Source organism: Schistocerca americana, chromosome 3, assembly GCF_021461395.2.
Source record: "Schistocerca americana isolate TAMUIC-IGC-003095 chromosome 3, iqSchAmer2.1, whole genome shotgun sequence".
NCBI classification, from domain to species: domain Eukaryota; kingdom Metazoa; phylum Arthropoda; class Insecta; order Orthoptera; family Acrididae; genus Schistocerca; species Schistocerca americana.
In genome coordinates, this window is record NC_060121.1 from 43,564,785 (window position 1) to 43,636,873 (window position 72,089).

The following is a 72,089-nucleotide window of genomic DNA, read 5'->3' on the forward strand; positions in this document are numbered from 1 at the left end:
ATAAAACTCCGTCCCGCGTCGGTCGGCCGGCGCCTTTGGAATTCAGATGCGGCGCCGGTGGTTTTTAACGATACCGTCGCCGTGATTTATCCTGCGCCGAGCCAGCGAAGCCACGAAACGACCCCCAATGAATAAGAATCGAGTTAGTTGTCTGTTCACCACACTGCTGCGATGTTAAGCGGCGGCACGGAGCGCTGGAAGCTGCAGAGGAGGGTGCACGCGGGTCTCCGAACTCCGCGGGGAGTTTGCTGACAAGGGAACCTCTCCATCGCACCCCTCTAAGATCTAGTTATAAGTTGGCACACTGGATAGGCCTTCAAAAATTGAACACAGATCAATCGAGAAAACAGGAAGAAGTTGTGTGGCACTATGGAAAAAATAAGCAAAATGTACAAACTGAGTAGTCCATGCCCAAGATAGGCAACATCAAGGATAGTGTGAGCTCAGGAGCGCAGTGGTACCGTGGTTAGCGTGAGCAGCTGCGGAACGAGAGGTCGTTGGGTCAAGTCTTCCCTCGAGTGAAAAGTACAATTTTTTTTTTATTTTCAGACGCTTATCAAAGTACAGGCACTCACAGATAATCAACTTTGCTCTCCAAAATTCGAGGACATGTTCAGATTTGCTAGGACGTATGCAGGATTTGACGGTCTACACACGGAAAAATTTGAAAACGTTAAAAACATATGTTTTGACAGAGCACAGGGAAAACTGGGCGACTGTGAAACTGTTGCATTCATTTGTTACAGTTTATGTGACAAACTCTTTTGTTTTCATCACTTTTTGGGAGTCATTATCACATCCACAAGAAAACCTAAATCGGGCAAGGTAGAAGAATCTTTTTACCCATTCGCCAAGTGTACAAGTTAGGTGGGTCGACAATATATTCCTGTCATGTGACGCACATGCTGTCACCAGTGTCGTATAGAAAATATCAGACGTGCTTTCCTGTGGAGGAATCGGTTGACCTTACGATCAAATGTTTTCGGTTCCCATTGGAGAGGCGCGTCCTTTCGTCTACTAATCGCACGGTTTTGCGGTGCGGTCGCAAAACACAGACACTAAACTTATTACAGTGAACAGAGACGTCAATGAAGGAACGGACAGATCATAACTTTGCGAAAATCAAGAAAGTAAACTTTTCACTCGAGGGAAGACTTGAACAAAGGACCTCTCGTTCCGCAGCTGCTCACGCTAACCACGGTACCACGGCGCTCCTGAGCTCGCACTATCCTTGATGTTGCCTATCTTGCGCATGGACCTCTCAGTTTGCACATTTTGCTTATTTTTTTCGTAGTTCCACACAACTTATTCCTGTTTTCTCGATTGATCTGTGTTCAGTTTTTCAAGGCCTATCCACTGTGCCAACTTATAACTAAATCTGAGGGGGTGCGATGGGGAGGTTCCCTTGTGAGCAGAGTAACATTACCGAGCGAGGTGGCGCAGTGGTTAGCACACTGGACTCGCATTCGGGAGGCCGACGGTTCAATTCCGTCTCCGGCGATCATGAATTAGGTTTTCCATTATTTCCCTAAATCGTTTCAGGCAAATCCCTGGTTGGTTCCTTTGAAAGGGCACAGCCGATTTCCTCCCCAATCCTTACCTAATCCGAGCTTTTCCTCCGTTCCTAATGACCTCGTTGTCGACGGGACGTTAAACACTAATCTCCTCCTCCAGCGGACCTCAGGATAAGAGGGCTCGGCTGTCATCGCACGACACTACTGGCGATTCACCATCTCTCCCTCCCTCCCTCCCTCTCTCTCTCTCTCTCTCTCTCTCTCTCTCTCTCTCTCTATATATATATATATATATATATATATATATATATATATATATATATATATATATATATCTTTCTTTCTTTCTCAATCACACAAACACACACATACACACACATGTTGACACATACACAAGATCCAAAAGGTAAAAGTCGCAGCGTCCAGAACAAGTAAGCGTACAGAGATCGACATCTTTGACCATGTATTACCTCTCACCCTTGCCCATCTCTGCCTGACCCAACATCAAAAGTGACGCACGGAGTGAGCCGAGCTTTTGGTAACATCGGGGAAGGCACGCATTAGGGAGTCACTGTGTGAGGTCGGCTCAAGGAGTAAGTAACTCTGGAGTAGAAGTGCGGTCCCGTTAGCGGTTAAGGCGATTTAAGGGAATGTTAAATGGCAATGGCACACGCCAGTGAAAACGTGAAACGAGTGGAATTACTGGAGAATCCCGTCTGTGGTTGCCTGGCCACCTAGTGTCAGTTTTTTTTTTTTTTTTTATTTGACAGAACCTCGGCGACTTGCGCGTCGATGAATATGAGATGAAATTATGAGAACAACGCAAACACCCAGTTCCCGATGCAAGAAAATCTCCGACTCGGCCGGGAATCGAACCAAGGATCATGTGATCCAGAGACAGCAAAGCTAATCACTAGACCACTCCGAAAATGTAAATTGTGCGAAGTTGAGGCAGGAACTACCTTCCACAATATGTTGCTGTGCTGTGAAGTTTTTCCGCAGGAAACGGCAATAAATATCAATTGTTCCTTACACAAACAGCTCAGACTTCTCTACCTACTTGCAGAAGTTTTCGTGTCCCGTTTACTGGACAATGGGGCATTTTCTGTGTATCTTAACTTGAATGGGATAGGTTATCTCCTTCCTGCTGCAGTTAGTCAATACAATTGAAAACCTTATTCATTAGCAACAGCAAATACTTGCGGCGTTCAAAAACTACTGCCACTACAGTCTTTTGTTTTCACAGGAACTACTTAGTAAAAAATGAATGCAGACTATATTACAGGTATTTCCCTCCAATGTCTATGCACTTTTGACACCGTCTGGCATCTTCCATATCTGCGTAATAAACCAGTGTGTGGAGGTATCCTGGCGCAACAATTGCATGTAGTTCGTCGCTGGTAGTGAATTTCTTACCCATCATGACCTGTTTCATTGCGTCGAGTAAGGCACAGTCATTAGGACCGAGATCGGGGAATATGGAAGATGTGGCAGCCCAGTGAATCCTAGTTCGCCCACGGTTACAATGGTGTTGCGACTGGCATGTGGCCGCACATTGTCGTGTTGGAGCAGAACGCGACCGCATCATTTTCCATGGCTGCATTGTTGACTGCGTCGCTGGAGTTGATGCAGTGAACTGCAGAACCGATCACTGTTGTGGGTTGTGTTGGGAGGGATCAAGTCCATCAGCGGTATGTCTTTCTAATCCCAGAAGACAGCCGCCACTTTTTTCTGCACGAACAGGCCCGGCCGTCACTTCTTGGGACGAGGGCTCCCAGTATGTTCCACTCCATACACTGGAGTCTCGCGGAAGAACTGGGTCTCGACGATGGTAAGCCGACGCTCAAAGTACTCCGGTGGGTCTGCTCTGCACTGTTTCTCCAATTATTGGCGTATCTCCACACGCATCTGTTTCTGTGAGGGAATGGGGCATCCATTGCGCACACACCTTCTACATCTCCATATCCTCATGGATGATGGTGTGGAAGATTCTCCATGATACACCTTTTGCCTTCTCTAGGCCATCAAACGTGATTCGTCTGTGCCTCATTATCAAGCCACTGACACAATGGGCGCTGTTTGGTTTTGCGGGCAGTGCTTTTGCGTTGTTCACTGCTGCCCCTCCCGTGTCTGGACTCTGGTACCCAACGAAACACAGATTTGCGGCCTCGTGCTGTTTCCGTACGTGTGGCTACTAACCTCTTGTGTATGTTGGAACCAGTTACTCCTTCCCTCCAGAGAAACCATGCTCTCCATCGTTGCCTATGCTCGCTACTTCCATGTCGTCCTATGGATGTCCACCAGCGTACTCGCAAGCTGGTAGAAGTGCTGCTACGATGCACCATCTACAGCCGACAGCAAAACCACCTGGGGGCTATACAGTTCTATAGTCTGTCTTCACTCGATTCACATTTCTAACTGCTATCTTGCTAAAGTTTAGGGGGAGTGCCAACGAGTACTGAACGAATTAAATGAGCTTTTTGGTCCATTTAGGGCTCAGACCACTGTTGAAATGGGACTACCGAAACCGTGTTCATTATCTTAGATTTACTACCGAGCTGTGGCTATGGCTGTCTTGAGACTACGCGGAGTAACAAATTGGAGCGCAAACACTAATTCTACAGAAAATATGGAAAGAACATATTACCCTTTCCCCAGCTAGTAACGTCAGTCACTCCAAAGAGTAATTTAAGTAGGGCCTAACTAGAGTTGAGAGAATGAACTATTCAGCAAAGGAAGAAGTGGTGAGAAGGGATCAACTCACGGAAAAAGGGCGGCGACGTCGACCTGCAGTTAATCTCTCAACAGTGAGACGTCGGCAGTTTTATAGCACCGCCGTTCCATCTCCCACCACCTGACTCAGGATACCAGGTCGAGAGCGGCTGACTTGAAGGAGCCACCCACAGCTCTGGCCTTGGCCAAGACTGGGGCGGCCACGCACTGCAGAAAGCAGGGGGAGGGGGCGCAACCCGTGTGCTGCAGGTAGCCCCGGCGGAGAGCCTGGTAGCCTTCCGGCTAGCGGCCGAAACTGGCGCCCTTTTTGCGGCTCCACGACTTCCGGAGCAGCTTTACTGGGCATATCTGTAACTTACATAATGACCTAAATGAACCTGCCATCGATGTTTCACTTAACGAGACGAAAGTGAATGTGGCGGAAAATTTAGCGAGGTCACTAGCTGTTCTGGTCATTTATCGTTATTACACTTAACTGGCCTATTAAACACTGGTACATCGATATCAAGCAATTCTTAATTAACAGTTTCACATCAACGGATTCGTTAAACGCCACCCACTCCTTTCTCGAATTGGCAATATCCTACTCCACCTTTTTCTTGGTCTTGGTCCCACATCTTCATAGGTTCGGCATGTTGGATTCCGCAATGTTGATGGTAGGGCGTGACCCGATGCCTTTCCTGTACTTGGGGGCAGAAAGGGTGCCCAGAGCACGCCGTACTACGCTTCACGCTTCTCACACAGGCCAGACGACTACAGCACACGTACGAGGACCTAACGTTCTAGGGAAAGTCTTGAGTACATAGGAAATAAATATCCAAATTGTCCATTACTTATAGGTGGAAACTTTCATCTGGCGTTCACAGACGGGGAAAATTACACGTTTATCACAGGGGGCAGAAGCAAAGATTGGTGTGAAGTTATTCTAGGAGCGTTCTCAACATACAACCTTGAGCAATTGGTTGTGTTCAAATGTGTGTGAAATCTTATTTGACTTAACTTCAAAAATGGTTCAAATGGCTCTGAGCACTATGGGACTTAACATCTTAGGCCACCAGTCCTCTAGAACTTAGAACTACTTAAACCTAACTAACCTAAGGACATCACACACATCCATGCCTGAGGCAGGATTCGAACCTGCGACCGTAGCAGTCCCGCGGTTCCGGACTGCAGCGCCTAGAACCGCACGACCACTGCGGGACTTAACTGCTAAGGTCATCAGTCCATAAGCTTACACACTACTTAACCTAAATTATCCTAAGGACAAACACACGCACCCATGCCCGACGGAGGACTCGAACCTCCGCCAGGACCAGCTGCACAGTCCATGACTGCAATTGGTTAGAAAACCAACTCGATATGGGAACATATTACGTACATATCTTGGCGACAAACAGATCTCATCTTTTTGAGCAGGTTAATCTAGAAGAAGGTATTAGCGACCATAATGTCCTTATGGCAGCTGTGTCAGTAGAAAAAGAAAGCGTAGAGTTTTCTTGTTTGAGAAAGCAAATAAAAGTGTTATTAATGAATATCTTCATAGTCAGCTCAAAGCTTTCACCGCGGGACACAAAGATATTGAGCGTCTTTGGTCCGAATTTAAAGGTATTGTCCATCACGTGCTAGAGAAATATGTACTTAGCAAAAATATAGGGGAGGGAAAGGATCCATCGTGGTTCAACGAACAAATTAGGAAGTTGCTAAGAATGAGGAGAATTTTGCACAGTCGTTTTAAACGTAGTTACTGCCCCGCTGACAAACAGAAATTATGCGAAATGAAAGCAGCTGTCAAAAGGTCAATGAGAGATTATCTTACCGAATTTGAAAGCAATATCTTATCTCCAGATTCTAAAAATAACCCCAATAAAATTTGGTCGCTGCAAATAGTTCAGTACCTTCTCTTGCTGACAGTACGGGTAACGTAACGGATGATGATAAACACAAGGCCGAAATTCTAACCTAGCTTTCAAAAACTCGTTTACGGTTGAGGACTGTAGCACCATTCCCACTTTCAATTATCGAACAAACGCTAGGATGGCTGGCATAGTGTTTAGTGCATCTGGGATTGTAAAACAGCTAAGATCCTTAGACGCCAGGAATGCATCTTCCCCTAACAGTATCCCCGTAAGTTTTTATGTTGACTGTGCTACAAATATAGCACCTTTGTTATCCCTCACCTATCAGAGATCATTAAAACAGCCGGCCACTGTGGCCAAGCGGTTCTAGGCGCTTCAGTCTGGAATCGCGTGCCCGCTACGGTCGCAGGTTCGAATCCTGCCTCGGGCATGGATGTGTGTGATGTCCTTAGGTTAGTTAGGTTTAAGTAGTTCTAAGTTCTATGGGACTGATGACCACAGATGTTAAGTCCCATAGTGCTCAGAGCCATTTGAACCATTTGAATCATTGGAACAGCGGAAAGTTTCATGGGACTGGAAGAAAGCCCAGGACATAGCAATCTACAAAAAGGGTAGAAAATCGGATGTACATAATAATTATCGGCCAGTTTCACTGACATTGATTTGTTGTAGAATCATGGAACACATTTTGTGTTCAGACACAATGACCTTTCTAGACGCTCAAAAGTTCTGCAGAAACCGGCACGATTTTAGGAAACAGCGGTAATGCGAGACACAGCTGGCCCTCTTTGTGAATAATGTACAACAGACCCTAGATACCGGCTCCCAGGTTGATGCTATATTCCTCGACTTTCAAATGGTTCAAATGGCTCTTAGCACTATGGGAATTAATTTCTGAGGTCATCAGTCCCCTAGAACTGAGAACTACTTAAACCTAACTAACCTAAGGACATCACCACATCAATGCCCGAGTCAGGATTAGAACCTACGGCCGTAGTGGTCGCGCGGTTCTAGTCGGTAGCGCCTAGAACCGCTTGGCTATCCCGGCCGGCCCTCGACTTTCGTAAAGCGTTCGACTCAGTTCCGCACTGTCGCTTGCTCCAAAAAGTGCGCGCTTACGATCTATCCGATGACATATGTGATTGGATAGGAAGTTTTCTAACACACAGAGAGCAGTATGTCGTCCTGAATGGGGAGACTTACAGAAAGAACCGTAACATCGGGTGTGCCCCAGGGCAGCGTAATAGGTCCGCTGCCTTTTACGATTTACATTAACGATTTGGTTGATGGTACTGACAGCGGCCTTAGACTGTTTGGCGATGATGCTGTAGTCTACAGGAAAGTAGTATCACACGAAAGTTGTGAACATATCAATGAAGATTTGAAGAAAATAAATGCGTGGTGTAATGACTGGCAGTTATCTCTCAATATTAGTAACAAAAGCGAAAATCCCTTATAAATGCCCAGTCCTTGGAAGCGGTAACATCCGTCAAGTATCTGAGTGTGACTATTCGAAATAATCTCAAATGGAACGATCACAGAAGTAACGGGCAATGCGAACTCTAGATTGCGGCTTATTGGTAGAATCCTGAAGCGATGCGGCCTTCAACAAAGGAAATTGCTTACAATACTTTAGTTCGTCCAGTCCTAGACTATTTTTCGTCTGTATGGGACCCTTGCCAGTTGTATGTAACTCAAGAGATTGAGAAGGTCCAAAGAAGCGCGGCAAGATTCGTGACTCGTACATTTAGCCATTACGGGAGCGTTACAGATCTCATAGAAAGTTTGAAGTGGAACACACCTGCAGATAGACGACGCGCTAAACGGAAGGGGCAGCTCACTAAATTCCAAAATCCGATCTTCGCCGAGGATGTAGAGCATGTATTATTACTACAACTTTCCTATCGCACAATGATCACCATTCAAAGAAACTCGTACAGAGGCGTTCAGACAGTCGTTTTTCCCTCTTGCTATCCGCGAGTGGAACAGAGGGGGGGGGGGGGGGGATATGACTTTGGCGCGAATAGTGCCTTCCGCCACACACCGCTTGGTGGCAAGCGGAGTATATATGTAGATGTAGATGAGTACGAATAGAGAGGAAACAGCATGAAAAGAAGCAGACAGTACGGCAGGCTCTACGTCCGAGGCCCCGCACCTTCAGAACAGAAGAACGACAAAATACATCTCATGTGAGACTCAGCACACAGCAGAGAATCAACAACATGAACACTTCAGTGCAAGATGGCGGAACTGACCCACGCAACAATACAGATGATGATGAAAATTTTGTTACCAAATCAGAGGTTATTGTTAATAGAGTCACGTAAAACCCGTATAGTAGACATCAGCACATAGTTTAGTACCAACAAGAACCGCAGGTGGTCGCGTGGCTTGAATTCCTGCCGAGTCTGCCCATTCCCCCCACCCCCAATGTCATCATTAAACTCCCTTCAAATTTAATAAATAATAATTTGTAAGTTTCAAATGCCCCATAGACATAATTCATATATTGTACTACTTTCAACAGAAAAATTTACAGACATTTCTTTTTCATCTTTCTAATATTTTCTTCAAAATAATGTAAAGGAAAGTTGCCACTTACCATATAGCGGAGATGCTGAGTCGCAGATAGGCACAACAAAAATACTGTCACAAATATAGATTTCGGCCATGAAAGCCTTCGTCAACAGTAGATGTAGACTACACACACACACACACACACACACACACACACACACACACACAATTCGCAAACATGACTACAGTCTCCGGGATTGTAGTTTCAGTGGTCTGAGGCTGCAGTCGTGTTTGTGAGTTGCGTGTGTGTGCGTGTGTGTGTGTGTGTGTGTGTGTGTGTGTGTGTGTGTGTCTTGTCTACGTCTGTTGTTGACGAAGGCCGTAATGAGCGAAAGCTTTATTTGTGACAGTCTTTTTGTTATGCATATCTGCGACTCATCATCTCCATTATATAGTGAGTGGCAACTTTCCTTTTCATAATATTGTTACGTTCCAACCCGGATTTTCCATTGATTGATTTCTTCTAAATTATTTATATTTTTATTTTACGCCGTCCGTTCCTTTATTATCTTTGTAACTCATTGTTATTACATTGATTTTGTATTGCTGAGAACAATACTTGCTAATAATATGCTACAACTTATGTTATTACATGAAAAATTATAAAGTCTACGACCTGTTCTCAAAATATAAGGCAAAAGATCTGTAAAAATGAAACAAAGTTAAAAATGTCGCCACCCACTCGTCCCAGGAACGAATTTATGGGGCCCGTCCGTCTACGTCTGTAGCGGTACACCTTGTGAAGGCGTGCGAAGGTTTTCTAAACTATTGCGAATAGGATAACTGAGGGAACAGTTCGGTATTCACCTGCTGAGATGTCCGCCCCCGGTAGCTGAATGGTCAGCACGACGGAGCGTCAATCCTAAGGGCCCGGGCTCGATTCCCGGCTGGGTCGGAGATTTTCTCCGCTCAGGGACTGGGTGTTGTATTGTCCTGATCATCATCTTTTCATCCTCATCGACGCGCAAGTCGCCCAAGCGCCGTTAGTTTGAAAGACTTGCACCCGGCGAACGGTTCACCCGACGGGAGGCCCTAGTCAAACGACCTGCTGAGATGTGGGAAACCGCCTAAAAACCACATGATGGCTGGCAGGTACACCTCCGCTCGGGGTTAATACGCAGGACGAATCTGATGCATGGCCGGTGCTGCTCCACGAACGGCAGAAGCGGCGAGCTAACAAGCGCCGCTATCCGTTGCAGACAGTTGGCAATACCCTCCTAATTAGTACATTCACGTTACGACTTGTTAAACGGAGAAGGGGAGCTGCATTCCCGTGTACCCGTTTTGTAAACGAAGTCGTACATAGTGCCTTAGCACTGTCTTAGGCGTCTCGCTCGGTATAACATGGCAAAGCTGAAATCTCTGTGCGAAGGCTAAAGATCACGTGAATATTTTAGGCTATTTGTGAATATATCTCGACTTGATTAGGAGCTATGCTCCTGAAATGTGGGAAAAGTGTGCGGTTGTGGCCTTTTACAAGAGAGAGGGGTGCAGCGTAACGAGCATCACGGAGGCAGCGCTTCCTGCTGCGTCGTTCGCGTAACGCTAGTGCAAGCTTGCAGCGGCAGGCCGTCTGCACGCACGGCAACGCCCAGCGGCAACGAGTGCGTGAGCACGCACGTAACGCCGCGGCAGCCCTGCTGACACGGCGCTTTCACGACACGCACAGCTGGCAAAACACGGACAGGGGCCTAACTCTGCTACTGCTACTGACGGGGGAGGCTCCCCCTCCCAGCTAACTGCCGGACATGACGTCGACAACAAAACACTTCCTGGCCCTACTCGGCCAGCAGCGTGTCAAACTCGATTTCATTTTTGCGGGTTTAACAACACAGCAGGGGTCCACTACACGGAACGAAATGTTATCTGCAACTTTAACAGAAACGAGGGTGCAGTTATGAGAGCGGAGAACATGAAGTGAGAGCAGTAATTGAGAAGGGAATGAGACATTTCTGTATCCAGCTCCCCAGTTTTATTTAACCTATGCGTTCAGGACCATAAAAGGAAACCAAGAAGAAATGCTTCGGGGAGAAGAAGTATAAACTTTTAGTTTACCCATGACGTTATAGTTCTGTCAGAGACGCAAAGGACTTGGAGTATCAGTCGAACGGGAAGGATAGTGTCTTGAAAAGTGGTTGTAAGACGAACAACTGTAGAAGTGAAGTTCGAGTAGTCGAATCAAATCTGGCGATTCTGAGGGAATTAGATTACGAAATAAGACCGACGGAGTAGCAGACGTGGATTTGTACTTGGGCAGCCAAATAACTGGCGACCGTGAATCGGTGTAGATATAAAATGTAGATCGCAATAGAACGATACTATATAATACGTCTCATCCTGCTACTGGCATCCATATGTTTGGCATTGAAGGTGTCCATAGTCGCCATGTACGGAGAAGCAATGCTGGAAGTAACTTCTGGAGATACTTATAGTAAACATTCAAGTGTTGTGAACTTGCACAACCTATGCAAGCGCATTAGCGATCACGACAGACATGCTGTCATTGACACACGTTAAGTCAGACCCCTGTTCTATAACTTTGTAAGCCATCTGCGTCAGCATAGTGTATGTATGAGTCAGTCAAAACAATGTACAAATCCCTCTCTTCACGCAGTCCGAAAGTTTCCAAGTGTTTCCCCCACATGTGTAAAATCCATAGAAGAGGACGTTACAGACAGACACGTATTTTGTAGCTCCCATAGTATTTAATGCAATAGACGATGAATGTAAGGCATACACCTAAAAATTATTTGCGAAATATTCCAAAAACACACTGTGACTGTAATTTTGCGATCAGTGACAATGTATATAAGGGAGGGTACGTATTTACAGAGCTTGTTCTTCAGAACGCTTCAGAGATCATTTCTTGCAAAGAATTTCGAGGAGTGTTGTGCTTGCGTACGCAGTACGTATGGTGCACTGTCACAACCTGACGTGGCTAAAGAATTATGTTCATATCTGTACATATATGAACCTACATTTTAGCTGCAATGTTACAAAAAAAAAGAAATCATAAACGAATATCTACACTCCTGGAAATGGAAAAAAGAACACATTGACACCGGTGTGTCAGACCCACCATACTTGCTCCGGACACTGCGAGAGGGCTGTACAAGCAATGATCACACGCACGGCACAGCGGACACACCAGGAACCGCGGTGTTGGCCGTCGAATGGCGCTAGCTGCGCAGCATTTGTGCACCGCCGCCGTCAGTGTAAGCCAGTTTGCCGTGGCATACGGAGCTCCATCGCAGTCTTTAACACTGGTAGCATGCCGCGACAACGTGGACGTGAACCGTATGTGCAGTTGACGGACTTTGAGCGAGGGCGTATAGTGGGCATGCGGGAGGCCGGGTGGACGTACCGCCGAATTGCTCAACACGTGGGGCGTGAGGTCTCCACAGTACATCGATGTTGTCGCCAGTGGTCGGCGGAAGGTGCACGTGCCCGTCGACCTGGGACCGGACCGCAGCGACGCACGGATGCACGCCAAGACCGTAGGATCCTACGCAGTGCCGTAGGGGACCGCACCGCCACTTCCCAGCAAATTAGGGACACCGTTGCTCCTGGGGTATCGGCGAGGACCATTCGCAACCGTCTCCATGAAGCTGGGCTACGGTCCCGCACACCGTTAGGCCGTCTTCCGCTCACGCCCCAACATCGTGCAGCCCGCCTCCAGTGGTGTCGCGACAGGCGTGAATGGAGGGACGAATGGAGACGAGTCGTCTTCAGCGATGAGAGTCGCTTCTGCCTTGGTGCCAATGATGGTCGTATGCGTGTTTGGCGCCGTGCAGGTGAGCGCCACAATCAGGACTGCATACGACCGAGGCACACAGGGCCAACACCCGGCATCATGGTGTGGGGAGCGATCTCCTACACTGGCCGTACACCACTGGTGATCGTCGAGGGGACACTGAATAGTGCACGGTACATCAAAACCGTCATCGAACCCATCGTTCTACCATTCCTAGACCGGCAAGGGAACTTGCTGTTCCAACAGGACAATGCACGTCCGCATGTATCCCGTGCCACCCAACGTGCTCTAGAAGGTGTAAGTCAACTACCCTGGCCAGCAAGATCTCCGGATCTGTCCCCCATTGAGCATGTTTGGGACTGAATGAAGCGTCGTCTCACGCGGTCTGCACGTCCAGCACGAACGCTGGTCCAACTGAGGCGCCAGGTGGAAATGGCATGGCAAACCGTTCCACAGGACTACATCCAGCATCTCTACGATCGTCTCCATGGGAGAATAGCAGCCTGCATTGCTGCGAAAGGTGGATATACACTGTACTAGTGCCGACATTGTGCATGCTCTGTTGCCTGTGTCTATGTGCCTGTGGTTCTGTCAGTGTGATCATGTGATGTATCTGACCCCAGGAATGTGTCAATAAAGTTTCCCCTTCCTGGGACAATGAATTCACGGTGCTCTTATTTCAATTTCCAGGAGTGTACAAATATACTCTTGCTACGTACTAAGTATGTGAGGAACTTGTCCATGCATTACTGTATGAAAACAATGGCGTAAGTATCCCAGCATATACTGCCTACCATTGCTATGTACAAATTTTTTACATTTTTTGGGTGTACCCCCTCCTTCCCCCACCACTGCCATGCCCCCCCCCCCCCCCGCCCCCCGCAATATTCGAAATACTCAACCGTCAATCAAAGACACGTATAAATTGCCAACTTTTGTAATGTTTAACAACTACCATATTGAGTTATTTAATCAAGTAAACTATTTTTTGTACAAAGTGAACAAGGTACTTGTTCCTATCATTATCAACATGTGACGTCATACTGTGTTAAAAACAACGATGTCACCGTGAAACTTCCCCTTAGAACAATTGTACACGTGACTGTGCTTAAACTGACACAATATTTTTAGCGCAACGCAATCTGACTTTCAAAAATCCCTACAAAAGAATGGCCCTGACAAACATTAACCTATACGTTTCACAAATCACTTACCTCACGAAAATCTTGGTTACTCGAACTACTGCAATACAGCGAGCGCCACTACTGCCAGCTAAATAATAGATTCAAACTATGGAAGGCACTAACTACTGATAGGCATAGTTAGCAAATGAAAGATTTTAATAGAGGACAAACAATGTATTTACCTTAACAGTCATAATATATATAGCAGTTCATGACATCCAGTCTTACAAATTTCAAACCTCCGCCATCTCTCTCCCCACATCCACCACTGCTGGCGGCTCACCTCCAACTGCGCAATGCTACGCGCTATTAACATCCAGCTGCCCACCGCTACAATGGTGTGTATTACAACAATGCAAAGCAGCCACAGACTTCACATAGCACAGCCAGTGATTTTCATACAGAGCGCTACGTGGCGTTACCAATAAGAAAACCTAAACAGCCTACTTACATAGCCCCCATGCTCCCAACAAAAAATTTTACAAATTGTTTTGGGCAGTGGCCAATAATGATTTGATAAAATTTTTCATAATTACAATAACAAAAATTTCAAATGTACACACTTATTAATACAATGTTGATCAAAAGCTAAAATTTTCTCACAGTCCATAAAGACAGTCCTGATCATTCATCACAGTAAAATAGCAGTGTTTTTCTCAAAGTCTGAGCAGTAGAAGAAAATGCACATGGAAGTAGTGGATTTCCATGCAGTCTTGAAGTAGTGTTGTCCTTCCAACGGAAAGACAGTGCTGACTCTTGACATGCTGACAGGTAATGGCCCACAACAGAGCAAACCCACCGCAGAGTCAGTCGAAGTTTTGAGGAATATTGGTAGGTAGGTCATCACAGAACAGACCACTGCAGTCTTGTTAGAGATTACGTTATTGGTGGGCCACCAGAGGTGCAGACCCAGTGCAGTCCTTGTAGAAATAATGGTGTTGGTGAGTCATCAAAGGTGTAGACCCACTGTAGTCCTTGTAGAGACGGCCAGCAGCCATCTGTTGCGACTGTGCAGGTGCACAATCACCATCGAAGAGTCTTGAGGACAATATAGCAAGTCAATGAACCACCACTTGTGCACACACAAAATTTTTTTTTGAAATGTCCTTAGGACCAGCAGTACTGTTATCCAGTCCCTTGCTGAATTATTAACACTCGTGCAAACACTATCAGTCCCTACTTCTCTCATATTGCCCATATACTATGACCAACAGAAACGTGTGCAGTGAAATGTAACTTACAAGTTACTTAATTTGATGAACTGGTGTCAATTACAATTTTATAACGTAAGAATACAATAACAAAGGTACAAAATACATCATCAAAGAACATAACAATACAGATAACATTTGTAGTAAAATAGGCTTTACAAAAGAATAGAAATATGAACATGCACATCAGTGTTACAAGAATTATGACAGAAGTACATACATAAAGATCAGAATAACTTTCTAAACATCAACTTCACACATGAGCATTAAAACAGAACAGAATAAATAATGTCTCAATATCTTTACAAAGATAATAACATATTATTAATGCAAATTATATTTGAGGATAACAGTATTCCTCATCATAGTGAATGTAGCTTAGTATTAGAAGAGAAAAAATTCTATGAAACAGTACACAGAGACAGGAAGAAAACAAATACACAAGGTTACACAAACACATTGTGGGATAACACAAAAGGAAAGGACAGGGTTTGCTTTCAGTATAACATTTGGTACTGCAGTCCAACCCAAAACTTCATTCCATAGATCTTTCGTCTTATTTCAACATTTGTTTCCACCAAAAAAAAATCCTATCCAAGCATGGTTTCTGTATTTATATGTACACATATTTCTTACCTCATTATTTATTTTCCATTATCTTACCTCATCATTTATTTCCAAGAATATCCTACCTATACCTGCTTTCTGTACTTTTTTCGTATAACTTCTCAATGCATTTCTTCCAATTCATCGCCGGCCGAAGTGGCCGTGCGGTTAAAGGCGCTGCAGTCTGGAACCACAAGACCGCTACGGTCGTAGGTTCTAATCCTGCCTCGGGCATGGATGTTTGTGATGTCCTTAGGTTAGTTAGGTTTAACTAGTTCTAAGTTCTAGGGGACTAATGACCTCAGCAGTTGAGTCCCATAGTGCTCAGAGCCATTTGAATTTGAATTCCAATTCATCGCAACTCGTTCTCACATATAGCCTACCCCATCTTAAGCTAACTTAAATCTACTGAGCTCAGATGCTAAACTAAGGGACGACGCAATGCAGCAGCACAAAACAATTAATACAAACAGCAATGACAAAAAAAAAATGGAAATTGGCAAAGCAATTGCAATATTACAACTGATATAAGGCACTGTGCAGCAAACAAGAAAAATAAATCCGTAGTAAAACTGGCTTAACAGCGTAATACAAAGTCAAATTCAGTAACATTATGCCTGGCAAACAGCAGCAGCAACTGCAATGACTTATATCTAAACATGACAAAGCTCAGTCAGAAAAAAATATTACATTAAAGACAACAATGCAGACAAGGGAAATGTATATTTTCCAGGTTCGAATCCTGGCACGGTCGCCATATGAAACTTCCCCTTAGAACAATTGTACACGTGACTGTGCTTAAACTGACACACAATATTTTTAGCGCAACGCAATCTGACTTTCAAAAATCCCTACAAAAGAATGGCCCTGACTAACATTAACCTATACGTTTCACAAATCACTTACCTCACAAAAATCTTGGTTACTCGAACTACTGCAATACAGCGAGCGCCACTACTGCCAGCTAAATAAAAGATTCAAACTATGGAAGGCACTAACTACTGATAGGCATAGTTAGCAAATGAAAGATTTTAATAGAGAACAAACAATGTATTTACCTTAATAGTCATCAAAAGTCATAATATGTATATCAGTTCATGACATCCAGTCTTACAAATTTCAAACCTCCGCCATCTCTCTCCCCACATCCACCACTGCTGGCGGCGGCTCACCTCCAACTGCACAACGCTACGCGCTGTTAACATCTAGCTGCCCAACGCTACAATGGCGAGTATTACAACAATGCAAAGCAGCCACAGACTGCACACAGCACAGCCAGTGACTTTCATACAGAGCGCTACGTGGCGTTACCAATAAGAAAACCTAAACAGCCTACTTACAACCGTAAGGATGTCTTACAGGAGTCTGGCGCTCCAACGTAAGTCCACATTACTATTTAAAATTTACGGTTAATTTCTGACCGATTCCCACTAGGACAATTCTCTATCTGCCTATGGTTTTAGTATACACACCCAGAAACTATGGAGAGATTGGTAACAATGATGGCAGGAGTACTGTACAGAAATTGTGCTATGTACATTGTATATTGCATAGCGGTATTTACAATATGTTCCCTGTTTCAAGCTTCTATTGTGATGTAAACTAAGCAATACCCACTAGGGAGAGACTGTTAACAATGATGAGACAAGTACTGTACAGAAATTGTGCTAATTATTTTGCATGTTGTCTAGCGATATTTACAATATGTTCCCCGCTACATGCTTCTATTGCGACGTAAACTGGTCACACTACTAATACAATCACGCTATACGATCGGGTGGTTGGTTACGTGTTCGATCTGTCTTAACCACTGGTGCCTTCACTTGTATGTCACAGCCCTTACTACTCTGACGCTACAGTTTGTGCCCGGTGCAACAGAGACAGAAGACATTCTCCATTTCACGGGTGATATCTTCTACGCTAACATTCTTTCTGCCCCTCTTACCTTTAATCTGTTTGGCGACAATTTCTATATTCGAATGTAAACGCGTTGGATGATATGAATTACGCTTCATTTACAGCATTTGAAGTGCAATTCGTGTCTGATTACAGGAAAGAGGTGCTTGAAATGACTACTCTGGAGAAAAGTACTGAATTACCTCTTGGTTAATCAGTCTACGCCGGCCAGTGTGGCCGAGCGGTTCTAGGCGCTTCAGTCTGGAACCGCGCGGCCGCTACGGTAGCAGGTTCGAATCCTGCCTCGGGCATGGATGTGTGTGATGTCCTTAGGTTAGTTAGGTTTAAGTAGTTCTGAGTTCTAGGGGACTGATGACCTCAGATGTTAAGTCCCATAGAACTCAGAGCCATTTGAACCATTTAATCAGTCTACACGGAAGTACACCAGTAAATTCAACTTTTGTCACTATGCCACGTCCAATACTTTTCCTTGCGTGCCCTTATTCAGCATCATATAATTTGCCTTTTACGTTAAACAGTGTCGAACATTGAATGTAAATGTGATCACTTGAAAATGGACATAAGGCCGAAATCGGATGTATTTTAAAAAAAACCACCTTCACTTGTGACTGGTAGCGCGCTTTCTTCAACATTACCCTGTAACAAAGTACACAATTTGGGCTTGCATAGTGCAACGACACCTCCCAACGCCGTACGTGACCGCTGAGTAGCTTCACTGGACGCGGCTCAGCCTTCCAAATGTGAGTGGAAAACGTTATTACAAGTCGCTCGACCACAAGTGTGGATTCACAATTAGTACAGTTGAAACGCAGAGAACTTTGTGTCCAGTAATCACTTAAGTAATCGAGATTAGTCCAGGTAATGGTCACGAGCTTACGGAGCGATGGTACTCTCAGTCTTAAGGACCGCCCGAAGCAATCTGAAATGAAATCGGCGTGGAGCGATTAAGCGAGCGGTAATTGCGGTGTTTGACCGCAGCCGGTGTGCTCGGCGGCCGCCAGCCACCCGCGTGGCTTAACAGCTAGCAGCTCCATCCTGGGCCCGCCTGCCAGGCGGAGCTGACCCCTGTTCCGGCTGCACCAGCAGAAGCCTCGGCCAGGCAGCGACACCGCTCTGCGGTCTGTACCCTGTCCAGGGGCCGTGTACAGGCGGCAATTACGGCGCTACCGCTGTGCAGGGCAGCGGCCGGAACAACCGACACACCTTTCGGCGGACTCACAACTTCCCTCCCGACCTGTTGCACTGTGACGCGACCTGCACTTATAAAAAGCAAAAGAGGCGGGGTGAGGCGGCTAGAGCAAGCTGCCGGAAGTGTGTGGCATTTTGTAACGATCCAGTAAGACACCTTTTTTATTCCCAGCCAAAATTCAGGGTGGTGCAAATAAAGCTGTCCCAGAGAACAGACGTCCAGGGTACAAAGAAAGACAGCAGACGACAGGAAATACAGTGAAAGGTCTCTGTTGGATTCCTTTCATGTTAATTCCTTAAAACTGTTGTCATTTACGGCATACATTCCACTTCTAAATTTACTGTGGTGTCTCTATCTGGCAGGAGACTGAGCAGTGGAATGTGTTACTTTTACACATAAACAAGAACGATCTGTCACACTACTACACTTTAAAACACAGTTTATATGTAATTCATGTCACACAGTCTCATACGGAACCTACATCCGCTTTCTTTTATATACTGTATATGATTTTGATACTGTCATCCGCCTTCCCTTCTGTGTGAAAGGATGAATGAGCAAATGTATTTCCAGTTGAATGCTTGATGGTAGCAGACAAGCCTGTCTGCTACAGAACAGTAGGACCAACGTCAGAAGAGGTAGCTACGCTTTCTAAAAGCAAAGAGGTTTCTATTCTTAGTATGGTCCTGTCCATCCATTGTCATGTTGGTATAGGAAGCTGCCTCTCTGGTCACTTCCGTTTGTATCTGTGAGGCACCCTCGGTAGCGGCCCACGCCAGTCTGTCCGCAGCGAGCGTCTGAAGTGGTAAGATCTCCAGCTAACCGCGTCTCTGCTAAGTCCGTAGGACAATGCATTTCTTAAGTTCAGCCTAACTCAAAATTTAATCACCTTTATTTCAGGTTTAAATCTAAAATATCTTATATCTTAAATTGCAACACAGTGTAATTCATGTGTGAAGTTCAGAATATCTTCCAGTAGTTGCTTTGTCACTACTTTGTGAGTAAAGTGGAACCACGTGTTGATGATCCGTAACTCTAACTACAATCTTCAATCTTAAGTGCGAATGTCTGTGAGATTATAATGTCTCGTCTTGACAATATTTTTCAATGTAGCAACTTTTCTTTATGTTCAACCCACGTGGGGTGTACTTTGTGAGACCAGTACCACGTGCTTATACAACTGTTTGACCCATCAGGTTAATAGTAAGACGATAATAACCAGTTCGAGGTTTTTCTTTTGTAAATTGCGTTTTGATGTAATTTATTTTAATTAGCAAAATTATTGCGGAGTTACACTTTTTGTGTAAACCAAGTTGACCACGTGAAACATGTGGTGTGATCATCAAAGTAGCCCTCAGCTATTCTTTTTGGGAAGATTTCACAGACAGTTAGTATGAATTTAGTATGCCAGTGTGTGGTAATTTCATGACAGATAAGATTGCGCTACGAACGAAACTTCTGTGGGTGAAAATTGAATAGGTTGGTTGTGGTTAATTTCCTCTTGCATATGTTTCATCGTTCTTCGTGTGTTATTTTATGAATGTAGTGTTCTATGCAGTCTCCCAATCTTGGCTCCATATTTGATGTGTTCCGTAAGATTACAAACTCACATTTTCACAACCCTAAATAAGGCACCAGTTTAGTTATGAATGAAGTTTAATATGCTGAAATTTTAACGGGACAATGATCAATGTTAAAATAAATGTCTAAATACAAACTGATTTATTTCTTTTTATTTAAGTTTCTCTTTATATAATCACCGGTTGTCGTAAGATGACTATTAAAAGAATATCATTGATGTTAGTCTGGTTGGGAATTTGGTAAGCTAGACTGGCTACCTGGTGAAACAGTTGCTCAGTAATGCAAGGTTAACTTCCACAGATAGCTCACAGCTTTTAACCCGCTTTTACTGTCTTGAATATCAGCACCGCTTTCAGAACAACTTAATGCATCAACTTTACAACAGTACTAACCTGACTATAGCGGATTTTAAAAATGACCACCATTCCATGTCTTGGCACTTTTGGGCCATGGTTAACAACTTGCTGAAGGCGTATCGAAGCTGCACTGTTGGAATTGCTGCGATCTCATCCGAAATGTTTTGCTACGAGGGTTCTTTGCGATACATCTTAGACTTCAGGGCTCGTCACACAAAATAATCGCACACTCACAGATCAGGTGAACTGAGTGGCCAGCTGGGGCCGCGACCAGACTGACCTCTGACCAAGTAGTCGTCCACACAAGACGTTACACGCCTGTCTCTTTCGACAGGCGTCGGGTTGATTTGTTAGGACACTGCAGCGTTTTCTGGTGAACTGGAGCCAAATTTTCTGTTCTGTCGCCACGATTCAGAATTTTTTTGACCTGTTCAAAAGAGATCCTGTCTGATACCATTTTCGGTCAACGCGTTGCATGGCAATCCTTGCTAGCACGTTGACACCATTGAACATCTCAGCAAACAAGTAAACACTTCCAAAAATAGCACGGAGTCCACAACAGGCTCCTGCCATCAAAATTAGTGCAATTTGTTCAGCTATTTTCACTTTGTATCCAGTCTAGACCAACGTGTCTATATTTGCGGCATAATAGGACTATTGCAGGTATTATTAACATTGATTTAAAGACTGTTAGGAAGTTACTACGACGACAAGGTGCAGTGCATGTAGTTTTATTGAAAGTCGTTAATCTTTCATTACTCGCTACGTGTAAGTGAGAGAGTTTGTTGTTCTTTATCATTTACTAGTCTTTGGAACTTAACGATGGCTCTTGTGGAGGAACGCTATTAAGAGGTTACGATGCGCATTCTAGGGACCCACTTGCGATTTCGGTGCCGGTAAATTAATTTTTTCGGAGAATTTCCATTTTGGGTCCACTGTAGCCGTTACTCACCCGAGACAGAATATAAAATCTTGAACTTTAGTGGTAGACATGCAATCTGCAGTCAACTGTAGGAGCCGCAAGAACGTCCAGAAAGTAAAAGCAAAGGGCATGAAATGCTCAGAGAGTTTTTCTTTTCGACCAACTTGGCAACTCTGCGTTCAGAGATAAGGTGTTGGCAGTAGAAGGCACGCTCGTTTGTCTCGAGTGGCCGAAAACTCTCGCTGTAGCGCCTGCCGTGTTGAAGTGAGTGTGTCCACTCGGAATCGCGCCGGATACGAGGTGAGGTACGGTTTCTACTTGCAAAGCGAAACGCGCCGTTCCACACTTTTAGAGATATCAGAACTGTTGTGATGAATCGTGAAAACGTGTACAAGTGGTGTCGTGACTTAAAATGTGGCCGAACGAGATTTCATGATGAATAAAGGAGTGAACCTCCTTCAGTCGCTCCTGCTGAAACGGTCAACGAGATCGAAGAAATGATTCGTGCCGACCGTCGATTGACTTTGCAAGGGATGAACGCAACTTTTCCGGAAATTCTCACATATCTCCTGCATCAAACATGCGATGGACGGTCATATTGACCGTCTTAGATTGCCCTACCCAGAGATCGCGCGGTGTGGGCACCTCACGATGGGCAGTTAGGTAGATAGCTGAGAGCGCAACCACCAACCGGACAAGCAGGGTTTCTCAAGTGTTAACAGAAACTGAAACATGTTGCAGAAAGCATGACGTGAGTCACCGGGCGCCGCTGCTGGTAAAATGATCGGTAAACCGAGTAGTAGGTGGTCGATAGCGGCGCGTGGCCGACAGACGAGCGAGAATGAGGCTGTCGCTAAAGAATTCAAAATCACGCCGATAGCAACTAAGAATATTAAAAAAATATTGTAATAAAAGTATTACTGGCTTTGTAACGACCTCAGCACCCCCGCGGGCTCAAATTACACTTAATTTAAAAGGACTTGTTCGTATTTATCATGAATCATTTATACCAGAGGTATGTAGGCCGCGCATTACTGCAAAAATCTAAAACAATATATCTGCGTTGGATTTAACTTTTGGTAACTGTGATTTTTAAATTCAAACTCCAGCGGAATTCTAATAAAAAAAAGTTCAAATGTGTGTGAAATCTTATGGGACTTAACTGCTAAGGTCATCAGTCACTAAGCTTACACACTACTTAACCTACATTATCCAAAGGACAGACACAAACACCCATGCCCGAGGGAGGACTCGAACCTACGGCCGGAGAGGCCGCGCAATCCGTGACATGGCGCCTCAAACCGCGCGGCCACTCCGCGCGGCCTAGCCACTTTCTGAGCAGGCAAAGCTCAAAGTTATTAATTCAGGACTGGATTACTACCATGAGATAGCAGTTATTATGGGGATAATTATTCAGTTCTCATATTCGTGTGGCATCTCCCCAAACCGGTAACTTGTACTCAGTGTGGCTACGTTTCTACGGGCCAGTTGGTCGACATCCTCCCAAAAACATTAAGCGCCTCAAGTATGTAAGGAGTCCGCCATAAACAGTTGCTGAAAACGGTTTTTGAAAATGGTTTGCGAAGTGCGTACTGAAAAAGTTTCGCGTCTCACCACAATGTCAGTAGGATCATATGTCCATGTAAATGTCCCGCGCTCCTCGAAATGCAAGATGATCAATTCCTTGATTCTACCGTTACTGGAAACGAAACGTGAGTAGTCCACCACGCCCACAAGACGAAAAGACAATCAATCCAGTGGCGACATCCCTCCTCAACATCAGTGAAAGCCGGCCGGATTAACCGTACGGTTCTAGGCGCTACAGTCTGGAGCCGAGCGACCGCTACGGTCGCAGGCTCGAACCCTGCCTCAGGCATGGATGCGTGTGATGTCCTTAGGTTAGTTAGGTTTAATTAGTTCTAAGTTCTAGGCGAGTGATGACCTCAGATGTTAAGTCCCATAGTGCTCATAGCCATTTTTTTGAACCATCAGTGAAAATATTCAGCGTTCTTGCCGGAAGATCACGGCCTCTGTCTTCTGGGACCGTAGACATATTTGCCTCGTCGAATTCATGCTGCGTGGCACTGCGACATCATAAAGCAATTCAGTACTCTGTCGGCTGGGACTTCAGCAACAACCCTCCTCGCAGCTCCTGTCTCGCACTTTCAGATTTTCGTCTGTTCGCCTCTCTGGAGTTGTTTATAGCTAGAGAAACGACGATTAGGTACAGAGCGCCGCGAAAAATGGGCCAAAGAAGCAACAGGTGTCGAAGAAGGTATGAGATCTCGGGTCACAAAGTGCATTAAGAAAGAAGGCGAGTACGTCGCAGAGTAGTGCTGTGTACATCTGTGAATTATAAAGTTTCCACACGCATATTTCCTTTTCGGCTATTAAACTACTGAGGATTGTTAATTTGTGGACATGCTTTGTAAATCCAGAAAGAGTAAGATGTGGAGGTGTGGTTTTCGCTGACCTTTACATGACACTGTAGCGATCTGTCTGACTTAGGCAAATAAGTCTGACTACTTATAGCTACTGAATTACAACAGTTACTATTATTTTTAGAAGTAACTGTATTCTCTGTATTGGGAAAAGCCTTCGATCAGGACTTTAGAGCCATAAAAAGGAGCGTCATCAAATAGTACCAAGACAACAGCGCCGCAAAGCACGGATACGCCATCACCGGAAGATGTCTTTTGTGTGTGTAATGTGACAGTCATATCAGTTGACCAAAGTGTCATCTTTTGCACTGATACTTGCTATAGAGCGAATCCGTAGAGACAATGCAGGATGTTGAATTTAATCTGGACTTACCGCAGCACATGCCATGTGATATGGCATTTCGTGTCTTCGTGTGTGTTTCCTTGCAGGTTTCTTGTTTCAAGTTTCCCCACACGGAAAAGTTAAGAGGTGTGATGTTCCATCATCTTTCGGGCGTGCACTCGGGACAGCGACAATTCTTCTAGCGATATTTCGGCTGGAAACCTCCCAGCCATCTTCAAGGCGAGTCGGAGACTGAGACCGTAGCGTTTGCGCGTGCCTACTTATACGGAGAGTCACGTGATACAAAGGTACTAAAGGATTGAAAGCGCATGCGTCAAAGATATCAAAGTCGCCACTACTGCGCTAGTCATAGATAAGATGTATATAGAATAGACAAAACATATAAGCGCAGAGTGCAAACAAAATAGTGCTGTTGCGAAACCACCGTGCTTGTAAATAAATAATTAATCTTTAAAAGTGGTAACATCTGTCGGAAGTGAAGATGCAGAAATTCTTTCCGAACGAAGGTGTGAAATAAGCGGTTTCCAAGCATTGTCAAGATGAAATCCTTCGTCACGGTTTAGCAGGTTGTCGGCTAGTTGTATTTCTACAGCTTCCTTAACGACTGAGTCCCAGAAAGATGTAGCAGTAGTTAAAATCTTATCATCTGTATAATCCATGGCATGGCCAGTAGAACTGCTATGTTCGCCAACTGCTGATTTGTTGGACTGAAGAAGACGTGTGCACCGCTGGCGTTGGACGCATCGTTCCTGTACAGCGCGCGTGGTTTCAAATGGTTCAAATGGCTCTGAGCACTATGGGACTTAACATCCATGGTCATCAGTCCCCTAGAACTTAGAACTACTTAAACCTAACTAACCTAAGGACATCACACAACACCCAGCCATCACGAGGCAGAGAAAATCCCTGACCCCGCCGGGAATCGAACCCGGGAACCCGGGTGCGCGTGGTTTGCCCTATGTAACGTTTGCCACACTCACAAGGGATTTCATAAACTCTCACCTTTCGCAAGAGCAGATCATCCTTAACGGATCGCAACAAGGCTGCAGTCTTAGCTGGTGGGCGGAATATCACATCCACTTTAGGTTTCTTCCAGATTCTAGTGATTTTAGAAGAAACATTACCCACGTATGGGAGAAAGGCTGTAGATTTCACTTCCCTTTCCACTTCCTCATCCTTTTCCTGTGATTTTTCTGCAGTTTTTATTTGCAGGGCTTTCTTAATCTGCTGTTGCGAATAGCCATTTCTCCTAAAAACTGCCTCCAGGTGTATAAGCTCATCCTGTAGGCTGCCAACATCAGACACTACATAAGCCCTGTGGACCAAAGTTTTCAGAACACTCATAATTTGCGACGGATGGTGGCAGCTAGACGCCTGCAAATACAGGTCTGTGTGTGTGTGTGTGTGTGTGTGTGGGCTTACGGTATACGCAATGACCTAGGGATCAATCTTCTTTCCGGCGAACCAGCACATCCAGAAACGGTAAACAGCCATTCTTCTCTCGCTCCATAGTGAACTTGATGTTTCTGTGAGTGGAATTGAGATGTTCCAAAAACTCTATCACTTTATCCTCTCCGTGGGGCCACACTATGAAAGTGTCATCCACGTATCTCCAGAAGACCGTCAGTTTCACTACTGCTGACTTGAGGGCTTTGTCTTCAAAATCCTCCATAAACAAATTAGCCACCAGGGGAGAGAGAGGGCTCCCCATAGCGACACCGTCAATTTGTTCGTAACATTGTTCATCAAATAAAAAATGAGTGGAGGTTAATGCATGCTTAAACAAAGCTGTTATATCATCCTCAAACTTGCTGCTAATGAGATACAGGGAGTCAGCCAGAGGTACTTTGGTGAACAACGATACAACGTCAAAACTAACTAATAAATCTGTGCTCTTGAGCTTCAGACCTTTCAACCTACTGATAAATTCCGACGAGTTGCGGATATGATGTTCACATTTCCCCCCAAACGGTCCCATACGTGGCTAATGTGTCTTCTAAAATTGCTAGAATCTGCAAGAAACCTAAAGTGGATGTGATATTCCGCCCATCAGCTAAGACTGCAGCCTTGTTGGGACTCGTTAATGATGATCTGCTCTTGCGAAAGGTGGGAGTTTATGAAATCCCTTGTGAGTGTGGCAAACGTTACATAGGGCAAACCACGCGCACTGTACAGGAACGATGCGTCCAACACCAGCGGTACACACGTCGTCTTCAGTCCAACAAATCAGCAGTTGCCGAACATGGCAGTTCTACTGGCCATGCCTTGGATTATAAAGATGTTAAGATTTTAACTACTGCTACATCTTTCTGGGACTCAGTCGTTAAGGAAGCTGTAGAAATACAACTAGCCGACAACCTGCTAAACCGTGACGAAGGATTTCATCTTGACAATGCTTGGAAACCGCTTATTTCACACCTTCGTTCGGAAAGAATTTCTGCATCTTCACTTCCGACAGATGTTACCACTTTTAAAGATTAATTATTTATTTACAAGCACGGTGGTTTCGCAACAGCACTATTTTGTTTGCACTCTGCGCTTATATGTTTATCTTTGCTATATACATCTTATCTATGACTAGCGCAGTAGTGGCGACTTTGATATCTTTGACGCATGCGCTTTCAATCCTCAGCAGCTTTGTATCACGTGACTCTCCGTATAAATAGGCACGCGCAAACGCTATGAACTCAGTCTCCGACTCGCCTTGAAGATGGCTGGGAGGTTTCCAGCCGAAATATCGCTAGAAGAATTGTCGCTGTCCCGAGTGCACGCCCTAAAGATGATGGAACATTATGTCCGCCGGGAAAACTTCAAGAATCACAAGAGGTGTGATGTTTGGAGAAGTTGTACGCCATTTACTCTTTCCCGAAAATGAGAACCTAAGGTCTTAAAATATTCTGTTCAGGAGGTCTGTTGCTATACATGATGAATGGGACATCCGCCTTTTTGATATCACACGGCAGGCATGGCCGCTATTCGAATGTATTTCTGTCTAAATAATTATTCTATTAAACCGATAATTCAGAAAATTTATTCGCACATAAATAATTCACGGATAAAGTGATTATTCTTCTCTGGGAATAAAAGCAATTATTTTTTATTTATTGCTCGTAAACTAACTAACGAATAATTAGAGCGCTATTGCATTAGTGCACGTTTATAAGCCGAATAGCTCGTCAGATGATGAAGACACCGAGAATGTATGAACTGACTAGGAAATTGTTCTGAGAGTTTAGTAAGACAACTTAATTGTGACGGAGGATTGGAATTCGATAGTAGAAAAGACAGGGATTCGTAGTGCCTGAATAGTAGAAGTTCTTGTACAGCACACGAGACATTCATTTCCACTTTTGAAAAGATGCAGTATAAACGTGCAGTCAACAAAGCAGTGGAAGGGAATACAAAGGTCTAAAAAGGAGGTTTCACAGACAAGTGCAAAATGTCTAAACAGGAATGTGTAGAGAAAAATGCAAGATTGTAGAATCACGAGTGACAAGTGGAAAATAGATTCCCTCTATACGAAAATTAAAGAGACCCATGTATGAATACTGTCTTTTTTATTTTTTTGGAATAAACGTAGTAGAAAGTTGTGCTGAGAGAGGAATACTGAAGATTAGATGCGACCATCAAGTAACTGATGAAGATGTATGGAATCGATATGGGGAGAAATGAGCTTTATTAGACGATGCGATCAGAAGAAAGGATAGGTTGATAAGGCACATTCTCAATATCCTCGGTTTAGTATAGTAATGGAAGGGAGTTTGGCGGTGGGGATAATAGCGGAAGACAAAGGCTCGAATACAGTAATCAGCTCTAGTGGATGTAGCCTGCATTACTTTTGCAGAAATGGAAAATTCGTATAGCCAGGGCCGCCCGTCGGGTAGACCGTTCGCCTGGTGCAAGACTTTCGAGTTGACGCCACTGCGGTTTATTGTGTGTCGATGGGGATGAAATGATGATGATAAGGACAACACAACACCCAGTCCCTGAGCAGAGAAAATCTCCGACCCACCCGGGTATTAGGTATCACATTCCGTCGCACTGACCACTCAACTACAGGGGCGGACGTTTGCAGAGATGAAGTGGCGAGACAGTGTGGAGAAGTCCACCGGACCAGTCTTCGGATTGCAGACCACAACAACAATACTCGATCAGCACTCTTCACATAAGACAATGGTTTGTTTCTGTGACTCTTTGTGGTTTGTGTTTGAGAAACAATTAAATGACGCCTCAGTCGGAGTCGGCGGATCAGCGGGTATGCTCCACGCCACGCATGTCAATGTCGGGGTTTCGATCCCCCTTCGATCGTAGTATTTTTTTCCCTTATTTATCGTTTCTTTCGTCACTAGCAATGCTTTTCACTCAGGAAAATGCCACGTTGCTCAGTGCTTCAGCGTCCACTTCAAACTGTAGGTCCCCTCTACAATACGGTAGATAAGTTCAGATTTCCGAGGAAGGCAGAGGATATCACTTCCAACAGGAGCATGACTACTGCAGTACTGCGGTGTTGAAACGAACATTCTGGTTGATGAGTGCGTAACGTATTTTGCAGTGTAACAGATGTAACGCGAAAATGATACGTAGAGGCCCAACAGAAGTGACTATGCACGTGCCTGTACTTCGTCTGCCCCCCCCCACTCCCCTCCTTCTTCCGCAGACAAGTGGAAACACTGTACGTAAATGGGCATAGATAAGTAGTCAAGCAAGAAGGGCTAATTTTCAATACTTCCTTTCATTCTTCCAATACTGCGAAACCTAGCACACTTGTCCGTCGTTTACGCAATTACACAGATTTCTCTTGTTTGCAGTGCTACGAAATGAGTGTCCAAAGTCAGGACTCAGTAGCCTTCTAAAATGGCGACGTTAAGTGGTTTCGACTATGATAATTCTCTCTAAGTCGAAACGTCGTTGTCACTGGACGCACTCCACTTTACACAGAAAGTTCGAACGTAAAATTATTTTTGACTTCATATTACTTGTTGGCAACGACTTTGCCACAGTGGCTACACCGGTTACTGTCAGATCACCGAAGTTAAGCGCTGTCGGTCATGGCCGGCACTTGGATGGGTGACCATCCGGGCCGCCATGCGCTGTTGCCATTTTTCGGGGTGCACTCAGCCTCATGATGGCAATTGAGGAGCTACTCAACCGAATAGTAGCGGCTCCGGTCAAGGAAAAGCATCGTAACGACCGGGAGAGCGGTGTGCTAACCACACGCCCCTCCTATCCGCATCCTCCTTGAGGATGACATGGCGGTCGGATGGGCCCAATGGGCCTCTTGTGGCCTGACGATGGAGTGCATATTACTTGTTGATACAATGTTACTGAAACTAGCAGAAGTTGGCCTAATAATTTAACATCGAACTTTCTGAGCAACATAAACCGAAAACATGAGGAACAAGCTTTTTGCTATACCGTTTACGCTAAACAGACGATCGCCGGCCGCAGTGGCCGAGCGATTCTAGGCGCTACAGTCTAGAACTGCGTGACCGCTACGGTCGCCGGTTCGAATCCTGCCTCGGGCATGGGTGTGTGTGATGTCCTTAGGTTAGTTAGGTTTAAGAAGTTCTACGTTCTAGGGGACTGATGACCTCAGAAGTTAAGTCCCATAGTGCTCAGAGCCATTTGAACCATTTTGAAACATACGATTAATGACGAAGTCGATTCAAAATTTGGACAGTTAGAAATTGTTGTTTGCGACTTTCCCCACAACAGTAATAATAGGTGGGCTAAAAAAGTAGTGTGGCAACTGTCGCCGTAGGAAAGCTGGACAGGAGCAAGAATGATCAGTGAACGAATTAACACACTAAACAAAATATTTACTCGTATTTCTCCAAGCGGACGAAGACTCATTAAGATAATGTAGCAAGCAGCTCGTCATTGTCAACAAGGAAGAGTCTCGCTGTACTAAGCACAGACTACGGTGTTGAAGATGTGACAGGGCGGCGTCTGTGGAGAGCCATGTGGCGAAGTGGCTCCGAGCACAGGTGGAAGTCTGGAGGTCCTATTTGGCGGCGGCAGTGGGCGCTCGTGGTACCGAGCCACTGGAGTTGCGGCTCAGCGGGCGCGCACCACTGAGTCCGCCAGATCCCACGCGGCCGCTGTCAGCGTCTAACGAAAACTTGCCATTCCATTAACAACTGTCCAACGCCATTGGGGTGGTATTGATACATCATACCACACATACAACGATGAAACTTCTAAGAATCTTCTATAAGATGCACTTGAGAGTGATCTTGTTAAGTTTTCCGTTCACTGGATGATCACCTCGAATGATGTTGGAGACGATCCCCCTTAATGATGCTGAACACTCATTATCGTCGAAATAACTGGTGGCGAACCAGCAAAGAAGGATGAATCTTCGACAATGCCAGCTACTTGTGTTGGCGAAACATCCAAACAAACGTGAGCCGAAGATGCCAGGCTGAGAGGGAACAGGCGGAAAGAGGTGACATGCTTTTTTAATGGCAGTAATTCTACCGGAAGGCGCGGAGTGACAGTCTATCTTTGTAAGACACAAGAACTTTTACTAAGAGAAAACTGACATTCAAAACTGGAAGCTTCAAATAATCCTCAAGCCATTATGTATCGATCCGTTGAGGGTGATGAAGACCGTATTAGGGGAACAGTCAGTAACGCACATAATCAGAGGTATAGGGAAAACGGGGAAGGAAAATTAGATTGCTACTTTCATCTACGAAACCATTACGAAGATTTCAAAAGATTAACGTCCTGTCGACAGGGAGGTTATCAGAGACGTAGCGCAGGATTGAAATATGAGTAAAGGCGTGAGAAAGAAACGTTCCGTGTCCTCAAAGCAGCCCTCCTGGAATATGCCCAGGGGTGATTTAACAAAATCGTGGAATGTCTAGACATGGATTCGAACCGAGTTCTTCTGGCACGCGAGTACGTTACCTTACCACTGCGGCACACCCTGCAGCCCAGTCAGTCATTATTCTTGCGTCCCCTCAGCGACTGTGGCACAAACGAGCTTTTACAGTATGTGGAGCATTAATGAGTATGTCTCAGTGAGATAGATGTTTGTGACAATATCTAGATTTATCGGCGGACGTTGCACAGGTCTTTGGAGAAACCGATAATTTGGTTTCTACTCCGCACCGCAAAATGTGTTCTGCTGACAACAATGGTACCAGTGTGCTGTCATACAGTAGTAAAACATATATCACTTACTGGAGGTCAACCCCATAACTATCTGTATCATCATGTTCCATATAGTACTAACAACTAATAAGAGGAGAATATAAAAATACATCAGTGCAATTTATCGCTCACAAACTCTAGTGAACCAAAGTATGAATCTAGTGTAATGTACGGAAACAAATACTCACTAAGCAGTAAGTACCGAAATATATGTAAAAGGGAAAAGCACCGTTATCACGAAAGTGATAAGTCTGCTGGTAAGCAGCCGTGTGGCTAGGTGATACACCAAACAATAAGCTGTGAAGTCTAAAGAAAAGTACTGCGATACATACGCAGTATATTAGAAAGACACTCATTACAATCAGAACAACCAAAGGCGAGTACCTCTGTGTGTAATGTAGCCCCTAAGCAAGGGAAGAGAAACGATAGTATGACAAAAAAAGCGGCAGAACACTTTTGTCAGGGTGTACCATACAATGTCTCCCTCGCGCGGAGACAAAAGTTTCTTGTTTCTGGTACCTAAATGGATTCACTTTATACCAGGTGAGCCAACCGCAACAAAATTGTGAAGAGTACACGTTGCGTTTTCTGTTTTGCTTTTTACGACTTTGGAATCATCGGTAGTGAAACAATGAATAGGGGGTGGCATTACTGTTGATATCAATGTGGCTTGGTTCAAATGGTTTCTGAGCACTATGGGACTTAACATCTGAGGTCATCAGTCCCCTAGAACTTAGAACTACTTAAACCTAACTAACCTAAGAACATCACACACATCCATGCCCGAGGCAGGATTCGAACCTGCGACCGTAACGGCGCGTGGTTTCAGACTGAAGCGCCAAAACCGCTCGGCCACTGCGGCCGGCAATCCTTGTGGCTGCGAACAGTATGTTTTCCATGTTTTGAATTGTATTGTACGAGAAGAAAGTATTGACGAACGTACCCTTTACTTTATTGTGAAGTGATATTTGTCTCAATGCATGAGTAAACAAGCTAATGAGCAAATAAAATAAAATACAGAGTGATTGAGATGTCGGTGGTGGTGTGGGGATGGTGTAAAGTCGAAGTTCACGATGGGTGTTTGTTACCCTAGTACGACTCTGGGTACTGTTGCCTGAGGCGTAATGAGCTAAGTGATGTCGGGTTGTACACATGACGCGTCTGTTTTGTTCTGCAACGGAGACGTTCTTCGGTAGCGTCTGGTCCGTAAACTGGCGCGGACCGTCTTTCCCACGCCATAAAGAGTCGCGCTTTAGGACAACTTAAATTACAAACATTACCGAGATGCAAGCCCTGTTACAATCATGTCAGAAGTAGACGTAAATACAAGGGTTCAGTCGGCTGAACATTTCAGTGGCCTGCTGCAATGAATCAAGGCAACGTTCACACCTCACAAACCCCAACTTTTTTCTGTCCTTATACTATCCACCATCTGGTATCTTCTGGGTGTTCTTTTCCTTTTCCTTCTTCTTCTTCTTCTTCTTCTTCTTCTTCTACTTCTTTCCTTCTCCTTGCTGCATTAACGGTTCCTTCCATAGCATCTATCAATAACACTCTCGTTTCATCCAATGTCCAAGTCCCTTGTGTTTCCTGTTCCTAATTACCTTTAAAATTTCTCTCTCTTCCCACTTTATTCTCGGTTTCTCACACAGTATACCCATTTTATCCATTCCATCTTCCTCCAGATGTACATCTCAAGTGTTTCTGTCCTTCATTCTTACTTTTTTCTCACTGTCCAAAGAATGATTAACTGTGTTATGGTATATCTAAGTGGTTTTCATTTCGTATCATGCTGACCTCTTCCATTTCAGTTAGTTAGTCAGTTACATGTTCCACTTATAAATTGAACGATCTTTTATCGAAATTATGTGGAACAAGTCAGTTTACACGATATGTACAGATCATTAGTATTAACATTAATGATTCTATTTTATTCTAGTCCTATCATAAAATTACTCTTGAGAAAGGTTTTTTTCTTTTTCAGGCTACCAATTTATAAATAAAAATTCGTCCACGGATTGACACATTTTATGTTATTGGCCAAATGATCAGGAATATTCGTTGCTGCGTACTGAACTCTTTCGGAGCCGCCGACATTTTTAAACATGAGTAACGAAGGTTCTTTTTCCTATTGTGTAGTAGGTATTGGCATCACTATTCCCCACCTAAATTATAAAAAAAATGAGCAATCAAAACTTCTGAGTGATGACTTATCCCAGAAAATTATTACCTATGACATTTTTGACTGGAAATATGCAAATATGACTAGAAATTGATTCGATTGTTTCCAAAACTAGCAATTATACGAAGAGCGGAAGTACCAGAACTGTCTGAGCAGCGCAGCAAAATTCTTCATCCAGATCAAGTTTTCATCAGTAAGTAAGCCCAAAAAATTGAGACATTCTACCCTGTTTGCTGACTCCTTCTCACGTGTTGCTAGTTGTTTGCATGATTCTATTTGTTGCACAGTACTAAATGTAGTGTGTAGTCTTCAAATTTAGGGATAGATAACTTTCTGATAATCACATAATAATTCTTTGAAAAACATCAGTAACAACATCTTCTGTTACTTCCTCTCTAATGGGGTTTATTAGAACGCTAGCGTCGTCTCCAAAAAGTACCTCTTCAGCTTGATGAATGAAGAAGTGGAAGGTAATTCATATACTAGTGGACCCAACAGTCAACTTGTGGGACTCTCTTCGTGATTTCTCCCCTAGCCACTAAAATCTCATGACTCATTCACTGCAGTATCCATAAAATTTACTAATTCCTTTACGCAGATTTGAAAACTCACGCTCTTGAAGCTAGGGAAAACCAGAGATACACTGGGAAACGTGAAGAATGTCTTAAAATCCATACCGTCTGACACATCACTGTATCGTGACGTCGTAGCAAGGTCACGCGACCACCGCGATCGTTATACCAGGAAATTCGAAAAAAAAAGAATGTGTTTCCAAATGCTGCTACATCTTTATAAAATGTATTTCTAGCTTAATAATTACACTGCAGTATTAAATAGTATACACTTCTTGATTTGCAAAATTTTGCATGTATTTAATATTTAATCATGTTCTGGCGAGCACCGACGGAAAATTCTGTTAACGTCGATAATTATACTGTTACCAACTGCTTATGGTGACAATGTTTCATTTTAAAACTTGAAATACTGACTACTGCATGGCTACCAATCTCATATTTTTGTTCTTTGTCTTAAGAAAATAATTTTTCATGTTAATAAATCGTGTTGAGTACTTAAATGATTGACATCTTTTCATTCTTATATGTCATCAACCCGTTATATCACACAGTCTTATAGCAAAGTCATATACACTCTAGTTAAGTGCTGCATATGGGTTTGCAATTTTAAAACTGCGATTTCACGCGTCAACTGTCACAAAACTTCACCTCGGTAACGTCCGCAACACAAGTTCAGCCTTGCGGTCCACAAGTCCTAAAAGCAGCCCTGAATAGTTAGCGGGTAATTTGCAGTACAGAAATTATTCATCAGCACAACCTGTCAATTTTCCAATCAAGTGTGCGTCATGTACAATTTCTGCCCGACGCTTCTCCGACCGCCTGAGGTTTTGCTCCCGTCGACGTGCGCCTTACCGTGATAATTTATCGTTCCATTCGGCTGCTGCGACCACGGGCTCGTGCCGACGTGGTCCGTGTTGGGCCAGGTCGGAGGTCCTTGGCCGCGTGCGCCAGGCGGCGCTATATTTACCGGGCGTACAGCGGGACACGAAATAAAACGGAGTCGAAACCAGACGCGGAGGAGAGGGGGGGGGGGGGAGAAGGGAGAGAAGGGGGCGATAAATTAACATAGCGCTGGCTGGTGACAGGTGGCGTAGGGCGGCACACACCACCCACCGCCACACACCACTCCTGCTGCGGCCTGCTAGCCGCTTCCGCAGGAGGCAGGTCGGCCTACATCGGTTCAGGGCCCGTCCTCGTGAGCTTTAGTAATGAGTGATCTCTTTCATTTCATTTCGGTTTCCCTCTAGCACTTACCAACATTTTCTCCAATTACGTCTGCTCCCTTAGCTGCGTGATCAACGCGTCTGACTACCATGCACTGGGCCGGGTTCGATTTCCGGCCGCGTCGGAGATTTCTCCTCGCGGTGGTTAGGTGTTGCGTTTTTCTCATCATTATTTCAGAATCATTGATACGAAAGTCCTCCAGTATTCCGTGAAATGAATTCAAAAATAAAATTCTATCTTCTATTTGACAGAAAATCCTAAGAAGTTTTCATCATACGTTAAATCAGTAAACAGATCGAAGCCATTTGTCGATACACTCTTGACCGTTATAACTTTCAAGCAGAGGATGACACAGAATGTACTGAACGCTTTTTTACCTAGAATGTTTCACAGAGGAAGATCGCACTGCAGTTTCTCCTTCAAACCGATGTACGAACGACAAAATGACACACATCGGAATAAGTGACCAAGTGATAGAAAACAATTGAAATCGTTTAGCAGGAGAAAGGCCGCTAGACTTCACGGAGTACCAGTTGGAGTATGCGAAAGATCTTGCCCCCTTCTCTAGCAGCAGTGTGCCGTACGCTTCTGGAGAAGAGACGCATTCCTGATGACAGACAAAAGAACAGGTCATTCCCGCTTTCAAGAAGGGTCGTCGGACAGCCTATATCCCTGACGTCGGTCTGTTTAGATTTTGGTGCGTGTTTTGTGCTCGCAGATTATGACATTTCGCGATACCGAATATCTCCCCTGTATGAATCAACATGGGTTCCGGAAACAGCGTCCTATATTCGCCCACGACATACAGAAAGCAGTATACGGGGTGTTACAAAAAGGTACGGCCAAACTTTCAGGAAACAATTCTCACACACAAATAAAGAAAGGATGTTATGTGAACATGTGTCCGGAAACGCTTAAATTTCCATGTTAGAGCTCATTTTAGTTTGTTCTTCCACCTACGCTCAATGGAGCACGTTATCATGATTTCGTACGGGATACTCTACCTGTGCTGCTAGAACATGTGCCTTTACAAGTACGATACAAGATGTGGTTCATGCACGATGGAGCTCCTGCACATTTCAGTGGAAGTGTTCGTACGCTTCTCAACAACAGATTCGGTGACCGATGGATTGTTAGAGGCCGAGCAATTCCATGGCCTCCACGCTCTCCTGACCTCAACCCTCTTGACTTTCATTTATGGGGGCATTTGAAAGCTCTTGTCTACGCAACTCCGGAACTAAATGTAGAGACTCTTCGTGCTCGTATTGTGGACGGCTGTGATATAATACGCCATTCTCCAGGGCTGCATCAGCGCATCAGGGATTCCATGGGACGGAGGGTGGATGCATGTATCCTCGCTAACGGAGGACATTTTGAACCTTTCCTGTAACGAAGTGTTTGAAGTCACGCTGGTACGTTCTGTTGCTGTGTGTTTCCATTCCATGATTAATGTGATTTGAATAGAAGTAATAAAATGAGCTCTAACATGGAAAGTAAGCGTTTCCGGACACTTGTCCACATAACATATTTTCTTTCTTTGTGTGTGAGGAATGTTTCCTAAAAGTTTGGCCGTACCTTTTTGTAACACCCTGTATAGAGGCACCCAGGTAGATGTGTTTCTTGACTTCCATAGGGGTTTGATACAGTTTCACATTGCCGTCTAATGAACAAAACACGGGAACAATTGTCATCTGGGCAAGACGGATAAATCAGCAGTAGCAGATCATGCACTGGGACCAGGTAACCACCAGTTCGCTTGTCTGGCTTACGAATTGTGAGACTAACTGTGTGACTGAACTGAACTCATTCTAGCAAACAAAACACAGCAACCGGCCGGTGTGGCCGTGCGGTTAAAGGCGCTTCAGTCTGGAACCGCGTGACCGCTACGGTCGCAGGTTCGAATCCTGCCTCGGGCATGGATGTGTGTGGTGTCCTTAGGTTAGTTAGGTTTAAGTAGTTCTAAGTTCTAGGGGACTGATGACCACAGATGTTAAGTCCCATAGTGCTCAGAGCCATTTGAACCATTTGAACCAAAACACAGCATGTCATTCTGAACGGACAGATCTCTTCAGATGTAAGACTTCGGATGTGATCCAAGGAAGTGTCACAAGACCATTAACGTCGGAATCTCCCTGCGGCTTTTCACAGATGATGTTGTTTATACAGAGAAGTCGCGACTCTACAAAATTGTAGCGAAATGCAGGCAGACCTGCAGAGGATCGACAATTGTTGCAGGGAGTGGTGGTTCGCCCTCACCATAAACAAATATAAGATGTTGAGAATACATAGACAGACAGAAATACCCTTTACTGTATGATTACACGACTGCAGGACGACTACTGGAAGCCATTAGTTCCATAAAGTATATGGGAGTATGCGTTCGAAGCGACTTGAAGTGAGACGTCCACAAAGAATTAACCGTGGGTATGCCAGATGTCAGAATGACAGCCATGGGAAGAATCCTGGGAAAAAGTAACAACTGCAACCTTCATCCGTACGAACATACCAGCGCCAGTCAATCCACGGTCGCCCTCTACAATCCCGTTTCCCTCCCCCACATCTTCCCACTGCCAATCTATTCATTTCTTGAGCCATGTGTCATGTGAAGTTGTGCCACAAATAAATTTTTTGCTCATTACAATACAGTACATCTTCATCAGTCATTCGATTTACCCATGTAGTCTTCAGTGTTCTCCTTTAGCTCCACATTCCAGTAGCTTTTATTCTCTTTGTGGTGTCACCGTCAGACACCACACTTGCTAGGTGGTAGCCTTTAAATCGGCCGCGGTCCGTTAGTATACGTCGGACCCGCGTGTCGCCACTATCAATGATTGCAGACCGAGCGCCGCCACACGGCAGGTCTAGGGAGACTTCCTAGCACTCGCCCCAGTTGTACAGACGACTTTGCTAGCGATGTTTCACTGACAAAATACGCTCTCATTTGCCGAGACGATAGTTAGCGTAGCCTTCAGCTACGTCATTTGCTACGACCTAGCAAGGCGCCATTACCAGTTACTATTGATGGTGTAAAACATGTACCGTCAAGAGCGATGTTCTCCAATTATGGATTAAAGTTAAGTATTCCAGTAGCTACGAACGTTTTTTGTTAGTCTCATTTCCTTGACCTGTTCCAGACCTCACGCCAGCCTGCGTGAGCTAAAACGCGTACCTTTCGGCTTCCTCTCATAGTGGGTTGGATGTCTTGCCAATCCACAACACTCTTCACGTCTCAGCTTTGTTTCACCTCTGTACATGTTTACACTACACGTAAATATATCCAGGAAAGACTTGTTAACATTTAAATTTGCATTAGATGCCTTTGTCAGAAACTATTTTCTTGACATTGCAATTTCGCATTTAATATCCTCTCTGCGCCGGCCACCGTCAGTTATTTTGTACTGAAACAGCAAAATACATCGAGTACTTTTGATGCGTCATTTCTAATATCGTTCCCTCATCATCATCTACTTTCCATTACCCTCGTTCCACTTTAGTTAGTGTAAGACATCATACATTCCGTTTAATTGTTATTGCAAATCTTTTGCTGTCTCTGGCGGGATTAGAATGTCATCGGAAAATCTCAAAGTGTTTATTTCTTCTGTTCGAACTTTAATTTCCAAATTTTTCTTTGGTGCTTCTTACTGCTTAATGTACAGATTGAATAAAGTGGGCGATGGGCTACAACCCTTTCACTCTCTTGTCAATTATTGCTTCCTTTTCATGCCCTTCGACTCTGCATAAATGCAGTCTTCTATGGTGTACCAGCTAGAAACAGAAATGGCCCGTAGAAGAAATTGCTTGCTATACAGCTGCAAACTACACGGCCCAGTCGCATTAACCTGACCACCGCCTATGTTCCACGGCAAGATGCAACACCTACTCACATACGGCAGGTGGCAGCACCGGCAGAAGAGGGGAAAACAGTGCAGTCATTGTCGTAATGCGGAAGCGGTGCGATGTATCTGACGTCCAAGAGAGCACGATCACTGGATTACAGGCCAAGGGTGGAAGCATTTCGGAAACGGCTAAGTCTGTAAACTTTTAGCCTGCCGCTTATGATGTATCAGGCAGCGTAACTTGCAGTGACAGTGCGAGAGACAGAGAGAGTGAGAGACAGAGAGAGAGAGAGAGAGAGAGAGAGAGAGAGAGAGAGAGAGAGAGAGAGAGAGAGAGAGACAAAGATATTGTTTATTACTCTGTGGCGGAAGCGCTCACATAATTATTGTTAGGTTATAGACCTTTTGTTCTTCTTAAGAGTAATTTTTTACAAGAGGAGAGCCATTCTTGTGATGTAAAAAATCGACGCCATTGCGAGTTTTTGATTCACATTGTAAAATATAAGTGCATATGGAAGGAAATCAGTTAATAGAACAATGAAAATATTGTTCATTTCAAGAAGGTACGTGTTATTCTACACCCAGCGTATACCTCTATTGTGATTTAATAATGAATACCAGCCTGAGAACAGTTCTGACGGGAGCGTTCAGTGATAGTGAAATAGTTCGATGTTTTCTTCGGAAAAGAAGTCACTTCATGGATCATTCAAATCCACAATAGTACCTGGACATTTCTCAGAACCGAAAGCAATCTGATTGCTATGCAACAGATCCCTGAAGAATATTTCTCCGTACTTTGGTTACCATTTTCAGCTCAACACGGTATCTGCAGCATCTGGAGCAGATTTCTGCAACAGCGGAAGCGTTTAATCGCTATCAGTTTCACACATCGCCCTGTGTACGCTGTATGTATTTACCCACAACATTGAAGATACAGTTACCCACACACATAGAAAGACAATACAAGGTGGTGTGCGAAACATTTCAGTATAAAGGTCCTGTAGAGCTAAACAGTAATTAGCCTAGTAGTAGTAGTAAAAAGAATTTTTTTTTTCAGGGGAGCCTTTATACGCTGTGGTTAACATATAGTGCCCATGGCAAAATGGAGCCACCCCAATCTGGGGCCGAGGCAACTGTGGTCCGCCACGGGCAAGGCTGAACGTCGGCTGCGGAGATGTGAGCGGGCGAACAGGCGTGCAGCGACTGAACAACAGACCGCCCAGCTGAACCGAGTGGCGACCAGCAGAGTCACGTCAGCGACCGCTCAGCGAACGTTGCTGCAAACGGACCTCGGCAGCAGGCGCGTGTTTCACGCACCCGTGCTGACTGCTGTTCGTCACAGCGAATCCTGGAATTTGAACGACATTGCAGCAACTGCACGTCCACCGAATGGCGACAGTTGGCCTTTTCAGATGAACTGCGTTTTATGCTCTGTCGAACGGATGGCCATTGCTGTGTACGTTGTGAAACGTCTGGAAGTTAACATCCTGGAACAACTGTGGTCTGGGGATCTTGTCATTACGGTAGGCACAATGGATGCACCCAAGTATGCATCTATGCTTGGGGATAATGTCGACTCCCACATGCAGTTTGTTCTTCTTCGGGACGGCGTCATCTACCAGCAGGACAATCCAACGTGTCACGTAGTTCGCAGTTTAGGTGCATGCTACGAAGAACGCCAGGAAGAGTTTTCCGCACCCCCCCTGGCCGCCATATTTCCCGGACTTCAGCCCAATCGAGAATTTCGCCTCGATAGTGCTGTTCGCGTCATGAATTCTCAAACGAGAAACTTAGGGCAGCTGCCCACGGCAGTGGAGTCGGAATGGCAACACATCACTTTCGGTACTTTACAGAACCTCATTGACTTTCTTGCTGCCCGTCTCGCGCTGTGAAGGATGGTTATTCCCACTTTTGGCAGGTAGTCACATTAACGTGACTAGACAGTGTATTTAACACTAACGCTCACAACTTGTCTAACTTCAATCCTTATTTTTTCAGTTAGAGCTGTTTTTGTGATTTTGAATACCTATTCCCTCAATGTACATCCTAGCGTAGTAATTGTAAGATCTTGCTAAATCACAGCGCCAGAGAAACGAATCCGTTGGTTTCCCGATATAGTGCACGATCTGCTACTGCTGAAATATTCGTCTTGCCTACGCAATTGCTGTTGTGTTCCTTGAGCCGGGTGTTAATGTTTATTTTTGTAGTGCCTTTGTACACTTGGAACTCAAGTACAAGAGATTTTGTATACTACGGTACTACTGGCATGGCAAGTGGCGGGCCTTTGCACTGTTGAAATATTGTTGGTTTAAACACTATTTCTACATCGTGTTTTCTGAGTGGTTTTCCAATTGGACTTTTTTTTTTTTTACAAATGGAGAGAAATCTATCCCTTTAGTTGCTTCTTTTCCACCAGAAGATCTAGACGCACCCTATTCATCTCTTAGCGGAGTAAACTTTTTCCAAAGGGTACTACACACTTCTAATGAAAAAGAACCAACTAAAGAGGAAATTTTCCTTACATTTTAAAAAGGTGTAACACCTCATCAGCAGACTCCTCATAACACACAGTAATGATACCGTGTTTAAACCAACAAGAAAGGTGCGCGAATATTTGAAAACAACATAGGACCTACTGCTGCCGCTTGCACAGCAGGAGTACATAAAGTCCCTTGCACTTGCGGTCAAGTGTACTTAGGAACTACAGGAAGAAGCGTTAAGGAACATAAGAACAACAGTCGTCTGGGCAAAACGGATAAATCATCGGTACACATCATGCACTGGGACCAGAGAACCACCAATTCGTTTCTCTGACACTGTGGCTATAGTGAAATGTAACAGTTGCTACGCTAGGATGTACGGAGAGGCCATAGAAAGCCAAAAGCACAAAAACAACGTTAACTTAAAAAAGAAGGTCTGAAATTTGTCACGTTGTTGGGATTGGCGAAAAGTGAAAAACAGGGGAAACGCTTGGCCACAACAAGCTCCGTAACACACGTCGACTCCGGGTTCTCAGGTACCGGTGCGATGAAGTCACGAGCAGGTCGTTGCGTGGATACGTATAAACAGTTCTGTCATGATATGGACAGCGCTGGAAGACAAAAAGTTAGGCAGAGAGTTATGCTTATGCGCATAAAACAAGCATCAGCGTAACACAGTATACGTTCTGTGGTGTCACTGCCAGACACCACACTTGCTAGGTGGTAGCCTTTAAATCGGCCGCGGTCCGTTAGTATACGTCGGACCCGCGTGTCGCCACTATCAGTGATTGCAGACCGAGCGCCGCCACACGGTAGGTCTAGAGAGACTTCCTAGCACTCGCCCCAGTTGTACAACCGACTTTGCTAGCGATGGTTCACTGACAAAATACGCTCTCATTTGCCGAGACAATAGTTCAGCATAGCCTTCAGCTACGTCATTTGCTACGACCTAGCAAGGTGCCATTATCAGTTACTATTGATATTGATTCATGTACCGTCAAGACCGACGTTCTTCATTAATGGATTAAAGTTAAGTATTCCACCAGCTACGTCCGTTTTTCTAAATTCTAATTTCCTTGTCCTGTTCCAGACCTGACGCCAGCCTGCGTGAGCTAAAACGCGTGCCTTTCGGCCTCCTCTAGTAAGACGGTGTTGGCTCTCCTGCCAACCAAAACGCGTTCCATTTGAATCTTCTTGCATTTCCTTTCCTGTCTCTGCTAGAATTAGAATGTCACAGGCAAGTCTCAAAGTTTTTACATCTTCACCGTCAAGTTTAATTTGCTTTAGACATTTTTCCTTGCATTCCTTACGCCTTAATGTCTATAAGATTGAATAAAATGGGCGATAGGCTACAATCCTGGAACACTCTCCTCTTAATTACTGCTTCCTTTCCTCGTCCTTCGACAATTTGTAACTGCAGCCTTGTATGGTGTACTTGCTACAAACAAATGTGGATCACAGAACGAACTGTTGCATTAGTTAAGTCATTATTTAATTAATTGCAAGTGTGATGACGACCGTTGTTAGTCGAGCAGCGGTCATGTACGAAGTAGTTTTATCTTGTGACTTCGGCTTTACATATCTGATGGAAAAGGATGACTATGAGAGCAGTTGTTTTATTTTTGTCACAATGATTGTATATCAGCTGGTCTGCCTCATGTATCATTAATCCAAATGGTTTATAAATGGTAAGCTATATTAAGATCTGTTGATGGCACCTTTAGTGTGTTGAAACCGGTCATCAAGTAAAAAAATGTTTTAAGCGATCTTGGCTTTAGAATTATTTCTAATTGCAACTTAGTCTACACAGAGTAATACTTTCACGATGTGTCTCTGTCATTGACAAGGGGGCCCGTGTATCCGGCTAGCCGCTGCTCTGTTTTGCTTGTTACTAGAAACAACCGACACCCTGTCCTAACCCGGTACTCTCGCTTCAGTCCCATTGAAGGAGCGGTATAGCAAGTCGTCCAGCCCCCATAACGCGTCTCGAGAGAGAGCGGGTTGGCACGAAATCGGCGACGACGCCGCCTCCGCTGCGGAGCCCCCACGCAGAGTGAGACCACGCGCCAACCGCTACAGCGACGAACGTAGCCCAGTCGACTCTCTCGCTGACGTCTTCGTGTGGCCACACTAAACGTGCCTGTCAATAAAATCAGAAGTTGAAGAAGGAACTGCTCCCTATACAGGGTGTTACTAAAAGGTACGGCCAAACTTTCAGGAAACATTCGTCACACACAAAGAAAGAAAATATGTTATGTGGACATGTGTCCGGAAACGCTTACTTTCCATGTTAGAGCTCATTTTATTACTTCTATTCAAATCACATTAATCATGGAATGGAAACACGCAGCAACAGAACGTACCAGCGTGACTTCAAACACTTTGTTACAGGAAATGTTCAAAATGTCCTCCGTTAGCGAGGATACATGCATCCACCCTCCGTCGCATGGAATCCCTGATGCGCTGATGCAGCCCTGGAGAATGGCGTATTATATCACAGCCGTCCACAATACGAGCACGAAGAGTCTCTACATTTGGTTCCGGAGTTGAGTAGACAAGAGCTTTCAAATGCCCCCATAAATGAAAGTCAAGAGGGTTGAGGTCAGGAGAGCGTGGAGGCCATGGAATTGGTCCGCCTCTACCAATCCATCTGTCACCGAATCTGTTGTTGAGAAGCGTACGAACACTTCCACTGAAATGTGCAGGAGCTCCATCGTGCATGAACCACATCTGGTGTCGTACTTGTAAAGGCACATGTTCTAGCAGCACACGTAGAGTATCCCGTATGAAATCATGATAACGTGCTCCATTGAGCGTAGGTGGAAGAACAAACTAAAATGAGCTCTAACATGGAAATTAAGCGTTTCCGGACACATATCCACATAACATCCTTTCTTTATTTGTGTGTGAGGAATGTTTCCTGAAAGTTTGGCCGTACCTTTTTGTAACAGCCTGTATATACACTGATCAGTGAGAACATTACTGTCACCTACCTAGTATTCGGTATGTCCACCTTTGGCACGGATAACAGCGGCGGCGCGTCATCCTACTGAAGCAATAGGGCTATGATAGATCGCTGTAGGGAGTTGAAACCACATCTGCACACACACAAGTCACGTAGGTCCCCTAAAGTCGTCGACAGGGGCAATGAGGTCTGACGCCACGTTCAGTCACATCCCAGATGTGTTTGATCGGGTTCATACTGGGCGAGATTAGGGGGGGGGGGCGGGAAGGCAGCACATCAACTGCAACAAGCCACTGTGCTGCTTGAACCACTTCATCAAACACCCGTCCTTGTGACATGGCGCACTACCTTACTGAAAAATGCCATTGCCGTGGGGAAACATGATCGTCATGAAGAGGCGTACGTGGTCTACAAACTGTGTATGATACTCGTTGGCCGTAAGGTTGCCTTGCACGACCCCCGATGGACCCACGGATGCCCGCGTGAGTGTTCCCCAGAGCACAGTGGAGCCGCCGGCAGATTGTCTCTCTCCAGTAGTAGCACACGACGGACCCGCGCCCTCCCATCGACATGATGAAGAAGGTATCGAGATTCATCAGACGATGCAACGCTCTGCCAATGCGGCAACGTCCATTGCCGAAGGCCGAGTGCCCATTTCAGGTGTAGTTGCCGATGTCGTGGTGTTGTCCTTGGCACAGGTGCATTGGTCGTCAGCTGCGGAGACCCAACGTTAGGAGAGTTCGGCTCACTGTGTGTTCAGACACACTTGTACTCTGCTCAGCATTAAAGTCTGATGTTATCTCCGCCACAGTTCGCCGCCATTCCTGTTTTACCAGTCTGCCTTGTCTACAAAGCCCGATATCTGTTATGAGGAGTGGCCGCTGAATCCCATGACGTCTGGACCACTTGTTGAAGACACTCACCACAGCACTGCTCGAACACCCGACAAATCGTGCAGTCTCCGAAATGCATCTTAATACGTGCTCTGACAAAGCCAGATAGATCGCGCACCTTCCCCATTCTATACACAGACAGCACGCTCACTGATACTTACACGCACCGTGCGTGTGTCTGATACCAGTCACTCCTCGCCAACTGACGCTGCTGTCACCTAGACTGGTTTATATCCATAGTAGATCGGTAGTCATCTTGTTCTGGCTGGTCAGTTTCATTATTCATGACATCAATCTGACACACACATGTACTCATCAGCGAAACGCGACAGCTGTACTTGGCCTGTTCATAAGTTTATTTTTTACACCGCCATTACGAAACCCCAGACTTACAGTAGTCTCTAGTGTACTTAAGGACGGCATTATCATGTAAAAAGTATTTACAACTGTAGTCACGAAAAACAGTTTCCGCATTTTTTTCTTTTAAACACTGAGCTACCCCTACGACTGCTTAAAGTCGCATAGCAGGACGCATGGTTCATACTGCACTGGAGTTTACATACGCCTAGAGCAGTGATCGTCAAACTTTTTGGCTCAAGAGGCAACACTGAGATTGTGAGGCGGTACGTCTGGCCGCTGATAATTAACTGGTAGCCTGCTGTGGCATTCCCACTTAACTGACGTCGATAAAGTTGATATACCACAGTACTAGTAACTGTCAGTAGATAACTGGTAGAGCCTCGTTGTTTTCTTGCTTCTTATTTCATATTTCCAGAGGACGTTGCGGTAGGAAATGCTGGAAGCATTGCGAGAAGATGAGCAGGGTGCACACTGGACGAAGCTCTAAGGGAGTCGCACACCAAGACAAGTTCTTCTAAAGGTTGCTGGGATGATCCAAGGGGTCACTAGACAGAGTCTGTTGCCGTGCAGAGGCGGCATAGGAAGTCAGGTCATTGTATGGAAACGGAGGTAGCATCTCCGATAGAGAAAAACCGAAATACCTGGCGAAAAAGTTTTACAACCGGGAAATGGAGAGAGAACTCGCTTTCTTCAACTTTGTAGGCGAGATGACGAAAGCTGTCCGTTTCCCAGAAAAGCATAGAAAACTAAAGAAAACCATCTTAGTGGTGGATAGGGGATGCAGAGGTCCCGCACCTTCATAACTATGGGAGACAGCCGAAGGCTCTGAGTGTACAGGACACTAATGTTCATTTGATGTGAACCAGCTATTATTGGCTAATGTAAACAAACTAAGTTAGCAGAAGATACTGTACGGTGACAACACACAGCATCTCATTGGCTGAAGAAAGAGACCGAGGGGGAGAGAGCAAAACGAGGCTTCTTGGTACGGTATGGTCACACAGTCAGGGGAAGAAGACGAGTTTTCTGTAACTAGGAGTTTGATTATTCATCTTTCGGAAGATTCAGAGCTGAGGCAATCAGATACTGTGAGAGATGGAACATGTCGCAGTGAGAGGTTGGAAACCAGGTGGGAAAGCAGACTTCTTCAACACAGATTAAGATCCAGAGCCTCCGCCATCTTCCATGGCGAGAAATGCCACCGAGCCTCCAGTTCCGACGCAATGGGGACTTAGAAAAATCTTGGGCTAATTTGGACATAACACTGGTAAGGAACATTGGTTCCACCAGTGATAGAACCCAGAGCCACTTGAACCATGACCAGCAATAATATGGTGAACTAGTGCTGCAGCCGCAAGATGAGCTGTAGGGAAATTAGAGTCACTTTTCCTAATCAAGTTTTTCAAGCTCTACTCTGAACACTTGCATTTGATCAGTGATGAGCAATTGGCTTTTAATTTCGCTCACAGGCGTGACGCTTTTCGATTTCGTAGCACGAGTTACTTCCATTCACCTTAAAACAATTGCTGGACATTCTTCAACGATGAACACATTTCTTGCAAGATTATTAGATTTTGCCCCCAGCCAAGGATATCAGAGTCACCGAGCGAGGAGGCACAGCGGTTAGTAGACTGCACTCACATTCGGGAGGACGTCTGTTCAACCCCGCGTCTGGCCATCCTGATTTAGGTTTTCCGTGATTTCCCTGAATCGCCGCCGGCCGGAGTGGCCGTACGGTTCTAGGCGCTACAGTCTGTAACCGAGCGACCGCTACGGTCGCAAGTTCGAATCCTGCCTCGGGCATTGATGTGTGTGATGTCTTTAGGTTAGTTAGGTTTAATTAGTTATAAGTTCTAGGCGACTGATGACCTCAGAAGTTAAGTCGCATAGTGCTCAGAGCCATTTGAACCTGAATCGCTTCAGGCGAATGGCGAGATGGTTCCTTTGAAAGCGCACGGCCGACTTCCTTCCTCATCCTTGACGTGGCTGTTTGGTCCCCTGCCCCGAATCAACCAACCCATGCATTTGCTGACGTTTTATCGACGCCTTCCAGAATTCAATTTTTTACCCAGGAGCGTCAGCCCCCCCCCTCTATTTTTGAGTAGAGAGAAGAATCAAATAACGACCTCCCACATTGCAGAAATTAGAATGTTACGAACCCCCAATATACTGACTGTAGTACGTGTGGTATCCTGCCTAAACTTCTCAATATGGCTTTCTTGACTGTAGCAGCTCCGTTCTTTTCTTGTTCTTCTTTAGTTCCCGTTCTAGACTATTTACCCTCTCTCACATTTCTCATCTATTTCTCGGTCTTCCAGAATCTGTCTTTTTTTTGCGTTTTCGTTGGTAATCTCTCAGGGACAAATAGTCGCATATGTTTAGTCCTCTGTCACGTTGCATTGTTTAGTTCGTTTCTGATATCGATATTCCTGATCCTATCTGTTATTTTCAGTGCCTTGACAGAACTTAGAAACCTCCTCTTCGTATTCTGGATATACATTTCTTCCTTCTTCTTTACCGCCCATGATTAACTTCCTCATCGATCGGCAGGACATTCTTCACAATCTGAGTGATGGGCAGTGGAACTTTAGAGAGCCGGCGACATATTCAAATCGGTGCTATAGGCGGAAGAGAATTCACAGGAAAGTCACCTACAACGGAAGTGTCAGAACGAAACACCATTGCGATGTGGAGCAGCGCCTTTGCCCGAGACGCTAGGGGAGAAATAAGTCACAGAAGATCCTGGTCGTTCATGTTACGGGTCGACGGATGACCATTAGCCTCACATCGTGTAAAGAAATGATACAAAGTTCCCAAGTGGGCCTCTGGTAACAGACTGGATTCACTATGAATATTTGAGACAGAGTGAACAACAGAAAATTTTGTTAGCAGCTTGCAATATAATATGTCAACTGGGGCGCTGTTCTGAAGGTAAAATCATGCTGTGGAGAAAAGCAAAGGGGAAAGGAGGGAGAAATATGAGGACGAAAATAGAGGAGTAAAAGACGGTACAGGATTGTTGGTCGCTAACTGGGAAGGAGACGGACCTGTACGAAGCGAAATCGTACAGATATTCGGACGGGGCTGTACTGAGCAACAGTCCCGTGAGACCTACCTGATGCGGTTTCTTGTTTCGGCTGCTAGATGGACAAACTCACGTTAAATCAAGTGAGCGAACGCAACCAATACGTGAAGTGTGTATTTTGCATGTTTGTTGTTTGTTAAGGCTTTGTATTTGTCGGTAGAGAAACAATGGAAAAGGAGTGGGGTTGCTGTTCCTAGCAATGACGCTTTTGGCCTTGTGTTCTCCACGTTTTGATTTGGGTCATACAAACAATAATTACTGTAAGGGACACTTATTATTTCTGTAAAGCAGGATCAATCTCAACAACTAATAATCAGGCTAAGCAGAGCAGAGGGTTAAACCGAAAACAGTGAGACGTGAGCGCCAGCGGCAACGTCGTTGTCGTGTTGGTGGTGATGGTGCGTGAGTGTAAAGTAGAAGTTTCCCGTGCATGCTGGTTACCGTAGTTACGTCACTGACAACGTGAGTTGTAAGAAATAATCCTTTGAGCGAAGGAAACGTGAAATGTTTTTCGGTACGGTAACGGAAATTGATGTTGCTACATTCTCAGAAACTAAGAAGAAGCGAACAGGTAGTGAATATATTGGGAACTACGTACGTAAGCTTTACAGTGGAGTAGATCTAAATGTGTAGCACTATTTACAAGCAGAAGTGGGGAAAAGAATACGAAAGAGTGTAGCTATGTTAATGATAGAATTATAACAGTAGGAATCCAATCAGAAAGGCAGAATTTTACACAGTGGCTCCTCCTAGCGCCGTTGCTCATAAGGTTACGTTACCTCGTTATCCATCTGCACCGCCTATTGTACACGTGTCAGTGTGAGCGTGAAGAGGGTGGGGGCGGAAGGCAGTAATTGGAAGAGAGTGTGGGAAACACCTGTGGCGGAGGGTTGTCACTCGCAGGTCGGCCCCCGGCTGTCAGCGACAGCGGCAGAGCTGTGGGCTGGCTACTGGCCGGACATCGATTGCCGGCAGTGAAGGCCGCCCAAACGGTGTGCGGACATTTGCCACGCTGGACATTTGCCACGCCGGACATTTGCCACGCCGGACATTTGCCACTATTTTACCTGCTCCGTAAGGTTGGGTCCCTTGTCTCCCCCTCCCCCTCCTCCTCATCGCTGTCGCGCAGTAAAGGGACTTACTAAGTCTTTCCGCTGGTTTACTTAACATAGGACCAGAATCTCTCTGGATTTTCTGCCACATTTCTAGAGAGAATTTTGTTGCGGAAACTATTAAATGCATCTCACATTGAAATCCGCACCAAATTTCGAGGCTCAGTAAAACTTCGCCAATCTTGAGATTTTGCGTTCGTCTAAATTGTACGTGCCTTAATCGGTGCTCCTGCAGCAGCTTTTTGTGTACCATGGGGGATCAGTTCCGTCTCTTATTAATTTATTTGGTATGAATCGAGTGCTGTTGGTACTACACTCCTGGAAATGGAAAAAAGAACACATTGACACCGGTGTGTCAGACCCACCATACTTGCTCCGGACACTGCGAGAGGGCTGTACAAGCAATGATCACACGCACGGCACAGCGGACACACCAGGAACCGCGGTGTTGGCCGTCGAATGGCGCTAGCTGCGCAGCATTTGTGCACCGCCGCCGTCAGTGTCAGCCAGTTTGCCGTGGCATACGGAGCTCCATCGCAGTCTTTAACACTGGTAGCATGCCGCGACAGCGTGGACGTGAACCGTATGTGCAGTTGACGTACTTTGAGCGAGGGCGTATAGTGGGCATGCGGGAGGCCGGGTGGACGTACCGCCGAATTGCTCAACACGTGGGGCGTGAGGTCTCCACAGTACATCGATGTTGTCGCCAGTGGTCGGCGGAAGGTGCACGTGCCCGTCGACCTGGGACCGGACCGCAGCGACGCACGGATGCACGCCAAGACCGTAGGATCCTACGCAGTGCCGTAGGGGACCGCACCGCCACTTCCCAGCAAATTAGGGACACTGTTGCTCCTGGGGTATCGGCGAGGACCATTCGCAACCGTCTCCATGAAGCTGGGCTACGGTCCCGCACACCGTTAGGCCGTCTTCCGCTCACGCCCCAACATCGTGCAGCCCGCCTCCAGTGGTGTCGCGACAGGCGTGAATGGAGGGACGAATGGAGACGTGTCGTCTTCAGCGATGAGAGTCGCTTCTGCCTTGGTGCCAATGATGGTCGTATGCGTGTTTGGCGCCGTGCAGGTGAGCGCCACAATCAGGACTGCATACGACCGAGGCACACAGGGCCAACACCCGGCATCATGGTGTGGGGAGCGATCTCCTACACTGGCCGTACACCACTGGTGATCGTCGAGGGGACACTGAATAGTGCACGGTACATCCAAACCGTCATCGAACCCATCGTTCTACCATTCCTAGACCGGCAAGGGAACTTGCTGTTTCAACAGGACAATGCACGTCCGCATGTATCCCGTGCCACCCAACGTGCTCTAGAAGGTGTAAGTCAACTACCCTGGCCATCAAGATCTCCGGATCTGTCCCCCATTGAGCATGTTTGGGACTGGATGAAGCGTCGTCTCACGCGGTCTGCACGTCCAGCACGAACGCTGGTCCAACTGAGGCGCCAGGTGGAAATGGCATGGTAAGCCGTTCCACAGGACTACATCCAGCATCTCTACAATCGTCTCCATGGGAGAATAGCAGCCTGCATTGCTGCGAAAGGTGGATATACACTGTACTAGTGCCGACATTGTGCATGCTCTGTTGCCTGTGTCTATGTGCCTGTGGTTCTGTCAGTGTGATCATGTGATGTATCTGACCCCAGGAATGTGTCAATAAAGTTTCCCCTTCCTGGGACAATGAATTCACGGTGTTCTTATTTCAATTTCCAGGAGTGTATATATAACTACCGCCACCCGAAGCTTCCGAGTCGTCTTCACGTAATGAATGTAAGGGGATTCCCTCTAAAACATTTACTTCTGACGTGAATCAGTTTTAAGTGTGCGTTCTATTACTCGGAACGCCCCGGAGGATCCTCGAATAATGCGCCTAAATAGTTTGATAGTCGTGTGCGGTACAGTGCATGGTGGTGGAACGCCTCATGAGTCGTCATCAGGTGGACCCAGAAGTCCAGAGCGTTTTCGGGAGCGCCTTGCAAAATGTAAAATAGCACCGTGCCCTTCAGCCAGTTGACGGCATTCGTTCTTGCATTGGGAACGTAAGTGATATCTGGGTATAGGAGTTCGTCTGGCGTGACAGACTCTGGCTGTCGTCGCAACAGGAGCGCCAGCATACGTCGTACAAGATCCCAGCATCTACCTGTCACAGCACATGTCAGGCGGTGAGCATCCGAATCGACGACGGCACAGTTCGGACACAAAGGGTTGTCGGTGAGATGGATGGAGTGGAGGCGCTGGCGTGTGGCTGATTTGCCGTTCACCACCACATACCACAAGGGACGAGGGTACGTGGCCAGGCATCGCGGGTGTGGCCAAGAGACGGAGCTATGTGGCCCACGGCGACCGGTGGACGAAGATCTCGCAGGGCGACGATCTGTAGCAGCGTCCCCGTCAAACTGGTGCTGGTTGCGGTCCATGCGAGCGGCATCGTCCGTAGCTACAATGCTCGCGAACGGTTGTGGACGTGAGTCAACCCCAGGCCCCCTGCCAGTGGAGGCCTCGTTAAAGCAGTGTAGCGAACTTTGAATATATGACCTGCACTCACAAACTGTCCGTACGCCGCCTGGAAACTGCGGGCCATGGCGGCTGTTAGCGGCAAAATGTGCGAAAAATAATTAAGTTTGGACGCTAGGTAAGTGTTGACGTAACGCGTTCGGAGAATCATATCCATAATGCGGTCTATGCTATCACAGAGCAGCGCCCGTGTCCTTTGTAGTAGCCGGCGATATGTGGCGAACTGTACTGGAGAACTGCAGCCCCAGTGCTTTCAGTGAGGGGACCTTTCGGAAGGGGATCGCTGTTGGGTGTAGAAGGCCTCTCCCGACATGCACGTATATCGTCTTGCGCACGTTGACGACACTGCCCGATACCGCGCCATAGCGGCACAACCGCTGAAGCGTCGCTTGGATTTCGATGCTCGACTGCACCACGAGCACCACGTCATCTTCGAAGGCAGCACATCGGAAAGTCAAATCTCGAATGCAGATGCCTTCCAGTCGCTGGCGAAGGCCTTGCAGTGCAGGTTCGAGCGCCGCCGCGAATACGGCTCCTGATAAAGGACATCCCTGTCTTACCGACCGTCCAAGAGTGATGTGTTCAGTCTGGTGTCCGTTGATCACAATCTGGGAGCGCGCCCTGTGGATTAAGTGTAAGATGACCTTGCTGACGCCTGCGAGAGGCCCATGCGTTCGATCACGGCGCGAAGGAAACTGTGGTCGATGCGATCAAAGGCGTGATCAAAATCGACGGCGACAAGAGCGCCTCGGAGGCGGCAGGCCACCGCCAGCGCCGTGACGTCGCGGTAGGTGCCAAGTGCCCTGTGGATGTTGCTGTTGTCTGGTCAGGATGGCTCACGTGTCCGATGGTGGTCTGAAGACGAGTGTGAAGGATGCGGGCGAAAAGTTTATAATGCGCGTTGAGTAGCGTAAGAGGGCGATAGTCGTGACATCGGTGAGACCCGCTCGCTTTCGGAACTGCTATCATGATGTCTTCGAGAAAATCTGTGGGGACAGTAAATTCGTCGCGGAAGAGGTCTTGAAACATCTGAATCCACTGAGCGCCCATCAGGGGATAGAAGGCGCGGTAGAATTCGTTCGGTAAGCCGTCTGGCCCCTGTGACTTGTTCGGGGTGCTGGGTGCCGAGGCCGCTGTTAAGTCTTCAGCAGTTATGGCAGCCCGCAGGGCGTCGTCCTGGGCCAGTACTCTGCGGTCAGGCAGACCGCACAGGATGTCGTCGTACTCACGAACAGTCTGTGGGTCCTCGGCGTAAAGTGACCTGTAATGCTGGACGAATGCCGCAGCGATGGCACACTGCGAGTTGACGCGCCCACTCTCTACTGCCTCTACTGATGTCATAAGGTGGCGCTTGCGGTGGCGTCTATTTCTCATAACGTGACGTACGGATGCCATTTCTATGGGGATGGTGTCCTGCACCATTGCCCGGACTCGAGCTCCATCAAGCTGTTGTGTCGTGAGACAGAGTAGGCGAGCTTTGAGCCGATTAACTGCTGTCTGCCGTTCACGTGATGGCGGCTTGGTCATGAGTTCTCTTAGCGCGGTGTAGTAAAATTCTGTCGCCAGCACGCTCTGTCACGGCCATATCCCACGAGTGTCCGTCGGAGTGCCGGCTTGGCGCGGTCGAGCCACCAATGTAAGGTGGAAGGATGTGCATGCAGACTCCGGAGGCAGCGGTCCCCCGTTGCAGCGATCTCCCGCCGACATATGTCCTCGTACAGATAGGAAACGTTCAGCGTCCATGGACCACGGCTGCGGTATGTGAGCTGCCGGGGGAGCGTGACCGAGCAGATGTATGCCAAATGGTCTGTGAAGGCTGTCGGCCACAGTTCCGCCTCCCTTGTCGCGGCGAGGAGTCCTCGTGAGACGTATATCCGGTCTAGGCGGCTGGCAGAGTGGTCGGTGAAATATGTATAGCCACGTCGATGCCCGTGAAGGAGACGCCACGTGTCGTGTAGCGCCAGGTCTCACACGAGAGTCTGTAGTGCTGGGCGTGTAGAGTAGTGCAGTGTTTGGTCTGCTGGATCTAAGACGCTATTAAAATCGCCTCCGTATTCCAATTCAGCAGTGGAGCAATTTCGTCAGAATAAAAGGTGATCCTTTCTCAGCGACGAGATGACCCGGAGGGCGCGTAAACAACGGCGAGTGTTACCACCGTGACGGCAACACCTCGTGCAGATGGCAGGTACGTAACTTCCGATGCCAGGGTACCGTCGCGTAATAGGATGGCGGTTCCGCCGGCACCGTCGCTTGATGGGATACTGTAGGCTGTGTATCCATAAATATTCAGTTGCAGCTCTGGAAGCTCTTGAAGGATGATGTCCGGGTCCGATGCCCACAGCATATCATGGAACATGCGCGTTTTGATGACAGAGCGTATGCCGTTAACGTTGACTGTGCCTACACGGTAGGGTTGGGACATGTAAATGCGGAGTGAGTAGACGCAAAAGGTGGCCTCTCGGTGACAATGGGGCCGTTGGGCTACTTTTTCTTTGCGGCAGGTATCTTTAACGCGGCCCTTCTACGGGTGTTAGGTTCTCTTTGTGTGGGTTGCCGTTCCCGTGCGTCGAAGGAGTGTCAAAAGTGTCTAGTGCGTCTTCTGCCTCTATTTCAGCAGCCCAGTCACCGAGCGGTGATGTAGTCGATGGTGCTGTTGTAGTTGGCTGAAGAGCCAACACCGTGTTACTAGAGGAGGCCGAAATGCACGCGTTTTAGCTCACGCAGACTGGCGTGACGAGGGAAGAACTATACTGACTTGAGGTCAGGAACATGACAAGCACTTAGAATTCAGAAAGCGGACGTAGTTAGTTTGGTACTTAACTATAATCCATTAATGAGGAACGTCGCTCTTGACGGTACATGATTCACGATATTATCTGTTAGTAACTAAATATGGCGCCATGCTAGGTCGCAGCAAATGACGTAGCTGAAGGCTATGCTAAACTGTCGTCTCTGCAAATGAGAGCGTATGTAGACAGTGAACCATGGCTAGGAAAGTCGGCTGTACAACTGGGGCGAGTGCTAGGAAGTCTCTCTCTAGACTAGACCTGCCGTGTGGCGGCGCTCGGTCTGCAATCACTGATAGTGGCGACACGCGGGTCCGACGTATACTAACGGACCGCGGCCGATTTAAAGGCTACCACCTAGCAAGTGTGGTGTCTGGAGGTGACACCACAGGTGCGTCGACATGGGCGTTGTGCTCCATCACCTGGTCTTTGTCCCGAGGGGCTTCTGTCGTGGAAACGTCTTGCCTGGGCGAGGCCGCCGTCCTGTCCGTGGTGTCGGATGCCTGCCTTAGGGCGGCGCTGGTAGATTCTGCTGACAACGACGCGTCAGCGACGGCGTCGTCAGCTTGTCCCTGTCTCCGGCCTGTTGGTCGCCTGCCGTCGAGAGGCGGCGTTTCTCATGACGCTTCGACGACCGATGTTTCCGCGTCCGTGTGCCCGTGTCCGTCGAAGGGCTGGGATCAGTACCTTCGGCCATGCAGCCGGCGTCCGGCACCGACGCCTCTGATACGACAGAGGTAACAGTGGTGGTAGTTGCGGGCGTTCTGTCTTGCGAGGCCGCCTCGTCGTGCGGCTCCGCGGTCACGGCGGCTGCGGCGGCTGAGCTCGCGGGCGCATTTGAGTGCAGCAAGGGCGTGGCATCTGTGCACACCGGCCGCACCGCGTCCACGTACGTTAGCGGTAACGCGGCTGTCACTGCTATCTATACTGGTTCCGCACGTGGCACCTGGACTAGGCGGCGTTGGAGGCAGTTCGATCCCACGTGACCCTCCTGTCAGCAGCCGGCACACGTCCGCGGTTGTCCGTCATAAATAATGATGGCTCGGCAACCTCCGATGAACTTGTACGACGGCACGTGTTTGCGGAGATCGATGCGTACCTGACGGACGCCATTGAGCACCCGATAGGTTTCACAGGTGTTCCACTTCTCTTCCGTGTAGCTTAGGACCGTTCCATATGGCCACAACGCGTCAGTAACTAGCGCTACCGGGACCTCGACCGGCAGTCGATTAAATATTTGGGCGTAACATTGCAGAGAGATATGAAGTGGGACAAGCAAGTAATGGCAGTCGTGGGGAAGGCGGATAGTCGTCTTCAGTTCATTGGTAGAATTTTGGGAAGATGTGGTTCATTTGTAAAGGAGACTGTGGTGTCACCACCAGACACCACACTTGCTAGGTGGTAGCCTTTAAATCGGCCGCGGTCCGTTAGTATACGTCGGACCCGCGTGTCGCCACTATCAGTGATTGCAGACCGAGCGCCGCCACACGGCAGGTCTAGAGAGACTTCCTAGCACTCGCCCCAGTTGTACAACCGACTTTGCTAGCGATGGTTCACTGACAAAATACGCTCTCATTTGCCGCGACGATAGTTAGCATAGCCTTCAGCTACGTCATTTGCTACGACCTAGCAAGGCGTCATTACCAGTTACTATTGAGATTATGGATAATGTACCGTCAAGAGCGACGCTCATCAGTAATGGATTAAAGTTAGGTATTCCACCAGCTACGTCCGTTTTTCTAAAGTCTAATTTCCTTGTCCTGTTCCAGACCTCACGCCAGCCTGCGTGAGCTAAAACGCGTGCCTTTCGGCTTCCTCTAGTACCCGGTGTTGGCTCTCCTGCCAACACACTGCAGAGTCTGCTTATAAAACACTAATACGACCTATTATTGAGTACTGCTCGAGCGTTTGGGATCCCTATCAGGTGGGATTGAGGGAGGACATAGAAGCAATTCAGAGGCGGGCTGCTAGATTACTGGTAGGTTTGATTATCACGCGAGTATTGCGGAAATGCTTCAGGAATTCTGGTGGGAGTCTCTAGAGTCTAGAGGAAAGGAATCACTACTGAGAAAATTTAGAGAACCAGCATTTGAGGCTGACTGCAGTACAATTTTACTGCCGCCAACTTACACTTCGCGGAAAGACCACAAAGATACGATATGAGAGATTAGGGCTCGTGCAGAGGCATATAGGCAGTCATTTTTCCCTCGTTCTGCTTGGGAGTGGAACAGGGAGAGAAGATGCTAGTTGTGGTACGAGGTACCCTCCGCCACGCACCGTATGGTGGATTGCAGAGTATGTATGTAGATGGAGATGCAGTTCGAATATGCGCACCGTGCGCACACCCATACCCGCTTTGTCCACGGTCACCGTGCATGCGTTACCGTCTGAGTGCCGAAAGCGGTAGCCGTTGGTGGAACGTCTGACTAGTTTGTCACACCCCTCTTCGTTTCATCTTGAGATAGACAACACTGGCAGTGATAGACGGATGTATGCCTATCAGCTCGTGGGGATCGACATGCATGTCGTCTCTCGGAAACCGTTCGATTTCATAATCCTTTGGACCCGCGTAGGAATCATCGAACGTGAGTTTCACCGTTGCCTGGCAGTAAGAGAACGCCATATCTATCGAGAGTTCTAAATCACAACTGCGAACGCAGTACCTCGCGCGGCGAGTAAACAAACACTTGCCGAGCTCTGGGAGTTACTGAACACAGAGAGACGTTCAGTTAGCCGTGTTGTATCAAGCGAGAGAGAGCGCCACCGGTGGAGAAACGACATCACGAATGATGTCGGGAGGGGCATCTCAAAAGCCACAACTGTATCCTTTCGCAGTATAACGTCACCCTCTAACGTGGTAAGTATGTCTTTTATAATCTAAATCCTTTTCTGGTCGAATATCAAGCTGCGTGTATTTAAAAGGAAGTGAATGGCAACAGTCAGCCTTGTATTTCATTCTTCTACCAGTTTAAGTCCAAGACCATTCTCACCGTAATCAAAATACTATTACACATCCAACACTACATTTCTTTATGCATCTTACGAAAAGACGATACACAAAATTAAATTCATACAGTGCAGACCTAGGACACAATGACTGTGTGAGAAGCAGGCGCAGATCACTTCGAATAAAGACAATAAACTGGCTCAGGAGAGTCACCAACAGAATCACGTATGTTCACTAACATCGCGGTTTAACAGCAAACACATAATCATCGCATTATACAATGCAACTGAACAGAAACAACATTTCTTTGGGGATGTGTAACGTTTTGGTAATTGTGCTTACGTGCCAGATGATGAAGCAAAATAAGAAAAAAAAAGTAAAAGTCTGAGTTGGTGTGGATGACGTAAGCGATGTAGTATTAGAGTTAGAATTTAACACAGATTTTGAAGACTTGAGATCAAGTAAGGTAGAAGTGATAGATAAAATGCCTTCTGAATATCAGCAGTCGAATGGGTAAGTGGCAGCCAAACGACTAACCAAATTGTTGTCTAGTACCTGTAAGATCGGAAACATAGCATCAGAGTTTCGGAAAAATTATCATGCCCAGAGTCTCAAAGATAGCAAGCGCAGGTGAGTGCGAAAACTATCGCACAACTGCTTAACAGCTCATGTATTCGAGTTGCTTGCAAGAACTATATACATAAGACTGGAGAAGAAAATTGAGGATATGACAGATGACTATCCTTTTGCAAAGACAGCGAACAGGCATTTCTGATGTTACGATTGGAAACAACACTCAAGAAAAATCAAGGCACCATCATAGTATTAGTTGACCAAGAAATAGTGTTAAACAATGTAAAATGTTCCAAGATATTCGAAACTCCGAAAAAAATAGGAATAAGGGAACAATAAGAATGGGAGGCCAAGAACGAACTGCTCGTATCAAAAAGGTGTGAGACTGTGGTGTCACCGCCAGACACCACACTTGCTAGGTGGTAGCTTTAAATCGGCCGCGGTCCATTAGTACATGTCGGACCCGCGTGTCGCCACTGTGTGATCGCAGACCTAGCGCCACCACAAGGCAGGTCTCGAGATACGGACGAGCACTCGCCCCAGTTGTACGGACGACATTGCTAGCGACTACACTGACGAAGCATCGCTCATTAGCCGAGCAGATAGTTAGAATAGCCTTCAGCTAAGTCCATGGCTACGACCTAGCAAGGCGCCATTAGCCTTACATAGCAATTGATAATTATCGTCTAAAGCATGTCTCAACAAGAACTATATATACCAAAAGGATGGATTAAAGTTAAGTATTCCCAAAGCAACGTACTTTTCTTTATAGCATTCATTGAGCGTACTGTTTCAGACTTCACGATATTCTGCGTGAGCTTATAGCGTGCATATCGGCCCCCTCAAAATAACACTGTGTCGGCACTTCTGTCGACACATCACATGGCGAGGAGGATGGGATCGGTGCTGTGCTTGCGCACAAAGATGGGTCGCATGATCGCCCTATTGCCTTTGCGTCCAAATTGCTCTCGTCTGCGCAAAGAAATTATTTACAGATAGAGAAAGAAGCTTTGGCTCTCGTGTTTGGTGTTACTAAGTTCCATGATTTCTTGTATGGTCGTCACTTTACCATCATCACAGACCACAAACCTTTGACGTCGCTTTTTCATCCGAACAAGCCTGTACCTCCGCGTACAGCGTAGAAATTCATTCGCTGGTCTATTTTCCTCTCGCAGTACCGCTACGATATCTTGTATCGGTCCACTGCTAAGCACGGAAACGCCGATGCGTTGTCCCGTTTGCCTGTTGCTGAGGATAGAGCATTCGATTCTTCCGAACTTGCTTGCATGTTCATTGATTGGGAGACCGATGAAGTGGTCGACTCGTTTCCGACTGATTTTCGTCGTGTAGCTACAGCCACAGCTGCTGACCCTGTCCTTGCTACCGTGTTGCGTTTTGTTGCTACGCAATGGCCTTTGTCAAAGTCTCGGATCGAGGATCCGTTGGTTCGCCGATTTTTTGCTCACAAGGAGAGACTTTTTGTTCGACGTGGTGTTTTGTTGTTGCGTTCTGATAATGACCAGTCCAGAGTCGTGGTCCCACGTTCGTTACAGTCCTCTGTTTTACGGCTTCTTCACCAAGGACATTGGCGTATAGTGCGAACGAAACAACTTGCTCGTCAGCACTGTACTTGGTTCGGAATCGATGCTGCGATTACGAATATGTGTTCTTCTTGCATGGCGTGTGCCGAACAACAATCCGCACCGCCGCGAAAAGTCTTTGCATGGCCAAAAGCCACTTCCCCTTGGCAACGCTTGCACATCGATTTTGCTGGTCCATTCTGGAATGCTCGATTGTTGGTTCTGGTAGATGCCTTCAGTAATTTTCCTTTTGTTGTCCGGATGTCTTCCACGACGTCATCTGCCACCATCGAAGCGTTGTCTCCTATCTTTTGCATTGAAGGTCTTCCGCAGACTATTGTTTCCGACAATGGCCCACAATTCATGTCCGCAGAATTTCAGTCATTTTGCCAGGCCAATGGTATTCAACATCTGACATCCGCGCCGTTTTCGCCTCAGTCAAACGGTGCCGCTGAACGATTGGTCCGGACTTTCAAGTCACAGATGTTGAAGTTGAAAGAGTCGCATTCTCGGGAGGACGCGTTGTTGCTCTTTTTGTCATCGTATCGCTCTCAGCCCCGAGATGGTCGCTCGCCGGCTGAGTTGCTCCACGGTCGTCCTCATCGAACCTTGATGTCTTTGCTGCACCCGCTACATCAGGTTCCTGTGCAGCGGCAGACTCCTGCTTTTGCTCCAGGCGACGTTGTATTCTATCGCAACTATCGAGGTTCACGGCGTTGGCTCGCAGGGCGCATTCTTCGCTGCCTCGGCCGCGCGATGTATTTGGTTTTGGGGGCCTCTGGTGAGGTGCGTCGGCATCTCAATCAGCTGCGCCTCTGTCATCGCACGGGTTCTGCCGCTCCCGTCTGCTTTCAGCGACGGTGCCGTCCGGTCAGCGCCCTGGGGACCCATCTACTGGCTCGCCTCATCCCCAGGTGTTACCGACGATGCCTTCCATTTTGCCCCATGACGACGCGCCGCCGCAGCCTCCGCCGCCGCCGCCTGTCCTCCAGCCGGCGCCGCCCGCAGTGGACGCTTCGCTGCAGCCGCCAAGCGCCTCCCTGGGCCACGCGCCGCCGATCGCTTCCCGGGACCAGCTGTCCTCCGCCATGGAACTCTTGCCCGCTCCGGACCACATGGCGTCCCCGCGCGTCGGGTACCCCGACGCAATGGAGGTCGACCCTTCGGCCCCTCCTGTCTCTTTACGGGCGCATACCCCGCATGCTGACGTGCACCCTAGACTAGGTTTTCAGGCGTTTCCTAGCTCCCCTCGGACCGAATGGCCGGGTGCGGGTGGCACAGCCTCGCCTGTTGTTAGGCTCCCCCCCTCATCGCATACGTCAACATAAGGGGCCCTCCCCATGGCGGGCGGAAGCCTTATAACACGACCGTTCGCCGATTTGCGGGGGAGGAATGTGGTGTCACCGCCAGACACCACACTTGCTAGGTGGTAGCTTTAAATCGGCCGCGGTCCATTAGTACACGTCGGACCCGCGTGTCGCCACTGTGTGATCGCAGACCGAGCGCCACCACAAGGCAGGTCTCGAGATACGGACGAGCACTCGCCCCAGTTGTATGGACGACATTGCTAGCGACTACACTGACGAAGCATCGCTCATTAGCCGAGCAGATAGTTAGAATAGCCTTCAGCTAAGTCCATGGCTACGACCTAGCAAGGCGCCATTAGCCTTACATAGCAATTGATAATTATCGTCTAAAGCATGTCTCAACAAGAACGATGTATACCAAAAGGATGGATTAAAGTTAAGTATTCCCAAAGCAACGTACTTTTCTTTATAGCATTCATTGAGCGTACTGTTTCAGACTTCACGATATTCTGCGTGAGCTTATAGCGTGCATATCGGCCCCCTCAAAATAACACTGTGTCGGCACTTCTGTCGACACATCAGAGACATGGTTGCAGTCTTTCGACGCTGCCGTTTGATCTATACACTGAAGAAATAATGACGTAAATAAAAAAGTTTCGAGAGTAAGATTAAAATTCAGGGTGAAAGGAAATCATTGACAAAATTCGATGATGACGTTGTTATCATCAGTGAAAGTATCGAAGATTTGCAAGACCTGTTGAACAGAATGAACAGTCTGATGAACTCAGAAGAAGGACTAAGACTAAAGAGGATACGGATAAGGTAATGAAAAGCAGCAGGAACGAGAACAGCAAAAAATTGAACACGAACATTGGTGACGATGCAATAACGGGGTAGAGGAACTGTACTTGCTTGGAAGCAAACTAACAGACGATGGACGTAAAAGGAAGTCTAGGTCAGGTAAAGACGGCATAGCTGGCCAAGAGGAGTCTGCTAGTATCAAACAGATAACTTACTTTGAGGGAGAAATTTGTAAGGACCTACATTTGGAGCGGAGTATGATACCGAATTGTGTTAAAAATACGAAAGACGAGAAAAACAGAGCTTGAGATACGGTGCCATAGAAGAATGTTGAATATTTGCTGGACTGATAAGATAAGGAATGTGGAGGCACTGTGCAGAAGCAATGAGGAAAGGAACACGTTGAAAACACTGACAAGAAGACGGGACTGAATATATTAAAACGTCTGGGAATAAATTGTTTGGTTCTTGAGGGAGCTATTAGACGGCAATAACTGTACGAAAAGACAGAGATTGGAGAGCAACAAGTAACTGAGGAACTTGCGTGCAAGTGGTGGCCCAAGAGAGAAATTCGTAGCGGATCGTTTCAAAGCAGTCAGAAGACTGATGACTCAAAAAGTAAAAAACTCGGGGAGGTAAAGTACGAACGTGGTTCAAATGGCTCTGAGCACTATGGGACATAACATCTGTGGTCATCAGTCCCCTAGAACTTAGAATTACTTAAACCTAACTAACCTAAGGACACCACACACATCCATGCCCGAGGCAGGATTCGAACCTGCGACCGTAGTAAAGTACGAACGTTTTTTTTTTTTTTTTTTTTTTTTTTTAAATAAAAGCAGTAAACCGCCATTTGACTGTGTATTGCTGTATTTATCTATGTGTTTTCTGTACTATCTAGATTTCGGCTTTTATTCGATTATCAAGTGGAGTGCTGGAAGTTGTTAGGCCGTTAAAATGTCATATCCGTTAAGGCAGTCCAAAGCAGGTAAACAAGGTTAAAAAATGGGTCTGAGCACTATGAGACTTAACATCTGAGGTCATCAGTACCGTAGGACTTGGAACTACTTAAACCTAACTAACCTAAGGACATCACACACATCCATGCACGAAGCAGGATTGGAACCTGCGACCGTTGCGGTCACGCGGTTCCGGACTGAAGCGCCTAGAACCGCTCGGCTACACAGGCAGGCAAAAATTTTTGTGAAATCTTACGGGACTTAACTGCTAAGGTCATCAGTCCCTAAGCTACACACTACTTAACCTAAATTATCCTAAGGACAAACACACACACCCATGCCCGAGGGAGGACTCGAACCTCCGCCGGGACGAGCCGCACAGTCCATGACTGCAGCGTCCAAGACCGCTCGGCTAATCCCGCGCGGCAACAGACAATCTGCTCAGCCTTTGATACGGGTTGGATACTTAATACCGTCCCATGTCGAATTTTAGCATCGCTGCCTCGTTCGGTCTTAGGGAACCAAACGAAGAACACGTTGGGCGAGACCATCTCTGGCGTGACGGCTAAATTTGAGCGCACGACGACGTGGTTATGTAAGTCCAATGCTTATTAATTCGGAAACGGCAAAATGTATCGAATTTTTTCTTCACAATTATTTTTGAGCACACCACACCCTGCAGCACGCTTACAAACTTTTCAGACTGTTTCTGACTACCATATACAGCGGCTATGCGGCACTAGTTGTTGGGAGCGCTGGCTAGGACAGGCCGCTCTGTCCCGCGAGCGCTTAATTTGACAGGTGCACAACGATTAGGATCTCTGTGTGCGCGGTTATTGCCAAGAAGCTACACACTGACTCCTTCAGGTTCGCAGAGGAAGAGGCGGACAGCCAGACAGCGGTGGGGAGAGGTCAGGGAGACGTCTCATTTTCCGGTGAGGCGAACACACACTTTATCCGCGCCACGCCGTCAGGGGGTCCGCTCCGCTCGCAAAGAGGCGGCCAGAGATGAGCGCATTTATATTTCACGACTTCAATAAGCGGCGGCTCTCAGGGCAAACAGCGGCCGGAGCCCTTTCCAGATGTGGCGGTCGCGGGATTGCGGCTGCGAGGACAATGGCGTAAAGGTCACTCAGTGCCTCCGCCGTATCGGGCGGGGCGTTTCGCCACAAAGCGCCGTCCTCGGGATCGCACACCCCCTGCTCCTACCCTCCCGGTCCCCCGCCTGGTTGTACACTGCGCTCTCCAACTAGCCGCTGCCACCGGACAAAAAAGAAAGTTTCCGCCCGCTACATTCCGAAGGGACAGCGCCGCTTTCATAAATTTGCCGCGACGTGGGCGCTTGTTGCACGCAGCCGTCTGCTGCTGCCGGCCCAGCGGAAGGAAGGGTGGAAGGAAGCGGGGAGGCTAGGCTGAGGTGCGAGCGGTGAGCGGTGGGCGGTAAGCGGTGCGCGGAGGCACGCGGCGGCCCCGTCTACCCTCGCCTCCGTCTCAGTGTTCGCGTCCCTCGTATCGTGTCTCACTGCGCGCACGCGCCGGCCATATATAAAAAATATATCTCCACAGCAGTAGGGCGAGTTGGTGAGGGCGGGCTGGGGGGAAAAACGCCGGCATTCGTTGCTCGCGCTTTCCGAGTATCGACATGCATCTCTTCCCTCGGGGCAGCGGCTGCGAAGCAGCAATCTGATATGGCAGATCTCGACGTGCGTTTACCAGAGTCCAGGGGCGAGGGGAGGAAGAGAAATGACGAGTCGGGAGGGACGGTGGTAGCGAGGGACAAAGGAAGACTGGGGCACGTCGTCCTAATACGAAACGGTGTCCTCAGGAGCGAGAAATCTGCAGTATGATGGCAATTTAACGCCCGCTCTGAGATTGGGGTGAAGGATGTGGCGGCAGGGGAGGCAGTGTGTGGAGGAGGTCCTGGAATTGCGAGGCATCCCAGAGGCCGAGACCACGGACCACGGAGCACGGGCGAGCGGGGAAGTCGTCGTGAAGTAGCGAGCCGTACGGCAGATAATCGAATGGACCTCTTCCTGTCCGTTTTTCTGAGGGGGGAGGGGTACTGAAAGTCGGTGGTCCTTCTTCGATTTAAAAGGCACGACAAGAAAAAAGGAATAAAAGTGAGATAGTGTTAATACTTTCCTCCTTCTTTACCTCCTCTGCATTACTGCAGATGACGTGTCACTGAGGACATTTGTACTGTGCATGCAGTACACGTAAGGTGCGTAGTTGTTTCCACTGCCCTGTGTGGAATACATAAGTTCTTGTACACTTCACCAACCTGCTGTCTTCATGATTATGATGTCCCCAGCGCAGAAAACAGCACGCAGGTCGTAGATTCTTTTTCTTGAGACTGAAATTAACTTCGCAAGGAACTGCTGCTACGAATATAGTATAACTCATTTGGGATGCCACTCGCGTCTTTATTGATATAGACACGACAAACTATTCTTGATCACAACGTATTGAATATATCTTTCCAGTCATTATATGTGGCTAAAATAACATGAAATACATCCTGCCACAGACAACATGTCTGTCTACTGGAACCGTCAGAACTGGAGAATAAAATTACATGAATCAAATACTAGTATTACAGACAACATTTCTGTAACCAGCGACGGTCGGAACTGTAGTAAATAAAATTGCACGAAACAAATGCTGCTATAACAGACAACATGTCTGTCTACTGGAACGGCCAGAACTGGAGAGCCGGACTGCCCGAGACACTTCGCGCGTCAAACCAGCAAGGCGTGACCCGAACGCCACCGAAGTGCATCGGCAGTAATATCGTCAGTCTGTTGGTTTGGTAATACTTTGATTTTAATAATTTTGAAATGACTGATTGATAGCTGCCTGTTGAGAGATGTATATTTAAAAAGTGAAGTAATTTGAGATAACAGGTTTAATTAATAATAGCAACTTAAATTTAACGTTTTGGCGCCCTACCGCCGAACACAACAGCCAATCACAGAGCAGCAGCATCATGTAGGCGGTCTTTCTCACGGGAATGGTACCGAATCTAACATCTGTCACCGGTACCTCATCCCACATTGCATCATCTCTATTCTTCTTGCATCTCCACTGCCCTGGGAATAGCTTCCTGGAGCCTAATATGATGGCTGAATAAGCCATAAATATTACAAAGGCAGAACTCGAACCATCAATTTAATAAGCCTTATTTGCAAAATAGTGACAAGAATTATTTACAGAAGAATGGAGAGACAGGTGGAAATCGACCTCGGGGAACATCAGTTTCGTTTCCGAGAAATGTAACAACAAGCCAAGCCGTATTAGCCCAGTGACTTATCTTGCAAGAGAGATGGAAGGAAGGCAAATTTTTGTTTGTAGATTTTCTAGATTTGGGGTAAGGATCTAACTCTGAAGTTCTCAAGATAACAGGGATAAAACATAGGGAGCGACAGGTTATCCGTAACTTATACGTAAGCAACACAGGAATTATAGGAGTCGAAGGTATAAAGGAGAAGCAGTGGTTGAGAAGGGAGCGAGAGACTGATATAGTCTAACATTAAATTTCAGGGACATGATAGAAAAACTTCAAGGTTTTCTGGTGACTTTCTCATTCTGTGAGGGTCGCAAGGGGTTCGGAGCACGGGCTGAACAGAATAAATAGTATCTTGAAAGGAAATCTCGCCTGTAGGATGGGCAACGGGGGGCCGCCGCGGATAGCATTCCTTCCGGGCCAGAGTGCCGCAGGGCAGCATTCCGAGGCTGTGCTAATGAGCCGCCGGGAAACGAGCTGCGAGAGGGCCCATCCAGTGCAATCTTCTACTCAGTTTATGGAAATATAACAAGTCCTTGTGGAGAACTGTCTCCAGGCATTTTAAATGATGTGGAGAAACTCCCGGTTGTCACGGTGGCAAAACTCGCGAATCCTCCCATCCAACCTTTGGCGTTTGGGAGCGGCATGGAAGATAGACAGGAGGACGCACTTAGTGTTCACCCTACGGGCCAGCAGAAGCGACGTTTCGTCCTACAGGTATTGAGAGGTGTGCTGCCCACACTGGCGACACTTTCGCTGCCTTTTTTTAATAAGCGTCACGTTTAGCATCTGCGCTGCTTTTCTTCTGTACAGCTCCCAGTCTGAAAGTTTATTCCGCATCATGAGTTTGCTTTTCGTAGTAAGTTTTTGTACTGGTATTGAAAGCTAATCTTCTCCAGCATTACAGCATTGGAAATCCATTTTCATGTTGAGTACCAGTCTCCCACACGGCTTTCAGGTGCCTTCAGCATTTATACGGTGCTCTGAAAATAGACTGGAATTTTGCGTCACTACTGACTAATGCAATTCTGTATGTAATTCAATGCACCGTAATTTTTATACTTGTCATTGTGAACTGTCACTGAAGTTTATATTGACCTGTGAATCATTTTTTAAGGAACAGTAAATTAATGTTTAATTTTAACTATGAGGCGACACTTTTATCGTAACAAACATGATCAGTCGGTTCTATGTAAAAGTTGTGCTCTCCCTGTGTCAACGTTTCGGTGTAAGACAGTTACCGTTACTAGGATCATTTCGGATTAACCAGGGAAGTTAAGACGATATGGCAGCGCGTGTGTTATTCCGAATCACGATGCAATGTTCATTGGGACATAGGCTTGTCCGAAGGAGCGTTCAGTCGAAATTCCGAATAACACAGGCACTGCAATATCGCATTTATTCGCCGACACCGTGCAACTAAAGTGTCTCCCCTGTACGGTAGTAAAGGTAATGAATGTAACGGTACAGGGCGTAGACACGCAACTGACGACGTACGGAGGTTTGGGTCTGGTGTGAGTCGTACTCCAAATTATGAGCCGATTGCTGCGATAAGCGGGACATCTGGCTTTGAGTGAAGGTATGGCACGAATTTTTATTGTCGTATTTCCATTATAAAGCTGATGGTTGTCCATATTCGCAACTGCGAAAACAAATCATGTATAGGAAAATTAATTGTTTCATTCCTTCTTTTCTGAATTTTTTACATTATTTTTGGTAATTAAACCTCACTTGCACCTGAACTGATCAGCGTGCATAGAATAGCTCGTGCTTTGAGTTCGCAAGTACTGCACACGGGTTGCACTCACTACTGCCGATCCGCAGTCACATGAACCACAACAAACGATACGGTTAAGTGGCACAAGGCAACTTGGGAAGCGCAATGAAATCGAATAAAAGCAGGAGATGCTGAAAGAGTTAGATTAGGAAACGAGACACTGAAAGTAATTGACGAGTTTTGTGCCACAGCAATGAAGACATTTCTGAAGAAAAGAGGAATTTGTTAAGATGTACTACATGCTAAAGTGTAATAAAGTCTTTCCCGTAGGTATTTCTCTGAACTGTCCAGGAACGATACATCGACTAACTAATTAGAAAATACTGAATAGTACTAGATACAAAAAGGGACCGGTTGAGAGGACACATTTTGAGTCATTAAGGACTCGACAGTTTACTAATAACTGTAGAGGAACTGCAAGGGTGAATACTTCAAGCAGGTTCAGTTGGTCATATTCTGCAATAGTTATCCAGAGACCGGACATAAAGACGCTAAGCTAGCGGCCAGAGATGCATCAAACCAGTCTTCGGACTGAAGAGCACAATAGCAGTAAAACAACAACACCAACCCTGAGGATAGCTAGCAAGTGCGTCTGAATAAAATGATCGTACGGCATTATCGGCCGAGAGGCCCAGACTGGGGTTGTTCGGCTGTCTCGATACAAGTCATCTTCGTGACGCCACTTCGGCTGCTTGCGTACCTTTGCCCTGAAGATAAGACGAAATAATTAGGAAAACAGAAACACACCATACCCAAACCTAGAAAATCTTTGATCTGGACGGGAATCGAAGTTGGGACACAGAGATGTAAAGGCAGCAACGCTAACCGCTTCTTTTTCGTAACAGTAATTTACACACAAAAAGTAAAAAGGGAATACAGAAACATACAGCGAATAACACCTTAAGAAACTGAATACTCTAGGAGCTTCACAATTGAAGAACTAGAAGATGCTATCAGTGATGTTAAAACGGGTAAGGTGCCTAGTTATGATGGAATGCACCCTGAATTCATGACTCGATGTGGGAAGGAAATGAAGAAATGGCTGACCAAGTTTTACTCATGCATACTAACATCGGGCTGCCTGCCAAAAGTTTTTAAAATTACTAAAATAATTGCTGTGCTGAAACCAAACAAACCATCAGATAAAGCCAAAAGTTACCGCCCTATCGCTCTTCTCAGCTGCTGCTACAAACTTATGGAACGGCTATTCCTCAGCAGGCTGTGCCCACGAATCCCAGAAATCATTCCACCAGAGTAGGCAGGTTCCAGACCCAATAGGAGCTGCACAGACCAGGTTCTAAGTCTAACGACATATATTGAAACAGGTTTTCAAAAACAAAAAAGAAGACTGCGGTAGCTTTCATAGACCTAACAGCTGCCTATGACACTGTATGGAAGGAAGGACTTCTACACAAACTGATAAAAGTAATCCCCTGCCGTATGTCACTGAGACTTATCATCAACATGCTTTCGGATAGGTACTTGCAGGTCATACAGGGTAATGACATAAGCAAACAGAGGAAACTGAACAATGGTCTGCCTCAAGGATCAGTTTTAGCACCAATGATCTTTAATCTTTACATCCCTGACCTGCCTGAAACCATCTCAAGGAAGTTCAGCTATGCTGATGATATGAACCTAGCTATCCAAAGCAAGCAGTTTGAAGACACTGAAAACATCCTCACAACTGACCTAAACAAAATGCATGAGTATTTCACCAAATGGAGGCTAATACCAAATCCCACCAAGCCTGAAGTCAGCTGTTTTCATTTGAACAACAGAATGGCGGGATATGAGCTGAACGTTCATGTGAATAACAGTCAACTGCGATATCAGCCACATCCTAAGTACCTGGGGGACACTCTAGATAGGACATTATACTTCAAAAGACACCTGGAAAATGTATCCAATAAATCAAGCTCACGGAACAGCCTCATTCAGAGGCGCTGCAGCACTAACCAGGGAGCAGCAGCAGACACACTAGCAACCTCTGCACTTGCATTAGTGTACTTTCCAGCCGAGTACTGTGCACCAGCTTGGATAACCAGCAAGCATGTGAACAAGGTGGACACCCAGCTCAACGCTGCTATGAGAACGATAACTGGATGCATAAAGACTACCCCACTATATTGGCTTCCAACACCTAGTCATATAGCTCTACCCTCCCTGCGAAGATAGGAAGCTCTGATGAAGAAATACACAAAAATAATGAATAGCCCCCTCCTTCCTATCCACTAAGATGTCCCAACTTTGGAAAGAATACGACTCCGCTCCAGAAATCCCCCTTTAAGAATGGCCCAACAACTGTCAGCTGCCTGTCCGCAGCTCGTGGTCGTGCGGTAGCGTTCTCGCTTCCCACGCCCGGGTTCCCGGGTTCGATTCCCGGCGGGGTCAGGGATTTTCTCTGCATCGTGATGACTGGGTGTTGTGTGATGTCCTTAGGTTAGTTAGGTTTAAGTAGTTCTAAGTTCTAGGGGACTGATGACCATAGATGTTAAGTCCCATAGTGCTCAGAGCCTTTTTTTTTTTTGTCAGCTGCCAACTTCAGCATGGAACGAGAGCTGGAGTGATAGTGCCTCCTCTGACAAGCGTAAACTTATCTGTCCACCAGAGGAACCTAAGGGCTTTGATCTTCCACGACAGCTATGGAAAAGCCTAAACAGAATCCGGACATGGATTATGTGCACACAATCTACACAAGTGGGGAAAGCTTCCCAGCCCTAGCTGTGACTGTGGGGCACCTAATCACAGAATACAGCACATCGCCCAGGAATGTGAATTAAGAGCCTACCAGGGTAGTCGGGCTGACTTCTTCAACGCCACACCGCCCTGCCTCGAATGGATCACCAATTTGGATGGTTCAAATGGTTCAAATGGCTCTGAGCACTATGGGACTCAACTGCTGTGGCCAACAGTCCCCTAGAACTTAGAACTACTTAAACCTAACTAACCTAAGGACATCACATACACCCATGCCCGAGGCAGGATTCGAACCTGCGACCGTAGCAACAGCGCGGCTCCGGACTGGAGCGCCTAGAACCGCACGGCCACCGCAGCCGGCACCAATTTGGACGTCAGAATTTGAAGACTTGTGTAACGCAAAATATCTGCTGTGATGTTACTTTTTATAGTCTTTATGTATTATATTTTATCTGAATATGTATCCTTCACTTATGTATTTTATAGTGTATTTTATCATATAATTTCATAATGTAATAAGTGTAAACCATGTGTGTAGCGCCATACGCTAAGTAAATAAATAAATAAATAACTGAGTATTCTAGTTGTACAGTTAACTTACATTGAAGTAAAGATAACAAATACGAGAATGACACGTTTTCGATTTTCGAAAACAGAACTAAACAGAAGAAACATAACAGAATTATCTGAATATTCGTGTAGAACAGGGAATGCGTTTTACTAAATTCAGTAGCCGAAACATGGACGGTAAACAGTTACGACAAGAAGAAAATAGAAGCATTTGAAAT